Source organism: Ixodes scapularis, unplaced genomic scaffold (assembly GCF_016920785.2).
Source record: "Ixodes scapularis isolate PalLabHiFi unplaced genomic scaffold, ASM1692078v2 PGA_scaffold2__306_contigs__length_199485367, whole genome shotgun sequence".
NCBI classification, from domain to species: domain Eukaryota; kingdom Metazoa; phylum Arthropoda; class Arachnida; order Ixodida; family Ixodidae; genus Ixodes; species Ixodes scapularis.
The window spans coordinates 98,932,049-99,004,137 of NW_024609857.1; the positions used below are offsets into that span (position 1 = coordinate 98,932,049).

At 46.2% G+C, this 72,089-nt stretch overlaps 1 protein-coding gene and 1 non-coding gene across 2 annotated transcripts; one reads left to right on the forward strand and one right to left on the reverse strand.

Moving 5' to 3' along the window:
- The first annotated feature begins 14,678 nt into the window (after positions 1-14,678).
- On the forward strand, positions 14,679-14,760 carry Trnas-aga. The gene has a single exon. It is a non-coding gene; the product is annotated as a tRNA-Ser (tRNA).
- A 3,089-nt stretch (positions 14,761-17,849) lies between these two features.
- Positions 17,850-19,168, reverse strand: LOC120836816. Its single transcript, XM_040205893.2, has one exon. The coding sequence runs from the start codon at positions 19,166-19,168 to the stop codon at positions 18,014-18,016; it is 1,155 nt and encodes a 384-aa protein (XP_040061827.1). The 3' UTR covers positions 17,850-18,013.
- Between the last annotated feature and the right edge of the window lie 52,921 nt (positions 19,169-72,089).

Here is a 72,089-nt window from a genome sequence, read left to right on the forward strand (position 1 = left end):
TCCCTCCTCGTTATCAACTGAGTGGCTCTGTTCGGCGTGCCATCTCCCACCCCTGGCCTATGACCTCTTTCTATCCCATAGGCAGCACGGAGCCCCTGCGTAACCCACCATCATCGCCAGCTCTACCAAGGACTTCTCCGATACCTCAACATCGGCAGCGTTCACCGTTCGCACGACAACTCCGCGTTGGCATAATTGTCGTACGAAAAGGGCGCTATCGGAGTCTACAAACTCCAATCACGTTTGGTTTTCCACTGTTTGCTTCCTAAAGAACAACCTTCCTGACTTTAAAGCACTAAAGTAATCTTTCCCGAATCAATATTCACTGTGTGCGAGACATGGCTGGACGCCTGTCTTCGGTGGGCAATTAATGGCCAATTAATCAATCTCGCACAATTTTCTTTATTCCAGCAAGACCGTCCCTCCTTGGAGCGAAGGCGTCCGTCCTCGCCATGCCAAAACACCTGCCCTGCCAACGTCTCGACCACCTCACCCCTCCGGGTCTAGAAGCCATCTTTGTTGAGGTATTTTGCAAACATGGAAAGCTTCTTCTGGTGTCTACCTACTGCCCACCCTCCCTCCGTGAACAATCGTACGCGCTCCTCCAAGAGAGCCTACAGCGCGTCGACCCCAGCAAGTTCTCTGCACTGTTCATCTGATCCACTCGATGACGTGCTGTTAAACGTATTGGAAACTGCTGGCCTCACCCAAGTTCATGACGCCCCATTCTACATTTCTTAAAACAACAATGCTACATTCCTCGACCTCGTCCGCACCAATAATCCCTCCTTATCCTACCGCAGCACAGTGAAATCCAGCCTACCAGGCAGTGATTGCAGTGCTCTCCACACCAATATCCATTGCTCAGCCACTAAGCAAGGTCATCAAGCCAAGAAGTTCCAGCAGTTCTAAAAAACCGATTCCCCTCATCTGAATCAGCTCATCCACCTCGCTCTCTGGTTCATCGTGTTTGATCACCCATCGGCTGACATGGCCGACGACCTCTCGCTCAACATGTCAGCAATTCAGCACAAATGTGTTCACCCTAAGGATCAACAGGAGGCACGGCAGCCTTCTATGGATGACAAAGGAGATTGCAGTCTTAATCAGACATAAACATTGGCTATTCAAAAAAGCGCCTCTAAATCCCACTCATCTCAACCAAGCCCACCAGGCACGTACCGAAGTCAAGCATCTCAACCATATCTACCATAACGATTTCCTACAACAGGAGCAAAAGCAACCTGCCAGCCCTAACTCTTGGGCATGCTTTCACTATAAAAAAAATGTTCCATACGCCGATCTTCACACATCACGGCAGGCCCTATTCTAATCTTAACGACAGAGCAGAGCTCTTCTCTTACCACTTTTCTCAGGCTGCAGCATTACTCGACCCCACAGCACCTACCCTTTGTCCCACCCAACCCAGAACTCTGCCAGTCAAGGCCACACCAGGAACCACACTCTCTTTCATAGTCGCTCTTCAAAGTGAAACCTACGAAGCCCTTGCCAGTGTCAACTCCTCTCAACGCCCTGGACCAGACAGCCTCCACCCCGCATTGCTTAAATCCTGTGCTGGCCGTATCCCCCCGTCCTCACTCGCCTCTTCAACGATTTTCTCCCTCTCAGCTCTGTTCCTAAATTCTGTAAAGTTGCCTCAGTAACGCCTCTCAAAAAGGGACACGGTGCCCCCTCAAGCCTGACATCCACCCATACCACCAATCTCCATAACCTCCATCGTTTGCCAAACAATGGAGAGGGTCATTAACAAGCGACTCTTAGCCCACCTTGAGCTGTCGAACTTCTTTAGCCCCCACCAATACGGTTTCCACCCGGCAGGAGCTGCGAATCGGCACTTGCAGCTTTCACCCACGCACTCAGCACCAGCCTCGACAACCGAACTCCGTGCGAGATCGTCCAGTCAAACTTCAGAAAGGCTTTTAACAGCGCAGATTACAGCTCGCTTCTATCCAAACTCCAATAAATGGGAATTGCCGGTATGAAGAATTAAAAATTTACTTTTTCACAGCACTACCTTATTCTTCAAGGACTCTTATCGTGATTTAGCACAAACTCGAAACACTACTAACAGGTAGGGTGTTCACTGAGCTAGGTTATGTGTGCCATTGCATGTCAAAGGGGCTCTGAGAAAACTAATTGGAGAACACTTTGTCTAAGCTCAAGAGAAAAAGTCTTGTTCTTGACCACTGGCCAACACAACATGATAGCAGCAACTGGTTATTGTTGTTTTCTTCCGGTGACTTCAGAACAAGGTCCACTGGCACGACAACCAGCTGTGGTTGTCGTACTGGTGGGAACAGTTCCAGTATTCAGGAGCTTGAAGTTCCAATTGCCAGAACTGCTCCACAGCGTGCATGCCAAATGCTGAGAACACTCGTACAAAGCAGGACTTGATCTAAGTCGTCCTCACAGTTTGCAACCTGATTCGCAGCTTGCAACTGCATAAGGCTTTCCTTCTAAAGTGTCTCATAGATGCCGGAAATTACTATGAGTCAGCGGTATCCCAGGAACTCCCTTTCAGACTAGTGAATTGAAAGGGGTTTTGAAGACAACCCTCCCTAAGACAGATCGTGATGAGGAAGAGAGCCCTCCCAGCAACTGTTTTTTCCCAGATATCAGATCTGCCGCTACTGTAATTACCCAACAATTTACGCAGTTTGTCATATGACGAGTTGCAGATTATTGTCCAGTGATCACTTGTGGCTGCGACATTCATAATTGCATAAGAGATCCTAGAATAAATGCCAGAACCCTCATGAGGAATGTTACGCTGCAATGTCAATTTTGGTGGCCACATTACAGCTATAATCTGTTTCAACCTAATATTACAAAAAAAAAAAAAAAACACTGCCGCCCTTTGGAGCTAATCAGAGCAACGAAGCAAGTTTTGTGAGAGCTCTCCGTAGGAGTGTACTCACAATATAATGTCCCGTCCCTCAGCCAAATGTTCCGGTTGTCTCGTTGGTGCCGTAGCTTTGGTAACGCCCTGTAAGCTGCAGAAGGATGAGTCAACCTAGTTCCAGTAACAGTTCACCTCACGTACGAATATGACCAGAAAATGCTCATGCCACCCAAGGATGAGGGTCGACAAATTTCCCAGCGTACGGTCTCCGATTTTCTTTTTGTGGCCCAGATGATGAGCTGCCTCTTGAGTTTTCTCACTTTATCCCCCTGGTTACTGATGGTCCTTGTCTCTGGTGTCCGGCCCTTGCAGCCTGCCTCCACACGTTAGTCGCCCTCGTTGTATTCTCTTTCATTCTCTGAGCAACCATCGAACTGGAACAAGAAAGTAACAGCATACAATGAATAGACGAAGTGAGACACACCTTATACTCAGGGGCAGATCCAGAACTCCATTTTGGGGGGGGGGGGGGGGGGGGGAGGGCAGAAAATTTGTAAAAATAACATTCTCCCATTCTTTCGTGTGCACCGGGGTTTCACCCATGTCAAATTGCCCTCCGAGATGGGGGCAGGCGGGGTCGACTTTGAGTGGAAAGGCGGCCGCCCCCGTCGCCCCCCCCCCCCCCCTTCCTTGGATCTCCCCTTGGATTCGTCCCTGCTTATACTTCTTAATTAAATAAGTATTGTGGGTGTTACTGCATGACGTGCCAAGCGGAGATAAATTATGTCTGGAGCTTGACGGGGGGGGGGGGGGGGGGGGGAGGGGGAGTCTCGACACATGCTGAACGACAGGTGCCAGTGCTGCCATACCCACAGGGTATCCTGAGGACAGAGAGAAGACAGGTGTGAGTCTAGGAAACTGGCATGTTTGAGCAACACTTTTTTTAGATGTGCCTTCCCATTAATTTCCTTCAAAGGACATCCGTCTGACTAGTTAATTCACAATTATGTTCAATGTACCCAGTCAACTTGCTTAGCCTGTTTGCAAATATATAACAGCTGGTAAATTCACTTTTTATAATGTTGCGGTTTTTGTTTTGTTTTGTTTTTTATACGTAATACTATGTTGCCAACTTCTCTTTTATAATTTAACAGACTAGCAAATCCCAGGTTCGGTCCTGATCAGCGTCATTTTCCGCGATATTTATATTTTTCCAGTAAAGTGGTGTGAAAGCTTCGATACGTGGAGGTTGCGCATGAACAAGCAATTCATTACATTCGACCGATTTACAAGTCACGTCCGACGTTCATAATGCCTAAGAAATTAACCGATTCACATAACTGCGTTGGAGAAAAGACGATCGTGCCATGGCCTGACGCGAGGGACAGCACGAGCACTTTTAAATGTTTGCACTCACCAGCAACGAACTTGATGCGGAATCCCGGAATCTCGAACGGCGAAGTGAGTCCCCGGCTTTTTGGCTTCTTGCCTGAGCAGGCCCATTTAGAACACATTCATAGCGTGATTCGGTAACTCACGTCACATTAAAACGCCAAGCGAAGATCCAGCCGAACGGGAAATGTACTAGGAAAGAGAAATTCGCAGAACAGCAACACCGACGACGCGACCGGCGACGTTTAAAAACATGGCTTCGGTCAGGGCAATGAACTTTTAAAGCTAACTGTAACTGCTCGATTTTTTCCATATTGGATTATCATTATAACCTACCTTAATATGTTTTCTCTAAATATTAATATTAAAGCACTCAATTTAGTTAATTGCGATTCTTTTATACCCTGTTTTTTTGTTTGTTTTTGTTTTACACCTTCAGTTGTCGTTATCCGGCTTGAGGAGCGCTGCGTATGCGCGATTACCGGAAGTGGCCTTGAGTGGGACCACTGGTTATGATTTCACTGTGTTCACGACGGCTCCAAGTCCAGAGCAGACTTTGTGTTCACACAGGTCGCATTTCGTGCGAGAAAAACAGAGTGGTTGGAAGCGCGATATATCGAACCAGGTGTAGGAAGGCCTTCGAACCGCTCGGCCCGCGAAGTATTTTTTTTATATTGAAGGGAATAGGAATTTGTAAAACTTTGATGTACGCCTGGGTCAGTCTCCGGGTAATTTGACGAGGGGAGTCCCTAATATTTCCGGTCACAGCCTTATTTGGTGATACAATCAATCTACTAGAACACGTTCAGGGGACTCAGAGCTTCTTCCAGTCAAGAGTCCGCGCTGCGTCCTACGCACAAGAAATTCTCCCAATCCGATTTTTCATACTTCCACATGTGAAGCGACTGGATTCCAGGCACCCTTTTGGCAACCTTCTACTCTAGTTTTTTTTTTTTTTTTCTTGAAATACCTTGAGCTCGCCATGCGAAACGTAGAGCAAGGATACGTCTTTCATTTTCCCTTTCCAGTGCCTGTTCAAACCCACTCGCGCCTTGTATTACGTCAGTGGCAGGCGCCCGCAAATTTTCCAGGGTGGCTTGGTACTTTACAAGCCCCCTACCCCGTCAGATGCGTTCTTGCCGTGCCCTGTCGCCGAAACAATCGATTTCGTCGTCTGGGGCTCACTGCACTGCAACTCGTGAAATTGGTAGCGGTTCTCAAAAATGGGCGGCCGATCCATCGCTAACTTAAGTGAGGCGAGAGTAGATTGGTGCATTGTCCTCGAGGTGTGCCTTAATTTTTGACAAGGCCAAGCATGCATGCGCCGAGTCATGAGTTAAATCGTCGCAAATAGCGGCATAGCTCCGCGCCGACTTCCTTGACGTTACAACGCACGTAAAGATGCTGCTTGGCTTCTTCTGCCAATAGTACTCCTGTACCTCGTCCGCAAGCACCACGGTCCAATTCTCGGCAAAGTCAAAGTGAAAGACAACAGCACCCCTTTCACGAGACGCTTCTCGTCATGTATTGCCTTTGCTTGCGCGCGTCGGAGGTAGTTGTGAGTGATCCACTTCATCACAGTCTTTTGAAGCTACTTGATAAATGCTGCGGCTGTGAGCGTCTTTTTAATCAACTCCCCCGATTCCCATGTGCGAAGACTACCTCCTCATCATGTTCAATATCGAATTTTTCCAATGTCAATTCTTCCACTCTTGGGCACTGGTCGCACTTGCCGAGGAAGCAAGGGGAAGTAGGCTTCGGACATACACAGAGGGCCTGCACAATCTTCCGCAGAAAGGAAATCCCCTGTCGTATTTTTCAGCCCCATGAGACATAGCTGGAAGTCAGCACAGTAGGTACAAACACACACCTCCCGGTGTGGGAAGCACTTGACCCACTGAGGTCGCAAATATATAAACTTTGTGAGGTCAATCGCAGAGCTGGGGTGGGCAAGTTTGTAGACACCGTATGCCTCGCGCAGGGACCGGGTCATGAAACGTTTTGGAATCCACTGCGTCTCTCCCTCGATTTTTACGCGCACAATATCTTTCTTATTCGGGCTTTGCCTTGAGTAGTCCAGCTCGTCCCTTTTGTAGTATGCAAGCACTGCGTTAGCATCCTCTTGACTAACCTTGCACCTACTCTAGGACTCCAGTGAAGACCACACGCCTCTCGCATTAGTGAGCTTCTTCGCCTTCTGAATGACATACACTGTTGCCTCGGGGATGTAGCTTTGCACGTCTTTTACTGTCAGGTGCGGTGGCAACAACGTTAACACTTGGGAGGGTTCCTTCCTGGAATGAAGCTCACTTGCCGTAAGCTGAGCGCAGGTTCTTTTTCCAGCTCATGCAGCTGTCGCATTTGTCAAGAGACAACTGCGATTGAACGACAGGAGCCTTTTGGAGGTTTCTCCAGTGTCGTACACAGCGCGAATTCCAGTTCAGATTTGTGCCACGACTGCTGTGGTGATCTCCACCTCCTTTCGCTTTGCGTATGACATTCTCAGGCGTTTCCGTAAAGCGCTTGGTGGTCTTAGCGGCGACACAACTGAGGGGACACCGATGATAGCGTTAATTCTTCCACGGTCTCCTCTGCAGTCTGAAAACTGTCAAGCGGTGCCCCTTAGTGCTCTGTGATATTTTCCACGTCTTCTCTAAGCCTTCAGAAGCAGTTCTGGCACAAGAAATTTTCATGCACTTCTGCCTCGGGATTCAGCACTTTCCGGACAGTGGTAACACCCAGGTCGCTGATAGGACGAAAATTCCGTTAGATTTTGATCTTTCGTTTATGCCTGTTTAAATAGTCTGCACAACAGTATCGTCTTGGAAATGACGCCATGAGGAAGGCTAACGCACTGAGATGACGCAAGTTATTTGTGGAATTCATGGGGATTAAAAGAAACGACAAACTGAAATCGCCTTCCGTGGAAATGTGGATGCCTGTCTTGTGCCAAAAAATTCGGCGAGCCGGAGCTCTCTCAAAGTGGATTGCCTTTTAGGCGGGTCTTTCGAGTAGCAGCTCACCAGGGAAGCTTCCGTTCTGTAGAGCTCAGATGCTGATTCTTGCTTGGAGTGTGAGCTGACGAGTGGTGAAGTCGCGTAGTCGTTGGAGGTTCACCTGGCTCATCACGCTGGTGAATTGTAGACGAGTGGACCCAAGGAGCGAAACATAAAATGTGCTGACAGCCCATCGTGCCGCGAACAGCGCTTTCAAATGTCGTCGGGGCCGCTTTGCCCAGGAACCATAGGCACAAAATCCTCAATGTGCTGTGGAGCGCACACAACTGGAGACCTATGCATCAAACATGTTTCGTACATTCGCACAGTCTGCTAGCACCGGCAAAACTCACCAGAAGTCCTTGCGCCCCCTCCCTTTCCCCCCCTCCCCCACCCCCTCCTTCCGCACTGCGTATTTGTTCTTCCGTGAGGAGGGGCTGTTGGGCCACCATACCAGAAATGACTCTGGTGTTTGTTTACCATCTCCACACACCCAGCCGGTTATGTTTACACCGCGCATGTTACGCCGCCGGTGTCGCGTATCTCCGCCGCGACTCAGTGAGATACGATCGCCTTTGCGCGCGCGGATGTAACCTTCGGCCTCACTTTATCGTTTCTGCCATAGGGGGCGGTAAAAAGGGGGGGAGGAGTGGGGGGGGGGGGGGTATGCCACTTATTTTGTCAGCAAGTCTGAATCAAGAAGCACTTGTTTTCCTGCAGTGCCGTCTTCAATTATGCTCCGGCTTGGAGTCCAGCTGCGCCTTGCGTTACACTGCCATAATATGCCACTGGCTTAACATTCCGTTCAAACCACACCCTCCACTGGTCGGACCAAAAGCTCCCGTAACAACGCTCGGTCCTAGCGGTCCCGCTCTTTTGTCAGCGGCACAAAGGCGGGACAGTTTAGAAGGCACCGAGAAGACGACAGGCACCTCAAACCTACTGGCAACATGCTTGATTTGGTGGAACAAGGCATGGATATACGGGTGTATGTTCCCAGGGCCTAAGGTCGAGGTCCCGAAAGAAGGAGCTTTGCAATTTTCGGACATTAATCTCCGCCTTGGGACGACACACGTGTGCTGGTCCTATGACCCCAGATCGAAGAAAGGGTTACTTCCTTATGACTCGGGCCACTCAAAATTGGCGAAAAAGGCCATTGCTGGGTCGTGCCTTAGGGCGCCTTTGTTAAAATCCTGTCAGCCTAAGCGTGGGTTAAGTTTTGTGACTCAGGTTGAAAGGCTTGCCACTGTGGGCGTATACCTTCGTCGGTTGTTGTGGGTGTTGCTGAATCCCTTGTGAGAATGTTTTGGGGGTCCTGGAAAAAGCAAAGACCATCCTCGAGACCCGTTGTACTACTGTATATACATGTCTTGTCCCACCGAATTAAGCACGTGGCCAGTAGGTTTGAGGTGCCTGTCGTCTTCTCGGCGACATCTAAGCTGTCCCACCTTTGTGCCGCTGTGAGTAGAGCTGATTCTTGCTTGGAGTTTAGCTTCAGTTCGGTGTGACGTCAAACATCGCATCCCGCACGTCGCTTGTGCAAGCGGGGTCGTGTACCAGATCGCCCTCTCCTGCGGCCGGGAGTATATTGGTCAGACTGGGCGGTGTGAAAACATAGGGGGAAGGGAACATTCGATTTATTTGCGTTCTTCGCCCTCAGGGCACTTAGAGGTTCATTGTGATAGGTGTGACTGCTCGCCGTTATTTCACGAAATAAAGATTTTGTCCCGACACAAAAACAAGGCTGCGAGGGAGATAGACGAATCGTATTTTTGTGGCATCAATGGTAGTTAACACGCGTGTCAGCGCTCCTTCTGTTGCCCTTGCGGATGACGAGGTAGTTATTGTTAAAAAGTGTGGCAGGTTTGTGTGACAGCGTGTGGGGCGTGGCTGATGCCGAATGTTATCGGTTTGCTTTGTTTGCTCTCTTCCCTTCCTCCTTTCAGTGTTTATTTATCCTTTTTCAGGGCAATAAACTTTCAGTTGTAAGTCAGCGCCCTGTCTGTCCTGCTCCTACGTCTTTGTTCGCGCTGTTACTACCAAACTGTATGTACTACAAACTAGTCCAACTGCATGCGTTGTCTCGCCAAGGACGTTGCCCGCTCCTCAAGACTTGCAGGAAATAGACTAAAGAGCGGGACAGTGAATGCCCTCTAATAGCCATCGATTTTACACACGCTGTTCCAAGCTTCCTTCACAAATAAAGCGCTGTTAATCGGGGAAACGTACCCTCTAAAACATTTTCGCCTCGCTTGCCTTCGAATACTCCTCGCCTGTGCCCTCTTTTTTTAATTCAATAATATTGTCTCCTTTAGGGTAGCGGCTATAAATACCCCATGCTCGCCTTTGTTAATTTTTGGCTAGACGGAAGCCTTTGTTCTATCAGGGCTAAGGTCCCCTGGGTAGATTCGAGGACGTCATGTACGCCTTGCAGGTTACAGGCGTTTACAGGATGCCTGTAAAATATGTTGAGTGATATGTCTAGTGGCTCTGCCTATATCGAGATCATCAAGTGAAGAGCAAGCCAATAAATATGATTTTTACAAAGTTGTCCAGTTGGTGTTTTCAAACTTCCAATGAGGGGAGCACGTTGAGGCTGTGATTGAAAGAACCTTAAATTCTGAAACATGGGAACGCGACGATAATAATCCCTGGAGAAGGGGAACAAGGGGGCCAAAGGAAAAACACAAATATTTGTGGAGCTTTGTGTTTCTCCTTTATCCTCTTTGTTCTTCTTCTGCAGGGATTATTATCGTCATGTTTCCCAGCCAGCTTGCACCTTTGCATGAACAGCATTATCAGAAAAAAGCGGTCACTTCCGTGAGAATCCGGGAGGAACTTCCACAAAAGCAATGAGAATAATGATGGGTGACAAAAAGATATATCAATAAAGGTAAAAGTGTTAGTTGGTGCGCTAAAATATGTGGATTCACTTGTGTTTAGCAGGCTCAATACCGTAGAAAGCAAAAAGCGTTCGACAAAGGCCCCTCTAGAATCCCGTCTGTCACTACCTCACAGTGGATTATGTGCGTTCAAATTACCTAAATGTAAAGCAGGCGCAAGAAGGTGATTAATAAGGTATTCTAAATTCTCTGTATTTAACTGATAAGCACGAGGTATATATATATATGTATAGAGAGAGAGAGAGAGAAAGAGAAGAGATTGTAATGATTCGATCTAATAAAATGCGTGTAGCCAATGCCTCGAGTGAAGTCTGCAGGGCCACCACGGTATATCGAATTCGACGTTCCGGAACCACCGCAACACCTCTAGCTGCGTAAGCTGCATGTGTACGATCCTTGCAAAACACCTGGAAGTGTTTCAAAACATTCTTTTGGGCGGTCTTTAGGTGCGTTTTGTGTAAGCAGCATGCGGTGGGACGATGATCCTCTAAAACATAGCTCACATTGTCGAACTTAGGCAAGCTAGAGGCATCTGCAGTTCCACTGATGAAAGAAATACATTTATCTTCAATAAAGGAAACGGGTAGATATTTGTGTGATACAAAAGAAAAACTGAAAATGTAGTTCCAGTGGCTTTTGGTGCAACAATTAGGGGGATTATTGTTTATTTGCAGTGTTCTTAGACCGTCCTGCAGCCTCGCAGGAGACCGAGGAGACAGACCATGATATAGAGAGAGGAGCGCTCTCATCAGAGAGTGGAGTGCTCTCATCCATTTTCTCATCCAATGAGAGCAGGGGTCATTAGGGCGGCAGAGGTGGATCTGACCGCCCAGGTTTAAAAGAGCTGCCAGACGCAGGGGGAGGCAGCCCCCGACCCCGACAAGAAGTGCCAACTGTTGACGGTGATGGCACGTCTGGCTCCTTGGAGGGTGCAGTACCTACATTACAGGGCACAACAACCTCATTGGAACATGAAGGCGGTGAGTTGCCCACTGTCTTTGGGTGTTCAGAAGAGAACCTTTGTGGAGAGGACATGTCTTCCGGTGAAATCTTTGTCTCTACGGGTGTCATAAACGGTGGGGTCTCCTTCGCACTGCCCGAGCATATGTACCCCTTGCCTTGAAAGCAAGCTGTTCTTTAGCTTTTTGTAGCTTAGATTGTGTTCAACCTTAAACCTAATTATTTCTTTCTCTTTTTTTCATTTCGGACGTGTGCATGAAAATGCGGAGTGTGGTTCGCGATATTTTTGCATTTGAGGTCATTTTTACAGATGTCGGCGACGTGGTCAGTGGCACATCGTTTTCCGCAGGTTTCTCGAACTTGGCAGTTTCGGCAATCATACCCAAAACGCTGGCAACGGAAGAACCGCAGATGGTTTGGAACGAAAGGACGAACTCTACAGTTCAGGTGCCCTGATTGCACGGTGGAAGGCAAAGAGTAAAGCTCAAAAGTCAGGACTAGGTGTCGGGTAGATGTCTCCCGTCTGTCTCGTCGTGGTGCGATTCGCCTCAGGGCTACAACAGCGCTCCTGCGCAGACAATCTAGGATTTCCTCTTCAGTGCACTGAAGGAGGTCATCCTCAGAGATGACGCCACGGACAGTATTTGGAGTGTGGTGCTAGGTTACAAAGACTTGGTGTTCGCGAAGCTTGCCAAAGTAAGTAATGCTGTGCTTCGAGCTTTATGTTATACCCTCACGACGAGGTCCCCAGCATGTTTTCCTGCTTTGTGCTTTTTCCGATTTCCTGCTCTAGGATCTTAGAGAAAAGTAAATTTGAAATCTTCGACAAATATAAACTACCTTTTGCAGTATGAATTACAAATAAACAAAAACGGTTTCGTTTTTTTTTTTTTTTTTTTTTTTTCCTTTTGTACAAGTGGAGGGAGCGGGGCGAGCCCTTTTGGAGGGTCGACCTGCTCGCAGTTTAGAAGAGAGGGACGCCATAAAAAGGCAAGAAAAATTAGGAACCTTTAAAGCGCCGTCTACGACTGAGCCAAACATCGGGATAGCCCAATTATCATAACAAAAGGGGCTTTGCTGAGCACGTCCGGCTACCAGTGCTGCCAAGGCAATATATCCAAGTGAGGTTTGAGAAGAAGGTTTCTACCACGACCCAAGGTTGGCCATTGCCGCCAAAGAGGAGAGAAAAGTAACATAAAGAGAGAAGGAGGAAAGTGAAGAAGAGAGGGGATAGCAGAAGAAAGTAACTTACTGAATCATCCTTACCGGGCCTTACAAGGACACCCGTCTCTGAGAAGCGGGGGCCGAAGTGTTGTATTGCTTCGCCCGGGGGGCTCCGAACGGTCCAACCATCTCCGGGCTCGGCTCAACCACCAGGATGCCCTTTTCCTCAGACACAGTAAAGCTACGGATAGCCAGGCGTGGTCGGGCGAACCTACATGGGGAGGGGGGTCCGTGGTGATGCCACTCACCAAACACCTACAACTGTAGGTGCCCCCTATGGGGGCACGCGATGGTATGACGATGAAGTGTGATTATCGTCGTACGTCAGACGTGCAGCGAATTTCGCTAACTGCTACAGACATATAATGAAGATAATTATCGTAGGTATATACTCATAAAAACCACTCATCATAAATTACGGTGTGAATAAAATGCAGGCACAAAGACAAAGGAGCCCGTAAGATGTTAACCTTTTCGAAACCCATAGATTCTATTCTTTACCACTGGACGTGCTAGGGTTTGGGGGGGGGGGGGGGGGGGGGGGGGTAAAATGACTATCTTGGTAAGAGTTAAAGGATAGCACGCGTTTCATAACAATGCTCTCAGTGCTTTAGTCGTGATTGCTAGAAACAATGGCAAGTCTATTACTTCGTCGCTTTTCCCTCTTCAGAATGTCGTGCCAGTCAAGTAGAAAGCAATTACTGAAGGATAACAAACGAACGCCCTTCTCTTCATTGGCTGCATCGTACTTTCTCAAAGACGAGACTAATAGTCTGTTTTTTGTTCCACAAGTTTTTGTTCTGAAGGACTGAAAACAAAAATAACCACAAATGAAAGCAGAAACAGCTAGTAAAACAATGATGAACTCTTCATTTAGGCAAGCATGTACAAGAGATTACATCAAAAGAAAGAGAAAACAAAAAAGGCTTACTATAACGGCAGATAGATGGCTTTTCCGGCTCGGCAAAATACTGTTTTTCTTTCCGATGGCTTTTTCCTTCTCTGATAGAGTCCACAGTGCGTCCAACCTTTATTACAGAGATCTTATTTGTGCACAAATCTATTTTTCGCGAAACAGACTGCGAGAGAGCTCGCGTTTCCCCGGCCCTTGGAGACAAGCGGCGGTCCCAATATTTCCTTTTTTCTTGTACACACAGTGGCATTATTCGACGAAGTAATCTTTTTCATCATGTCGTACTCGGTAGCGTGCGCAAACATCAACGGGAATTTTTCTTATTAATATTTTTGTTTTCCACAAATGTTTTTTTCAGCTGTAGATTTAATAGAGTAATGAGAAATTATTCGCATTAAGGAGACCTTAGAGACACAAGAAGAGATAAAGTAGGATGAAAGGTACATCACAAGGCTAGCTGTTGTGTATTATTAATATTATTATTACTACAAAATAAATCTTTAAATCATTCACGAAGATAAATAAAAATTAAGTTCCTTGAGCCGATGTTGATCAGTCTTCTTGGGCTAAAAGGCCACGCTACAAAATTTTAAGACATTACCGTCGGAAAACCTGAACAATGTTAATTATTTTACTATTTTTGCCCAAGTAAAGTTATATTCCGATCGATCCACGTTCCCGTGTCTCAGAAAACACATCATCATTATCAAATACAAATTGCTCAATTTCTGCTTTGCGCGGACTAAGTTTATATTAATGCGGTAGACCTTTAACATGAATGCAGTTTTATTTTCTGCTCACTCTCAGGTCTTTCTTGGGGCGGTGACGACTTCTAGTTCCTAAAATGTGGTTAAATACACTCGAAAGGACCGCTTTGATTTAGTTCGACTAGTGCTCACATTCGCCAGGAAGTAAAAATGATCGCATCGCCACGTGGTGAATGATGTTGATTGGGGCGAAGCTCTGGTGGTGCTGATGATACTGATTTTATTGTTCATAAGTAGTGCTGATGGCTCTGATTTTTTTTTATTGCTCATAGGTAGTGCTGAGTTCCGGGTTGCGTTTCGACTTCAGTATTACTGCTTTATGGTCGATGAAATGCAGAGCCAGTTGTACTTCTAGCGGATCAGCTTGGATCCGCTAGAAGCCGTGGGAACGCATCTCCACCGCTTAAGTCAACAGTGCACGTCAGAAAGAGAATGTGTGGTATGGAACGTGGTTATATACGTAATTGAGCATTTGACCGCAGCGCCCTCTGGTCTATAAAGGCTGAGTCAATGCATGCAAAGTATAACGCGATTATATACGCATTTGACCGCAACGCCCTCTCCTGTATAGACGTTGAGCGGCTACAGGCAACGTTTCATCCATGACAGAAACCCCAGCTCTTGAGTCACTATCACATCTCAGAGCCCCCTGCTCGTCCCGCAGTCGTGGCCGAGTGGTTAAGGCGATGGACTAGAAATCCATTGGGGTCTCCCCGCACAGGTTCGAATCCTGTCGACTGCGCAAACATTTTTTTCTTTTTATGTGAGCACGGACGCCGGCAGGACGGACGGACGGACGGACGGACGGACGGACGGACGGACGGACGGACGGACGGACGGACGGACGGACGGTCAAGGCTAGACCCTAAGGAGCTTCGCCCCTAAAATTATCTCAATTTTTTTTCCTAGTCTTTCCAACGCAAAAGACGGTATAAAAAATGGCAAGATTAGACGGCTTATGTTTTTGTGTAATTTTCATTTCATTCCATTTATTGATACTGTCAGCCCTTGCACAGGGCTATTACAGGGGTGGAGAAAAAAAAGGACAATAACAAACAAACAATGTACGCTTACACGCAAGCACACACAAAGGTTACAGACATATTGAGAGGCTTCGTCATTTCGGCAGTTTACGAAACGAATATCACTTCGTAGTTGTGAAACATTTCTTTACACAAGCTGTAGTGGTTTTAGTTTGTAGCACATACAATAATATCACTGACACGGTCCAGAAATTCATTTAGCGACATAGATGACACAGCAGAATCAGGTAATATATTCCAATCTTTAATAGCCCTCGGTAAAAAACTGTACTTAAAGCAATCGTTTTTAACAGATGGATTAGGAATGTACATGCTATGACGATGTCTTGAGGATTCGGTGGAGGAAATTTCAAAGTACTCGGATTTCCTTATTTTTACGCAATTATGAATAATCTGAAAAAGAAACTTTAACCTTTCATACTTCGTTCTTGATTCAAATGTAGGAAGATTGGCAAGTTCACATAGTTTTGTGGGGGAATGAACGTGGCTGTATTTATTAAAAATAAACCTGGATGCGAGTCGCTGGATTTTCTCCAGCTTATTGCAATTTGTGACGGTATATGGGTCCCATACAATTTTAGAATACTCGATGACGGGTCTTACCAGTGTCTTATAAGCTAGACTTTTTATTTCAGGAGTTGCAATAGCGAGGTTTCGTCGAAGGCACCACAGTGCTTTATTAGCTTTGATGCATACGTTATCAATGTGAGTGTTCCATTTTAGATCAGGAGTAAATATTAAGCCTAAGTATTTATGTTCTTTAACTCTCTCCAACTCAGCACCCGCAATGCAATAATTATAAGCCAAAACATTTATTTTTCTCGTAATAGACATGAAGACAGATTTTTCAGGATTTAGCACCATTTGCCAATTTTGACACCACTTTTTAATTTTTTCTAAGTTACAGTTTAATTCGACTTGATCAGCCGATGTTTCAATTTTATTGTAAATCACACAGTCGTCGGCGAATAGTCTGATTGGAACCGAGATGTCATTGCGCAGATCGTTAATGTAAATCAAAAATAAAAGAGGACCCAAGACACTGCCCTGGGGTACGCCTGAAACAACTGGGGACATAGTGGATTTGCTACCCCCAACTTTAACGTACTGTTTCCGTGATGAAAGATAAGAGGTAAACCACTTCGTGATGGCTGGATTCTTAAAAACAGCACTGATTTTCAATAGCAATTTGGGGTGAGATACTTTGTCGAACGCCTTTGCGAAATCTAGGAATATTACATCAGTTTGACCACGACAGTTTATCCTTTGAGAGAGATCATGAACAGTTTCTATGAGCTGGGTAGTCGTGGAAAGACCTCTGCGGAAACCATGCTGCGATTTAAATAATATGTCATATTTTTCAAGGTAAGCCAGTAGATGTTTAGATATGATATGTTCAAGGAGCTTTGAGCATGTACTAGTAAGGGAAATGGGGCGAAAGTTACAGACGTCATTAACACTACCGCTCTTGTGGATGGGAATAATTTTTGCTATTTTCCAAGCGCTGGGAAAAGAACCGCTACTCATAGACAATCTAAAGATGATAGTAAGGTATTTAGAAACCCACTCAGCATACCTTTTTAAAAATTCATTCGGAATTTCGTCTGGACCTGGGCTCTTTTTTGAGTCGATGTTAAGTAGAAGGTTAAAAACTCCTTGCTCACTTATAACTAAGTTATTGATGGGAGGATTGTTGGAAGAATCACTAAAGCTTGGCAAATTTCCATCATCGTTGGTGAAAACGGATGAAAAAAAAGTGCTAAAATTTTCAACGCTCTGCTTTTCATTTTTTGGGTCAGAGGCACGCTGCTGGAACTTAGCCGAAGGGTTGACGTACCGCCAGAACTTCTCAGGTGCCTCGCTAAGGAATTTTTTAAGTGTTATACTATAAAACCTTTCTTTAGACTCTCTAACTAGACGCCTCAGCTCCCGACTCAATCGCTGAATGCAAGTTTTTTTTTCTACACCTGTACCATGTGAACTCGCTCGTCTCCGCTTCAGTTGTCGTTTTGCGTGGATTATTTCCCTTGTAATCCAAGGATTTTTGTTCGCGATTTTTTTAGGGCGCTTTGGTATAAATCGCTCAATACACCGTAACGTCATGCTTGAAAAATAGTCCCATAACGTGTCTGGGCTAGCATCTGATTGGTAAAGAAACATAAGATCATCAAACGATTGTTCAAGGCAATCAAGTACGCTTACATCATCAGCACTTCTAAAATCCAAAATCATCTTTCTTGAATGACTGTGCGATTTTTCTGGGGTAACATTCAATGAGACGAGTACCATCCTATGATCGGATAGGCCTTCTTCGGTTTCACATTTCGAAAAATATGGTTTTAAACTCTCGGAAACAAAAACTAGATCTAAAATTGTTGACGTTGTTGAACATACTCTAGTGTAATCTGTTACCACCTGGGATAAGTTATAGCAAAATACAAGTTCTAATAATTGATCGCAACTAGCTACTTCCGCCGTTCCATGAGAATATGATGACCAGTCAATCCCAGGTAAATTAAGATCTCCCAGTAACAAAATGTTGTCTCCGTAACGTAAATTGGAATCCATGTAGCCCCTTAGTTTTAACAGCATTTCAACTGGCGAATTCGGGGCTCTGTACACGCCACCAATATAAACTGTACGGTTATTCAATTTTGTCTTGATCCATAATGCTTCTACATCCCGTACTTCCTCAAGGACTTCAAATTTGATGTTATTTTTAATCATAATAGCAACTCCGCCTCCCCTTCCCTCTCTATCTTTTCTTATTATTGAATAAGTCGGTGGAGTAACTTCGGAGTTTAAGATATTTTCATGAAGCCATGTCTCGGTAATTACGGCCACTTCAGGATCGTGCTCTAGCATTATGCTTTCGAACGCGTCAACCTTGTTTGCAATACTTCTGGCGTTTATGTTTAATATTTTAAAACATGCTGAATCATTTTGTTTTAGTCACTCGTTATTTGCTTTCGGTGGAACGCGACACTTGTATCTCTCATTGCTGACTTCATTCCAGGCGTACAGAACATTGTTAAGCCACAGCTTATCAAAGACTAGATTGACTTTGGCACCGTTTTTCCTCTCCTCTGCGGTTGAATTCCACAGGTTCTTTCGAAGCTCAACAACCCTCTTGGAATAGTCTTCATTGATGCTAATTTGGGTACCTTTAAGTTTGACACAGTTTTTCATGATAGCCATTTTCTCTTTAAAATCCCCAACTGTAAGTATTACAGGGCGATCTCTACCAGTCATCTTTTTTCCAAGTCGATGTATACGTTGGATAGAGTTCAGTTTTTGACCTAGTATAGCGTCAAACACCTCATTGTTGATTTTCCTCATTAGTACATCCTCGTTTTCAGAAGACTCTTCCTTAATTCCCCTTACGATAACGTTATTTCGTCGTGAGCGATTTTCTAAGTCATCAATTTGTTTTACAAGAGTATTTATTTCGACATCGTAGCCACTAACAGAGTTTTCAAGTTTAGCAAGCCTGTTCTCAGTTTCACCTACGCTCTCAAGTTTTTTTTCTATCGCAAGTAGCCTGTTTTGCATTTGTAGCATACTTTCTTCCGAAGAAGTCTGTTTTACTTGTACCTCAGTAATTTTAGCAAGGATCTCCTTTTGTGTCCGAATCATATCATTAAACATTTCTTGCGTAATAGGCCCAGGGTTTTCCTCCACATCTCCAGCTAGTATGAGCAACAGGCCTGCTACAGAGAAACAATCGCGTACACAAGCTGCAATTGTGTGTGGACACGGCAACACAATCAAACAGAGGTAATCGCTGTGAAAAACATGTTTTCTATCACCAACCTGCATGAGTAGTGGTACATTAGGCGACATCATCACGGCTGGGTTGCCGTGTCCACTGACGCCCGCAGCCGCTTGCGTTTCCTTTATAGGCAGTGGTGGCGCTGCTTCTTGAAGTTCTTCTGACGTCATCGTGCCCGTGAAGGGTGCGCTGTAGATGTTGGCCACGTGTAGCAACTGCAGATGAGCGATGTCAGCGCGATATCCGATAGGCGATGAAGACGACGTTTGGCCCGAAGCGATGAGTAGGCACCAAGTGCAAACCTGCATGAGTAGTGGTACATTAGGCGACATCATCACGGCTGGGTTGCCGTGTCCACTGACGCCTGCAGCCGCTTGCGTTTCCTTTATAGGCAGTGGTGGCGCTGCTTCTTGAAGTTCTTCTGACGTCATCGTGCCCGTGAAGGGTGCGCTGTAGATGTTGGCCACGTGTAGCAACTGCAGATGAGCGATGTCAGCGCGATATCCGATAGGCGATGAAGACGACGTTTGGCCCGAAGCGATGAGTAGGCACCAAGTGCAAACCTGCATGAGTAGTGGTACATTAGGCGACATCATCACGGCTGGGTTGCCGTGTCCACTGACGCCCGCAGCCGCTTGCGTTTCCTTTATAGGCAGTGGTGGCGCTGCTTCTTGAAGTTCTTCTGACGTCATCGTGCCCGTGAAGGGTGCGCTGTAGATGTTGGCCACGTGTAGCAACTGCAGATGAGCGATGTCAGCGCGATATCCGATAGGCGATGAAGACGACGTTTGGCCCGAAGCGATGAGTAGGCACCAAGTGCAAACCTGCATGAGTAGTGGTACATTAGGCGACATCATCACGGCTGGGTTGCCGTGTCCACTCGATGTACGATGGTCAAAGATACCAAAGAAGCTTCATTCTAAAAAAACAAAAGTATGTTATTTGTTTTGGCAACACACAAAGACACTCAATCACGGCAAACAACAGAAAGGTCCTAGCGAACCACAAAGCTCGGAATGCGATTACACCTGAATAAAATGGGATGTGCATAGAGACAGTGAGAAAGTGAAACGTCACGCTTATTCATTTGCACATTGCATTTTGCTTCGGTATAATTGCTTTCTAAGCTTCGTCATTCACTAGAATCATTTTATTGATGACCGCGATTGACTGTATCTTTGCGTTGCAGAAACGTGAACTTTTTTAAAGATTAATGTATTTTATTACTCGGAAGAAGAGCAAATAACAGCATGAAGAATTATAAAAGAAAAAATCATGAACAACTAAGGTAATCTGAAGAAAAAGTGCTCAGAGTTTTGTATATTTTAGGTGGATATACGACGCAAAGTTTTGTTATACAAAGAAGCGTTGAATTAGTTCAGGTGAAGCTAGTTTTCAAAGCAAAGCCTGATCCAGGGGCGAAGACAGTCCACAAACCTGACGACCTGTCGAGAATGCAATTCGATTTTTGAGATTATACATTTCTATAATTTGTACAATGTTCCTCATTTTCTTTTTGCGGAAAAGAATGTAACAAATTGTGCGCATTCAAAAAAGGGAACCTCAACGATGGTGGTCGGTGTGAGTCACCTTCGATGAAAACAAGGAGAAACACGCGAAAAAAAGCGGAAGAGGAAGACACATGCTGAAATCAAGGATCCTGCTCACGCAATGGGTCAAGATTTAACATTTCTAATGTTGGCACGGAAAAAATGCCTGAACTCTCCTGATCTATGAGCCGGGCCCAGTTATTGTTGTATATATATATCCCCGCTCCAAAAACCGGTAGACCCAGGGGGTTACGAAACCGTGTGGGTGCCACAGAAATGTGTAGGTGGTCGGGTCCCTATGGGTCCCCACAGAGTTTGTTTGAGTCTGTAGGTCCCCACAGAGTTTGTGTGGGTGTATAGGTCCCCATGGGTCCCCGCAGAGTTTGTGTGGGTCTACGGGAACTGTGTAGGTCCTGCAGAGATCCTATAGGACCTGAGTAGGGCCAAAGTCCTGTGCGAGCCGTGTGGGCAACCGATAGGGTTTCATAACCCCATGCTCCGTGGGCAATCTGTGTGGGAACCTGTGGGGGAATACATTCTTTACACCGTATTTCACTGCAGACCATCGCCAAGTACTGGCTGATTCTTTCTTTATTTACTGCTTGGCTGTTCGTTTCTCTTGCTTTCGCAGGTCGTTTATTTTTTCTCCCAGTATGTGGTTCACTTTTGCTGTCGTCGACATTACAGCAATGAGATCTGCATGATATTTTGGCCACGGAACTTCATCACTAGGCATTCCGAAAAAATATGCAATAACGAAATATTTAAAGGAGCACAACTTGTAGATGTAAGGCTGAAACAAATGTTCAATTAAATCACATGCCACATCACTTTCATGAATATTTTCATTTGGAATAGCTTTTAAAAATGACGCACTGGAAAATTACAATTGTGACATGTAATATAAAATCAATAATTAAAAAGTTAATGAACATATATTGGTTAATTAGTCAACATATTGTGACGGTTATCGCCTTATCTATGTCCGCCGAGCCCCACAAACACACAACGAAAACGGCTTCAGCGTAACCCTTGCCCCTTTTTTAAAAAAAGATTATGTTCGAATATGTTCGATATACAGTCAAACCCGATTATATCGAACCCGGTTAATTCGAACTATCCCTTCTATCGAACTCTTCATGAACATACTAGTAGCTGTAATAAAAATGCATAGCGAAAAATGCGGTATATCGAACGAAAATTGCAGCGTCTCCTGATAGATTGAACTGCCAAGAGCGCCGTTTAGCTCTGCAAGCTGGCTTTCCCCCAATGCAGGCGCAGCGTTGGGGGAAAGGCAGCTTGCAGAGAAAGCAGATTTTTTTTCTTTTGAACGGCCGCGTCGACTGCCCGGAAGAAAAACAAAATCTCTTTTGCGGAGAGATTGGGGACAGGATGAGCCGGTGAGGCCTTGAAAAACGAAGAAGCGGCCACTGAACTGCCGCGTGGAGCGTCCCTCATGACGTACAGACGCTCCCTCGAGAGTAGACAACTTTTATAAATATGTCGTGCTTGCTCGTTATCACATTCATTAAAACTTTCATATAGGATTACCCGCTATATCGAACTGGTAGACGGTTTTCGCGAGTTCGATATAAGCGGCTTTGACTGTATGGCAAGTAGCAATCATCGCCATTTAAAAACTTTTTACGTGCAGTTCCTGGTTTTGACAAGTATCGGGCTTATGAAAGATAACCTCGCCACGTCATCGTTTTCCACAACCAAAATTCCTAGAAAAACGTGCTGGTCATACCCTTAATGTATTTTCTTTTAAACTTATGCTTGACTGCGCGGGCCGCGAGCAAACGCCAGGTGGGCCGCGTGTTTGAGACCCGAGATATTGTGCCCCTCTCCTATCTAATGTTGAGCAAGCCCAGATCAAACCATTAGAAAATAAGTACAATGCTTATGCTGAATTCAGTCCAGAGTAAGTGATCAAGAGTGTTCAAACATCCTATAGGTCATTGAGAGTACTAAGCTACATCCCATATGATAACCCTGCTTTTGTTTGCCACTGCATGACAAGTACTTAAGTACTGTAATTTTTCACAATACCTACTGGGAGTTCACACTGGTCCATGGGCACATCGAAGTGACCAGATAGATGGGCATATTGCGCTATGATTTATTACAAGGGCATGCCTGAAAGCGGTGGCTTCAGCATTTCAAAGATCAGGACATAAACCTACTTGAGTCAAAAAGAAGAAAAATCAAAATTGTTTTTCCAACTAAAAAATTTTCGCAGAGCCTTTTTTTTGTGAAGATTTCAGATATTGTTCAGAGCCACCTGTGGCATGTATTGAAACAACAAATGATTAGAATAAAATGGAAATGCCCTACGCATTGCTTACTTCATACAGCCAAAATAAAGGCCAGTGGCCCAAAAAGATATCTGGTGTTTGCACGCAAAGTATAAAAAAATATAGCTTTTGTGTTTTACTGAGGTTGCCTAATCTTCCCAAAATTTTACTGAAAGCTTCCATCATTATGTTACACCTGTGTGCTCAATCCCATCAGTTTTGTGCGGTCCATCCAAAGACCACACCGAAACATTGTGAACTCCCAGTATAATACCAAATAGCTGCCAAGATGATGCCTTGATTTAAAAGCTTTTTCAAATTACTGCTTAGGTTACGATTACGTAAGATAATTTGCACTCGTCTCTTAGGTATGCCACTTTCTTGTGTGTCAGAGGCGGCCTGCTGTCCTTGTTAAGACTGGCATTCGACGCCACTTCGGTCACAGTCCTCTGCAGAAGGGCACTGGACCCCCACAGAGCAATGGCCAGGTCCTTCACATCAACGCTTCGCCTTATGTCCTGGTTCCCCATGTTGCCATCCCAGGCTTTCCACGTCACCCTGACATCAACGTCGTAGAAATGCCTCTATAAAAATTTAAAAGAGGAGGCGAAACCGATGTATTTGGTAGTGAGATCCTCTTTTCATGGAATGCTGCTTCGTGCATATTTATTAAAGTAAGCTTTCGTTAGTTTAACCCCTTTTTTAATCGAATCATTTTCAAACACCTTGCAGTGTTTTCAGGTGTGCCACAAGGGTCGGTATTAGGTCCACTTTTGTTTTTACTGTATATAAATGATATTGCAGATGATATGCCGCCAGCTGTCCAGGTAAAGCTATTTGCGGATGACTGCATGTTGTTTTCAAAAGTGCGTACAGTCGAAGACCAAGACTTGCTTAATGCCTCTCTAGAAAAACTTTACTTGTGGTGTGAAAGGTGGGGTATGGTAATTAACTTTGATAAAACAGTATTCTGCAGCATTACAAACAAACGAAACATTTTAGAATATTCCTATAACATAGGTGGCGTGCAACTGCGAAAGGTGGACGAATTTAAATATTTAGGTGTTATTTTTAGTTCTACCATGCGATGGAACAGTCATGTAGATTACGTTTGTTCAAAGGCCTACAAAAAGTTATTATTCCTCAGAAGACAACTTAGGCATGCCAATAGTGATGTTCGACAACTTGCGTACATGTGTTATGTTCGCCCATTGTTAGAATATGCATGCACTGTATGGGACCCGTATAGAAAATGCCACGAATCACAAATTGAAAGAATACAAAATCTGGCTCTTCGATTTATCTTCTCCAGATATAAACGTACAGAATCTGTTTCTTCAATGAGACAAGAGGCGCAGCTTGACTCGCTGGCAAAGCGACGGAAAATATCAAGGTTAAAAGAACTCTTTTCCATAGCGACTGGAATGACAAAGCTAGATCCGCAGCTTTACTTGCGGCCTTCAACGTCTCGTTCCCAAAGGACTAGCAACGTCAGGGCGATTGCTCCGTATCAATACAAAAATGATGTATTTAAGTATTCTTTCTTTTGTAGGACAATAGTAGAGTGGAACGCTCTGCCAAACGAAGTCGTCAGCTGCTCTAATCTCAAGTCATTTGAATTATCATTGCGCGAAATTTTAACTGAATAATGTATGTGTGCGGAATACATCTTCAGATGTGCAGGGTGTGACGCACCACTGCATGTGCATAAGTGCTCACTTGAGTGTGAATGCATTTTGCTTGGCTTGTACAACTTATTTTTCTCTCCTGTGTTGACCGTAAGGTTCACAGTATTGTAAATAAATAAATAAATAAATAAACGTCCGGGGAAGCGCCCATACAGCAGTACTTCGCTGCTCGAGCTATCAAGCTCTTTTTCTTATGTCTCCTGTTTAAACCGCTCTCGAACTGCAAGGGGCACTGGGTAGCAAGCCCTCTTGTGGCGCCGGTTGCTGGCGATGATTATTTGGCCGGCTCAGAAAAACCCGACAGCGCGCTCACGGGCTGACCGCACGCCTTGTGATTTCACTCTTCCCTTTCCAGCCCTCTTTGCCTCCTATCCCACCTCCTTAGATGTTGTTCTATGATCCCCCTCCCCTCCCCACCCCGCCCCCTGAACTTTTCGGTCGGCGTAATGGATAGAGAATATGAGAAGATGCGTCCTCTGATTTCGGTTGCCGGTGCAATGCGCGCCACCTTTTTACCTGTGTGCGGGGTTATTGTGCAACCTCGAGCGTGGTTGGTATTATAAAACTAATGCCTTAAAAGAGAAGAAGCCACTTTATGCTTCAAGATTGCTGGAGTTTCATTCCCATGTACCTGGTGTACATAGGAAGAATAGACCCTTTTCAAAACCTAAGCAAGCAACATTGACGGTCGCCATTTCTTTGACACGAAAGCTGTGATTGTATCGAAGTCCAAATGGAACGCTGTCGTTTCACTCACGTCTATCCACGCCAATCACTGACGCGGCGTTTGTTTCCAATGCGTGCTCGTGATCCGCGTTTAAGAAATGGCGGCCTTAGACATGCACACACTTCTGAAAAGTGTTTATTGTATGAGCCAAAGGTAATTAATGGGGAACGTGACACTCCAAGTCTTTCTGCCCTATGCACTCAGAATTTTGAACATAATGTTAGAGATTCAGGTCTAAACTTTCTACAAATAGATGTCGCCTTAGGTATGTTTTTAAGAGATTATAAGCTTTGTTCTTACATCACTGCTGGTGAAGTGATACAATATTATAAAAACAATAATTTGTGACGATGGCGCTGAAAGAGAGATCTCATTTGAGCAACATTAATCAAGATCTACATGGTCAATGACAAATTATCACAGCCTTTTCATCATGAAGACATTGTGTAAGCATAGAAAAGTTTTGTATTCAGAGGTATCTCCTATAAAGCCAACAATTACCAAATCAACTTACCATATCACGTTCTATGAAATTTAGGAGCAGATATGATTCCACTTCAGCGGGTGCTTTAGCAGCTGCCTCAGCGGATGCAGGTCCGACTGTACCAGCTGCTCCATCCAAGGTTGCAGGTATAGCAGCTGCACCACCCAAGGCTGCACCTGTGTGGCACCCGCTCTGCACCACATGGGCTGGTGCTCATGTGGTGCCACTTGTTCTGTGAAAAATATAAAAAAATATGACATTCGACAGAACAGTGTTTAACACTGCCACTATATGCGCGTGGTGCTACACTAAAAGCTGAGAGTGGAATGGCAAGTATATACCGATTCGATCAAACACCCACCAGTTTTGAGCAATGTGGCTGCACTCCTGCCCGTGTGTATACAAGGAAAGGAGTGCCACATAACACAAGGCTGATCGCAGTTGGGTCCAGCCAATACACAGCTTCTATGACATCCTCAGCCAAAAACTTAATAGGTATGGCAAGGGTTGTGGACATGACATTTATGATGCTGTAGCTTGTCAAAGAGAGTATGTCGAATGCATACCATGCTCCTGCAGTCAAGTATTCGTGGTTACAAAATAGCACGGAATATTTTTCATAAAAATCTACCGCAAAGCGTCGCAACACAGGAGTGTTCTGGAGAGTTTTACAAATCATAGCTTCTTGACTACACGGCTTGGTAGACCAAGTAAAATGTTTTCGGATATATGTGAGTTAGCGATGCACAAGAATCTATGCAAAAAGTCCGGATTTTGTGAAGATCAGAGTGCGGAACATGTGTGGCAGAATTCGGCACGACAAGTATGCCAATGTCATTATTTATTTTTGCATCATTAAAATGACTCTGAAAGTACGACCAGCTACAGTTGGTATTCACGCAAATCTTGTGAGAGTTCAATTGTTGGTACAGCGCCCTGGTTGTGTCCATGTGCGATATATGACAAAATATCATATAGACCAATACTGCAAACTTCTCTGAAAACCAATGGGCAAGGTGGCAAAAGACAAGAGTGGCGCTGTTCATCACACCCGCCGTTTGTTCGTGTTTGTGTGTTGCTACTAACAAGCACACTAATTTGAAGGCTTCAGCCATTATTGGCAACACTAAATAAACAAAAACCCCATACAAATACAACACACAAAGCAAAGCTGCATGAAACTAGCGATGCACTTCTGTTGTCAACTCTGCATTCCACTTACGACTGAAATGCGCAATTTCTTTACAAGCTTTAATTCCAAGCGAGTGGCATTAGAATTGCTAAACACCAGCCCATAAACTCAGTCTGAGGTAAAAAAAAATTCCTAGCAGCAATAAGTTGCTAATATATTGCCCAATATGTAGAGCACCTTACCACAAACACCCTTGGCAGTCTTTCACGAAGCATGGCCTACAGCAGAGGAGACTGTCATCCTGTGTCGTCTCAGGACGCTCACATCAGGATGGCGAAAGTGGATACCAACTTCTACTTGGCAAGGGCTGCAGTAAGTATACAGATGAAAACACAGAGTACAATATACAATACAAAACATCACGGATCAACTTGAAGAGTGCACAAAAAGACAAGGACAAAAGGACAGGAACACATAGGACGCAGACAGGTACACCCTAGCAACTCAATCTATTGAACACAAAAGAAAAGAAGACAGAGGATCAGAGAAATCAGAAAGGCTGTGCTCGGAGAACGTGAGCTTCAGGAACCGAAGCGCGAGGCAAAGATGTCAGGTAGATGGTTTTACAGACACTCTACACTGTTAGCAAGTCCCGTGTATTTGGCGAGTATTTGGGGTGAAAAACACGATATTTACACAAATTACCATAATTTTACACGATCAGTAACGGATAATTCGTTCAGAAATCATGCGAGGTTGAAAAAACGTGTTTTGGTTCGGTCATACACGCATAACCGTGTAGCTGACCTCGATAACACCCATCGCACCCGGCGACGACCGCGGCATTGCCGGCTGTCGAAGCACTGGAATGCTTGGTGACACACCTAGAAAGGACCGTCGAGACAAATGCCGCGGAAAGAAACATGTCTCGGAGACAGATATGCACCAAAAGCAATTGCGCCATGTCGCAGGACGTTGGCGTAACCCGCGCTTACCGTGCTCGCCGCCATTTTCTGGTCGATCGCAATGCGGCTTCCCTCATGTCGCCTATGTTTGTATTTAGCTTAGGGGTCTCGATAATAGTTTCTTACACACCACAAATAAAGTCATGGGTCTAATTATTCGTTCCAAACAGTTAAAATGGATCTAAAAAGCGTGTCCTTAATGTGAACACGGGACATTGCACTTGGTTTCGTTTTTGCTTCAACTGCAAGCGATCTGGCCACGGCGCAAGCGCAACGCCGATGTACGCTGGAAGCAAGAGCCGGTTGGTTTTCGTTGTTTTTGTTTGACCGGAGAAAATCTGGCAAGTATGGCAAGTACGCATGGCGCCGCTATTGTTTTGGTTTGACGGGACGCGAGGAGCTTCGCATAGAGCTTTGCAGTTTGCGAGCACATAGTGAAGACGTGACCGGAGAAGTGCCCCTGTAATGTTCCCGGAAGACGGAAAGTACCATTCGTAATCGTCGTGTGTGCTTTGAAAGCGAAGGGAGTCACAGGGTCCACGATTGCGCAACCACAAGCCAAGGTTCACGACAGCGTGGCGTTGACTTCGGCGATCTCGTTCTGGTTTGGTGCAACAGGGCGATGCGAAAAAGAGCTGAAACGTTCGTCGTGTGTGGTGCGGTGTTTTGTATTCCGGGTCTGTTTGAACCGCGCTTTTAACACGGAGCGCAAATTGTTTGTTGCGGGGTGGAGGTTCAACGGGTACAGTCCCGTCGTCGTCAGCTGGTCCGGTCCAGCTGGTCCGGGAGGACGCAGCGAGCGGTTTTAAAAGTAAATCTTCCTTCTTTCCGTTTCAAACTGTGAAGATATCCCGACACATACCGTGAGTAAGAAGCAGCGGGCGTTTTCAACAAAATTACGTCGTTTTAATTGAATAATGGACTCCGGATTGTTGTCTTAAATCTGCCGTTTTTTATGCTTCGTGTTGGACTGCGTTTTCACTGCGACGTACACCGCTCGAGTAGATGATTCGGTCCTGCAACGAGATTGTTGCGCCAATCATGCGGCGTGAATAAATTAGGGCAAGGTTTCCTACCTGCCCACATATGCATGTACTGAGACCATTTTTTACGTAGTGAACGTAGTGCTTTTTCTTTATTTTCGGAAGAGGCGTTGGTGCATTTATTATGGTACAGTCACTTGAGAGTTGAGAATTTGGAGAGCGAGCAAGCTTTCCCAACTTTGCCTCTTTCTCTCTTTTACTGCCCTGTTTCAGTTTCAGTAGGCATATCTACTAGCAGGTACGAACTGCTCTAAAGCAGTTAAAAAACGGGAAGCTTAGGACGGTGCGGACTCAGTGTTTCGCGCTTTTCCCAAGGTGACGGGGTGAATGCTTTTGTGACGTATGCCGAATATGCAAGCGATTTTGTTATGCCCGTCGTTTGCGTCTCTCCAGCAAAACGAATAAAAGGATCTACTACAAAGGCGCAATCACAAGCCAATGTTTACGATAGCAGTGCGTTTGCTTCGGTGATCCCTGTAGCTGTATTTTATCCTGCTCCCTGCAACACTATGTCATGACGAAGAGCTGAAATGGTAACGGTTTGTGCTGGCCTCCCGGTTGACAGAAACCCGCGTCGCCCGCATCGGCACCGAGTGCGCTTGGGCTGTTGATGCTCAAGCCTTTGATCCGCGGCTTGTCGCCAGCTCATCCTTCTGCTCAACGGTGAGGAAGGGCGAGAGTAACCTCGGAAGTGAATGTAAATCCTCGTTCATTCAGTTATCCGGTGTCAAAGTGTGGAAGATGTCCAACGTGTACTCATGGCGGGAACTACGACCGTTTTGCCTTGCTTTTATAACCGAAACCACACCAACGAGATAACTGCCTTGCGTAGTCCAAAATGACGGAAGCAATAAGTTTCAACAGGTCGAGTACGTCACCGGGGATGTAGGCGAGACGGCGCACACTGTTTAAACACTTGCAGTATCCACGAGTGGTACCAGGAAAGCGACGTCAACAGAGAAGGAGCTCGCGATGCAGCATAATGCAGTGCTACGGGCCCGTGTATCTTCAAAGTTCGGGGTGGTAGCAGTATAAAAAAAAGACGCATCAGCGCCCCACACCACTGTTCACGAATAACACCGGTCACAAACTCCCAATCCCCACCGCTCCATGCGACACCGACACGACATACGACAACAAACTGCATCAAAACGCCCCTAAAGTGAAGGCGTCTGCTCCCGTACTGCAACTAGCGGAAGTGAAGTGTTGGGTGGATGTCCTTCACAAAAATATATAAAAAATGCTTTGCGGAAGGATCATTTTCATTTATTATTGTATACGTAATGACAAAATCCCAATAATTCGTTTTCCTATCTGATTCAAGCTAGTCGGAATGCTCATAACACTGGTCAAGCAAGAAAATAACAGAAATTTGAGCTTTTTCATGACCGGTTTAAGATTTATTGTTAACGTATCGTTATTTATTGCAACGGACTAACATTATAGATTTTGCCTCCATACTTCTTAAATGCAAACAGTTCTAACATACGGCTGTCAATTACGCCGTGTTTTGTGTATTCTTCTACAAATCTGTAATGGTCAGCGACCAAAGAGCTCACCCGCACATGTCAAGCTTATATGCGCCGCGGGGAGAAATGGATATGGAGTAGGAAGTGTCGGGCGTAGTGTCGTTGTTGTGTTTGTGTATATGTCGGTGCTGTGTAGCATGTGGTACTGGTTTGCCTGCGTTGTATGTAGGGTTGCTCTCTAGTCGTGGTCGTTCGCAGTGTTAACAGACCCGTCTTTTCTTAAATACAGGCTGCTAGAAATCTCGATAGGTGGCGCAAGTTACCGCCCGATTTTAAATAGTTCGCTCAAGTTATTTATCCATGTGAGTTCGGCATTCGTTTTTTTTGTCCAGCGGCTCGTTGAAGATACCGACGCCGCCGACCACCGACGACGCACGTACAGTACGTACCTTTGCACCTAGATACGTCCGCCGCTTGGAGACTTTACTGTGTATAAAAGACATCGAACGAGAACTAACGCGCCCTGTGTGCTTTCAATTCGGGTGAAAGGCGCGCGGCTCGCTGGGCTCGTCTCTCGCCTGTTCTCGGCCGCTGGCCGCCATGTTTCATAAGGAACACGCTCGAAACGTGTTTTGCTGAAGGCAGACACGGTGTAGCGTGTGAAGTTTACACAGCACCTCATGTGTAGACGAAAAACACAGATAGCTGCGTGTAAAACGAAAACGTTTCGACGTGTCCGCTATGGGACAACGGTTTACACGTCTGGGCGTGTTATTTTTGCTAACAGTGTAGAATTAACAACAGCCTCTCCATGTAGTGGGGTGGTGAGTTCTGTCTAATTGGACATCTTGAAAAATAGCACACAAAAAAACAAGGAATAAAGAAAAGGAATACATACACTACATAAAAGTGCACACTCCCAAGTCACATACATTAGAGAAGAAAATAAATACAGAATGCGCAAGAAGCTTTAGCAAAAGTTAAAACAGGTCCAAGTGGAACTTGCTAATTCACCCATATGCACAAGACTAAAAACAATTTCTATAGTAGCTCAGGTAACATACGAATGCGCGGACACATTGGTTGCCTATACTACAAATAATAAAGGCCTAAAATTGTCCTCTTGTATGTTTTCCATAGTATATGCTAATTATTCACGTTTTTTTTTTTTTTTTTTTTTTTTTTTCTAAGGGGGACATACACGACCAGCGTAAACAGCGCATAGATAGCTGACAGTCCATCGTTGATTTTAGAGAGAGGTTGAGCTCTTTTTAGGTATTAGCCATCCATCTCTTACCTTAACTGACAATAAAATTATGTTTTTTAAAATCTACTTTTGATAATAGGTGAATCAGCGCGTTCTACTTCTCGAGCACCTTCCGCATTCTTTATTTTTTCCTTCTTCTCTGATCCATGCCATTTGAGAGTCTGTGCTTGCATGTGGTCTACGTGGTACATTTCTTGTCTTCTTGGCTTTTTGTGAAGTATTTTTTAAGGTGTTCAATTAGTACCGGCTCGCCACCTTACTACAAACATGCAACAACTAAAAACAATCACAACCTACACCATTCGCTAAAGGCAGTACCAAATGAAAAAAACAGGGATTGGGTGAGGTATGTCCAACACGATACTTACACTGAACAAAATGTACCTCCCACAAACTGGCGAGACACTACCTTAATTCAGAACATGCTTGTAAATTTCCCGAGAAGCTTGTAATAAATACTTCATAGCCTCTAGAGAATACCACGAGGAAGAAAATAAATGCTTTACCACTTGAAGCAGCCTGAGTGTTTCTGGAGGTGTCAAATTTGTTGTACGTGCGTTGGATCATAAAAAAGCGTGTACAGCAAATTATATTTCAGAGCTCGACATTTCGTGAGGAATTATTTAAAGTGCCACCAACAAAAATTATTTGGCGGTCAAATTTTTGCGATCGGGAGTGGTACCCTATGCATTAATAATCATCATGGGTGAATTAATCACGGCACCAATTTTCGGCAATTCTTTTCTGATTACTTATCACGAAAATTAAGTTGTTTGCAAACGACTGGGCGGCGCAAGCTACGAGCCTGCTCGATCAATCAATCGCTGCCTTTTATTGCTTGGCCCAGCTCTCCGCCCGCAAATACGCACACAAAATCTACCCGTAGTGTGAAACCTAGTGGCTTTGGCGATGGAGGGGCACCGCGTTCTTCCCGACATTCTAGTTAACTAGTAAACAATACGGTGGAGGGAGGCAATCAAACACCCCCCCCCCCCTTTCCGCCTTTACCCCACCACCTCCTGAAGAGATCCAGCGCTACTGATCGACCTTGAGCGAGTACGCAGCCTAAGCGCTCTTTCGTGAACGATAAACGAGTTCTCTGCATCGGGGGAAAAAAGAAGAAAAACAGTCTTGCATAACATCATTTGCGCATAATTAGTAATACTGGTAAAAGCAAGCGATGTACAGAAAATAACAAGACTTTTGAACGCAGGAAAGAATAATCTAGCCCTAACAAACAAAGAAACGAACTTACACTGAACGACCGTGCCATCATCTTGGCCGTTGAGCGGATTTGACGTAGTTCCACGTCTCACAGTCGCTTCCGTTTTTTTCGCAGACATTTGAGAGTTAGGCGAACTCCACGCATCACGACTAATTGGGAAATTACGTCAACACACAGACACGCACGATAAACGTGCGAAGCATAGACTGTGAATTCGATTGTATTGCACTCGTTGGCTATTATAGATTTCTAACGACTTTACGGAAGCTATGATTGTTTATCTTCAACACGCTTGGAATAAAACAATCAGCAAACCGCATTAAAAGACGATTAGAAGACACAGTACGAATAAATTATTGAGCATGTCAACATTGAAATTCTACTTCTGGCTTCCGAACACTACGGTTGGAGAATCATGAGCTCCTCAGGAGCGTCGATAACGGCCCTCGCCGGCCGCGGTTCATCGTTTTCTTCTGCTAACTCGGATTATCGTATCGTTCTGCCTCCCCTGCCATCAGGAACCATTATCCGCAACTCTGTGCTGCTGCACGGTGACGTGAGTGCTCGCCCATACAAGATAGGCAATTTCAGGGCCGAGATGGAACATCCTGGTGTGATTGGGCACATCGAGGCGCTCGGCGCCTACCAAAGGAATCATCTCCGGATGGTGACCTTCAGGACGGAGGTAGCCAAGCTGCGCCTGGTCACCGCCAAGGAACTGAAGGTAAAGGGCAAGCGTTGCATTTTCGTGGACCCGGAGAACGCGCATGTTCACATGAAGTTGCTCTGGCTCCCCTTCCACGTATCAGACGAAACCGTCAAGAGGGCCCTAGGGCCCTTTGGGAAAGTTCAGGACCTGACGCGTGAAACATGGAAGGCGAAAGGATTGACCGGCGCCCAGTCGACGACCAGACTGGTACGGCTAAGCCTAAAGGAGGGCGTCAATTTAGAGCGCCTTCCGCACCAGTTGAAGATTGATGGTGGTAACGTTCTGGTCGTGATTCCGGGACGTGATCCATTATGTTTACGCTGCAAAGGTACAGGATACATTCGACGAGATTGTCGTGTACCGCGATGCGACGAATGCCATCGCTTTGAACAAGAGCGAGACAACTGCGTCCATGCCTACGCTACAGTGAAGCAGGAAGTGTTGGCGGATGGAGATGGTGTCCTCAACATGGACGAGGACGAGGCAGAGGAAGCCGCACGGGACGTCGAAACTGAGGTTTCCGCCACAGCCGGTGCGAAACTGAGGCTTCCTCCACAGTCGGTCCATGTACTGAAAGAAGTGCACCCTCCACAGTTGCAGCCCGAGGGGCACGCCGTGAAACCCGACCCTTCGCAAGCGTCGAGCAGCAGTCCTGTCGTATCAAGCGATATTCAAATGTGTACATTAAAAGATGTTGAGGCCATCCAAGAACTGGAATCAAAAGACACAAGCCAGGTCAGTCTGAGCGACGAGAACTCCCTTCTTAGCGACGCCAGTGAAACCACCATGCGGCAAGGGGAAGCATCAGCACGCTCCGACTTCAAGTGGCACAAGAACACCACACGGAGCGAGCGCTTTAATCCGAAGCCGCGCCTCCCGACTGAAGAGCGACGCCGGCCAGCCCCTCCGTAGGTCACTTCTCTTTTGTTTTTCTCTTTGCTCCCTGGTCATCTCTCGACAATATTCACGTCGCATGACTTCGCCCACACCCCCTTTTCCACAAAATGGGACCCCTCAAGTCTGCAACCCTCAACTGTGTCAGTCTTGTAGCGAAAAGAAGAAAGCAATGGGTGCTGGACACTATTCTGAACGTGCGGGTTGATGTTGTTTTTTGCACGATACCAAGACTGCCACAGACGGTCAAGTGGAGGAGATGACGCGCTTTTTTGATCGTCACTTCGTCATCTTCCTGCCGAGGGCATTTGGACAGAGCGGTGGAACGGCGATAATGATTCGCAAGAGGAGAGGCATGCAACGCAATCTACCCCGAGTGGGAGGGAGCCAGGAATGGACGGGTGTGCGCTGTAGAAATGCTGCACTGCGGACAGCTTCACAAGCTTGTATCTGTCTATGCACTTAATGACGCCACTGAGCGAAGGAACTTTTTCAAAAATCTTCGCCAGTATCTCGACACACCATGTCGAACGACTATCGCTGGCGATTTTAATTGTGTGCTGGCCGAGAGGACTACTCGAAACGGCTGAAAGCGGACGTCAGCCGGGTGGAACTGTGAAAACTGCTGAGCAACTTCGACCTGGTGGATTCAAAGGACAACGAGAAAACAGTCGACCCAACGTACACGCATTGGCAAGGAAATTGCCATGCTTGACTAGATCGTATCCACATCTCGGGAAAATTTTCAGCAATGACGCCTGCGTTAGAAGTCCTACCCTTGGCGTTCTCGGACCAGACTCTGGTCACGGTAACGCTGAGTAGACCCGTGCCGCGAATCCAGAAGTCACCTTGGTGGAGCGGCTCGAAGCTAAACGAAAGCCTCATCGAGGACAAACAACTGCGCACGCAGATAAAGGACCTTCTCGAGGGCAAAACGGGAGATGCGTCCGTGAACCCGATAACATGGGGGGAGCTAAAGGAGGACGTCAAACTCAAAGCGTTCCGGCACAGTCAGGAAAAAGCGGCGCGCGAAAGGGCGGATAACCGCCGCTTTGACGAAGACTCTGGAAATGCTCATCGAGGAGGAAGGACCGTTCTCCGGGACTCTTCACTCAAGATATCCGGCATTGCAAGGGAAGTATTCTGGAGCTCCTCGAGAAGGAGTACCGCGGTGCTATGGTTTGAAGCAGTACGTTGCTCCTCGAGAGATATGAAGAGCAGAGTAAAATATTCAAGACGAAGGAACGCCAGGACGCTTCGCGCAACAAGATCGGGAAGCTCCAAGTAGGCGACGTCGAGGCTACCCGGTGAGAAGTAATCGAAGACGCGTTTCTGCAGGCCTACACCGACCTGTTCACGAGAGGGGAGGACGACGGCGTTCTCCAAACGACTGGAGTGGCGCTGCCCAAGATATTCCCAAAGGTCCGAGAACAAATGAGCCGGAAGATAACGGCATGAGAGGTCGAAAAGGCCATCAAGGAATTAGCTCCGCGCAAATCGCCAGGAGTGGCCGGGCTTGGTAGCCAGTTCTACAGGACGTCCTCGGCCCAGCTGTGTCCTATCCTACGAGACATGTACACCGACGTACTGAAACGAGGACTGCTGCCGCCATCCATGCGACAGGCGGTAGCGGTGCTCATCCAGAAGAAAACTTCGAAGGGAACCTCGAAGGTCGACCATTTCCGGCCCATCAGTCTGCTAACAAGCGACTATAAAACCCTAGCCAAGATTCTGGCAAATCGGCTGAAGTAGGGTCTACGAGACGTCGTCGTAGAGCACCAGGACTACGGCATCAAGGGACGGACCATCAGCATCAACCTGTACGCGATGCGTATTGTGTGCGAGGCAGCGAAGGTGTTGAAGCGTCCAGTGGCACTGCTTCAGGTAGATCTGAGCAGAGCCTTCGACCGAATTCGTCATTCGTTACTCTTCCGTCTCATGGAGTAGTGTGGGATCGGGGCGCGACTGCTACGGTATGTGCAGCTGTGCTACCGTTACATCACGACGCGTCTCCTGATCAGTGGCAACAGGACGGCTCCCATCGCAGTTACCCGATCCGTGCGACAGGGCTGTCCGAGGTCGCCTATTCTGGTCGGATTGTGCCTGGAACCGTTGTGGAGGGCCATTATCGGTGACGCGGGCGTTCGTGGGCTGTCACTGGCGTCGGGTACGTTTAAGCGCTCGCTTACGCGGACGACGTCACGGTGTTTTGCTCGTCAAGAACGCAAGTGCGCACTGTAACCCGACCCATCACATCGCAAATCTTTGCTGTGTTTCGGGTGCGGTGATGAACACAGACAAGTCTGTCGGCGTCTGGCTTGGAGACTGGGACTTGAAACCGGAGCAGTTCCTCACTAAACCGGAGCAGTTCCTCGGTGTCTCCTGGACGACGAGCGTGTCAAACTATCTTAGCTTGACCGGAGAACAACTCAGTGGCCGATGCGGTTGTTTGGACATTAATCGCCTCAGAAGCAAGGTGCTTGCCTGGCATGCCAGGGAACTCTCTTTGTTCAATCGCGCATTTATTTGCAACTCTGTTTTTTTCCCGACCGTTTGGTACGCGGCACAAGTTTTGCCGTGCTCCCAAAGTGACGTGGCGAAGGTTCATCGATTTTTCGCAACGTTTATATGGGACTCGTGTTTTGAACGTATGAGGCGTGACAACCTATTTGTGAGCCAGAAGAAAGGAGGCTTTGGTCTTGTAAACGTAGAACTTAACCTGAAAGTACAGCGTTTCTTCTTTTTTCGCAATCAAGGCAATCCTCTCGTGATTTCTGGGTTTAAAGAGCTGGGAGGAAGCTTTATGGGGCCGTGGCTCGAGGGAGACACTGGGGACTTCCGGGCACGTGTTCTGAAGTTCTACCAGGAGATAGCGGTGGCGAAGAAATTTTTCCGAACCCGCTTTTCCGACGAGTACCTGCAGAAAGTTAAAAAGAAATCTCTTTACTGAGACACAGCTGATTTGCTCATACCGCCCCCACTCTATCGCAGCTTTCCGGGAAGTGGAAATAAATCGGATGTATTTCGTCGCTTACGTAGATACCCTGTCAGAACGGCACTCAAGAATTTTTTTCTACGCTTCCATTTCGAAGTACTGCCGGTCAAGACGTGGTTGGTTAAAAAAGTTCTCTTTGAACCGTGGTCAACAAATTGCACGCTGTGTCCGCTGTGTCACTTGAACACGTGTTTTTGTACTGTACGAATGTGGAGCTTTTTTGGGCAGAGCTTCGAGCAGTGCTGCAGAAAGATATTTACGTAGAGTGGAGGAGCGCGAAGTTTCTGCTTTTCGGCGACAGTGCAAAGAGTAGGTCATGGGAGCTGCTGGCCCCCCTCGGTCTATATGCGCTGTGGCGGTCGAGGACGGATCACTTGGAGGCCCGAGAGGGATCCAAGCCCGCGTGGGAACGCTTTTACGAGGGCCTTCTGTACGTGAGCAGCCTTCTTGAGGCGACGGAGCAACAAGGGCTTGAATGTTAGTCGCTATTTGGAGCACGTTTGCATAACCGCGCTCTGAAGGATCAGTTTCCGGGCCACTGCAGGCGCGAGTGGCTGGGGTGCATGTGACGCTACAGAGAAATGATTGGGCGAGATACATTTTAAATTTGTGTGTGAATCGGGGTCCTCTTCTGTCGAACAGTTCTCACTGACATGATAAGTGTATGGCAACCAATGTGGCCATTAGCGATACGTTTAATAAAAACTTAGAAACAAAATAAGAAAAGAAAGCGCGGCTGCGGCTTATTCTGTTAAGTCGCTGTGCTGCTGATCTCGTGGTCATTGGTTCGAATCCTAGTAAAACAGTTTTTTTTTTTTTACTTTTTTATTCGTTTTTATTATTTATATATTTCCTATGTTTTTGCAGTCGTCTGAACCCTACTTTGTCGTAAACGTTTCGCAGAAAGTGAAAATAAAAAGTGCATGCAGAAACCGTGGCTCTCTTGTTTTGCCGGGATGATTCGCTCCTTCCGTACTAATGGGTGGGTCAGTGTTGTTGGCAGACAGCACAAGTCCTTTCAACGAAGAAATAAAGGTAATAATAATGGGCAAATTGAGAGCGAAATGGAAAAATGTGTAACTGGTAAAACTGCCACAGTGATGAAGCCGAAGTTTGTCTGAAAGCGATCATCTTCACCCAGTACTGAAACAAAAATACCGCAATTTTAAGGCAGCTATTAGGGAGTTTTCGTAGGTCGTTTTGGCCGTCCCGCAACGCCCTCCGCAACCCGCTATGGTACCCGGCACTCTACACTGAAGGCCATCAGCGCGCAGGCGCGGTAGTGGCTTCTTCGTTGCGGAGGGCTTAGCGAGGGGGAAACGCGGTCTACGAAAACTTCCTATTTATCTGAGCTCATAGCGCGCTACGTATTGAACACATCTCTTAATTTTCTGATTTCCGAAAAGTAGTATTTAATTTTGTCCTGGTAGATCAGTGCTATCCCCCGCGTGCCACCTGGTTTTACGTATCGAGGTTACCCTCCGCAGTTTTACTTTTTTATTAGGCCTAAACACGTTTCTATTCTCGAAATTACAGTGCAGTGCGGATAATTAAACTAGCCCTCAGAAACGGTGTTGTTCGACGCTGTAACGTTTTTTTTCTTTTCGTAACGTCAAAGGGTCACATTGGCACACCCGGCAGTGCAAACATCCACAACGCATTAATGTTTCTTGTTTTTTCGCGTTAATTTTTTTATATATTCGCGTTTTTCTGGTGTGGTATGTCGTATAACATAATCTATCAGAAGATATATATCGTCGGGCTATCTGATAATTTGAAATATTTCTGTTAAATGATCGTAACTACCACAGAAAACAGTCGATTCCTGCCTGAAATAGCATATTTTCACACATCAATAACATGACCTGATGAGAGTTATGTACCTCTCGTGGCGTCGTAAGCAATAAACACATCTCTTACTTTTCTAGTTTCTGGAAAGTAATGTTTACTATTGTTTCTGTAGCTCAAAGCGCATGCTCATTCCTGCGGCGTGTTTCTTCCATTCGAAAACTCCGCTGTATCGGTTTTTTTTTTTTTTTTTTTTTTTTTTTTTCTCTAAGCCACACACGTGCGTATACCGCTGTACCTTAAGTATATTGTGAAAGTAATGTGTTCACAATCAGTCCCAGCAACAAGAATAACTTCTTCATTTTTGATCACGCGCTCCTTTGGTCTCTTCGCCTTCACGCAGTGTTGCTTCCGCTAGCATATGGTACATCCCCCTTTTCTTTGAAGGAACAACGTTATACACAACAACCACGAGCAGCGCGTGGAGCGGGCTGTACTCGTTTAGATTAGTTCTGCCTGTTGGAAGCCTGCTATGTAGCCCAGGCGTTGTGGTAGCCTTCTAGGTCTCTTGGACTGGGGTCCTGCTCCTGCTGACGCCTGCTCAAGGGCGGGTAAGGTTGGTGGGTGAGGCGACGCCTGGTTTCGAGGAGGCTCTGGTGGTGAGGGGGGCAGCGATCCATCTCTTGATGGTGGCAAGCAATCGTCGTTGTCGTCCTCTGAGTCGCTCTCGTTGATGAAGATAGAGAATCCTTCCGGTGTCTTTCGAAGATGCTGTCGGTTACGGCGGAGGATCCGGCCGTCCTTGGTAAGCACCGTGTATGACCTTGGGACCACCAAGCCTTGCACTTGTGCTTTACGCTCCCATCGCCCGTTATTAAAGATTCGCACGATGTCTCCCTGCTGAAGAGGAGCTAGCTGTCTTCCTTTCGTCTCGTTCTGGACGTGCTTTCTGACCGGACATGCGGGAGACGCGGTGAAGTCGGGAAGTAGGGTTCGTAGTTCTCGGCCCATCAGTAGTTCTGCGGGCGAGCGGTAGTTGAGGAGGCCCAACCAAAAGTTTTCTTTGGCACGCTCCATTTTGCGTAGTAGACGCTTGACAACTTGTACACCTTTTTCAGCCAGACCGTTAGACCTTGGAAATATTGAACTTGAAACAGTATGCCGACAATCATAACGTGCAGCAAAATCCTTAAATTCTTTCAAGGAAAACGGTGGGCCCTCATCCGTGCAAACTTCCAGAGGTAAACCATAGCGGGAAAATATTCGAGCTAACTTGTCAATGACCACCGTTGCTGTGGTTTCTCGACGGTGTTCCACTTCTGGGAAATTTGAATAGGCGTCGTACACAGCCAAGTAGTGCTTACCGGAGTGTTGCAAGAGATCTGCAGCTACCCTGGACCAGGGATGGTTGGGAACGGTGCGGATAGAGAGAGGCTTGTCTGGCTGTCGGTAGGCGAACTTCGCGCAAGTTTCACATCCGTCGATAAAATCGGTTATATCGGCGGTCATTGCCGGCCAATACATCAATCTTCGGGTCTTGGACAAGCATTTACCCATCCCCAGATGGCCTTGATGTAGTCGTTTCAGCATCTCTCTTCGCATAGCTCTCGGAATGACTACTTTCTTTCCTCTTAGCAGTACTCCACTAACCACCGAAAGTTCTGATGTAAACTGCTTCAGCTCACCTTCCACAGGCTTCGATGATTGGAGGCTGGTGATGACTCGCTGGAGAGCGGGAGTGCTGACTGTCGCCTCCTGTAGGCGAGCTAGTGTGCCTTGGCCCACTATCTCAGATAGGACGCTCACCACATGCACTTTTACATCCGTCGTGGCCTCTCCCTGTGATGCATTTGATGGAATCCTCGATAAAGTGTCGGCAACCACCAACTTATTACCGGGGACAAACTGCAACTCGAAATCATACTTCAGTAGTCGTAAAAATAGTCGTTGGAGACGACTATGGCCAGCAGCGGATGATGATCTGTTTTGATGGCGATATGATATCCCAATACGTAGTCGTTAAACTTTTCGCAACCGAATGCCCAAGGCCTCTTTTTCAATCTGAGCTTACCGGCGTTCAGTATCAGTGAGCACCCGAGACGCGTAGCCTACCGCACGCCAGATCATTCCATGCTGTTGAAGCAACACAGCCCCTAAAGCCAATGTGGACGCATCAGTTGACAACTTGCTGGACAACTCAGGATCATAGATTGCTAGAACTGGGGTTCGCGTCAGCATTTTTTTTAGTTGCTCCCACTGACGATCATGTACACTGGTCCATTCAAAAATGGTGTCGTTCCTAACTAGACTGCGTAGGGCCTCCGTTTGAGACGACAGGTGTGGGAGGTGGTAAGTATAGTACATCAAATTCAACTAGATTCCTGAAAAAGTATCGTTCGGCGTTGTAAAATTTATTTTTCGTGGCGTACGTGATCAGATTCTCAATATCCTGAACTGTAAGTTTTCCTCACCGCATCGTCTTTTCTCTCCTTTTCGCTGTAAAACACGTGAGCCTTGCAATGCTGGGATAAAATACGCCAGCGTCGGAAATCATTTACGAACGATTGATCAACGCGAACATTTCCCCTCGCTATTCATGCTATTTGTGCCGCAGTTCGTAAGCATCTTAATGACTTGACTGCATAGTGAAAACGGCAAAAAAATAAAACTGTCGGTTAGTAAACGGAGCTTCCACGGCGGGGCTCGCCAGCGTGAACAGCAAAGCGCCGATTCCGGCTGGTTACTGAACTTCTATGTAAATACTGGCCATCAAAGACAGCACAATATCGATGCCGGCCAGTTACTGAACTTTCATGTAAATACCGGCAATCAAAGACAGCAAAATACCGATGCCGGCCAGTTACTGGAACCTCCATGGAAAGGCTGGCAAGCAAAGACAGCAAAAACACGATGCCGGCCAGTCACTGTAACTTCTACGGCTGAACTGGCCAGTGAGTAAGACGAAACCCTGACGCCGGCCGGGGCCGGTAGCTCACCGGCACCCATGGCCGGGAGCCGCCATCCTGCTACAGGACCGGCCGGCGTGGTTCCGATACCGGCCGACGCGGTGTGCTACCTGGGTACAGTGAAGGTTCGTTCTTTTCTTATGATTGCGTCAGGGACCCGATGACTGAGAACGCCGATGGTCTGCGGATGTTGGTGGTCATAAAAATGACTGACAGGACTCCAGCAAGTAGAGAAAAATAAAAAGAAACGTCTATTTACAGTAGAAATCGAATCGTTGCCCCGCCGACGTTCTTCACGGCCCTCGCGCGTCTCCCTTTCTTCCTCTTTTTTACATGTCTCGCTCGAGCCACAGTCGCGTCGCTCACTTTAAAGTCATCCTAAGCGAAAATAAAGACGAAACCGAAACTACAGCCACTGTACCGAAACCCTGCCCATGTCGCGCCTCTGGATCTGTGGCTGTCGTTTACGTTGACCTTCACAGGTACATACATTTTACTCAAGAAAAATTGCTTGCTTTTTGTTTTTCAGTCTGTCTTCATATTGTATAGTTTTAAAACATGCCCTTCTTTTAGACCCAATCACTACTCTGCTCCAAAATGATGGCATTTGTTAATGTATACTCGTCAATGTACTAGCTTTTTCTCTTGTTTTGTTTGCAGTCCATTGGATATCTGTAAAATAAACCTAATAAGAGTCCACATAAGTCCTGTCCTGCATCTATTTTGTTTGCTGCCTATAAACATATGCATATATTGCTCTGCATTTTGGCAATATGCTTTTTCGCTAGAATACAGAGCACACACGACTGATAAGGTCAGAGCACAGAACACGAAACCGACAACTTCGGAACAATGGTGACATAACTTATTATTGCGAATGAAAAAACAGTGAGTGCGCAGTCGAGCTGGTGGATGTTGATCCTGATGTAGAAAACCCGCGAGTGTGGTAAAAGCAAGGAAACGGTGTCGAAGAAGAAAGACAGGGGAAAAGAACGTCTCAAAGATCAAAAACCCAAAACTGTGGTAAAAGCAGGGAAATGGTGTCGAAGAAGAAAGACAGGGGAAAAGAACGTCTCAAATTGCGTGAGCATTAGAAGCCCCATTTCGAAGAAAAACCCGCGTGGTCGACGTCGTCGGCGTAGTGTTCCGCGCACTGGGGTGACCGATGTAATTTTTAAAAAAGACTTACAAAAAAGTTATAGTTTCATGCCATCTGTGGGATATATCTTGAGGCGGCACATCCACAGGCTTCCCATAGGCCTCACACATGTCCCGTGTAACAACACGGAGCGCTCCCCTAGCGTGTGCCATCCCTACAGCAACCCGCACAATGTCATACTTTATCTATAGAATCCTAGGCTTTATCCCCACAGGCTGCGGGGTACCTACAGCAACCCACCGAATTTCCTACATGTCCCATAAAAGACAAAGTTCTATCCCCTCAGACTCTGTGGGTTGCCTAAAGAAGCCCCCACAGGCTGTGTGGGTTACCTAAAGGACCCCATACAGTAACCCACATATCCCATAAGTCCACAGGCCTGACCCCACAGAGATTTTAGGACACCCTTACGACCCCACGGGTGCCCCATAGAGACCTCTAGGAATCCACACAAATTTTCTGTGGGTGCTGTGTTAGCCTTTGGACCAGGGTAGGGACATTAATATTAACATAAATATGAAACTCGCCACCCAGAACACTCATAAACTAAATACGCGGCCCTTTAGTTGACTCTTTCTGATAATTGACAACTGCTACTGAGAAGCCGAACTCGTTCTGTAATAAAAAATTTAAAAAAAAAAATTAAAAAAAATCCGTTGGAAGGCGTCGTTCCCAGCTCACTTCAGAACAAATCGGTCATTATCACTGCATTACTCAGCCTGCAATTAAGGGTGTATACAGAAATATTTCGCTTCACCTTATATCATCTAAGTCACAAAGTGTAATCAATGATCTTTGGAATACAATCTAAAAACATGAAGACAATTCTCGGCGTTTTAGCGCTAAAAGATGCGGTAATTGTTGACGTGGCAACATATCACGAGTCCTTGTGGTCTGTCTTTGTTTGACCGGCGGGGGGCTGCGTGGCACGCAGAAGCAAACCACATACACTTTCCACAGAAGTCGTATTTACATGTTACTCGTTCCAAGCTGCCGGCCTTCATTTCTCACTACTTCATGTCTTTTCAAACACTAACTTTTTATCCTGCTTTGTACTAGAAATAAAATTTCAGGAAGGCTTATTTTTACTTAAAACAAGCCACAGTTAATACTTCGAAAACATAGATTTATTTTGACCTTACTCATTATGCGTACAATAGGCAACAAAATGTGTTTATTCAGCGTAAATGTTTTACGGTATTTTATTTTTTTAGCTTCTGAATAGTTTGCTTGTTAGCTGCATTGGTGCTGCAAACAAGAAACGAGCTGCGTAGGAAAAACCATATATTCTATAAGCCGGTAGTTCGAGTATCTCTAAGCGTGGACTTCCCCAGGTCTTAGGGTCCCCATAACGTAAAGGCACCCTTTCCAAAAAAAAACCTATTTGTTTAATAACCCAAGGTATGACAGAAGTATGGTACTGCTTGAGGAGGATCGACGTAGCAACGACGGAGATCTCACGGAGGGGCGTTCGCCCTTATGTCTCCGTCCTGGCGAACTCGTCCACAACACTCTTGTACACAATACAGGCGCAAAAAGTCTCCCTGGCTGAGAGGCTGGATGAATGAGCAGGCAAGGCCACGGCCTGCTAGACGAGTTGTGACAGAACCTTTTTGAAACGGACCCGGAGGAGTACCGGAACCTGCACCGTGTCAGCTGGGAACAGTTCCTGCAACTTCCTTCTCGCGTAAGCAATCCCAGTGGAATCGTGACGTGCGAAACATCTTAAAAACCCCTTGGCCAGAGATTCAAAATTTCACTTCATGACATCCCGTCACGACCAAATACAGCGTTTGAATTTTCTAATGAGTGGCCCTCCCTAAATTTACAATACTCTATGTTTTGACAAACAATACGAATGAAGTGCCAGGGCAAGTTTATATTTATTTTTGGGGGAGGGGGGTGGTAGTTGGATGGAGAGGGTAAGGATGGGGGGGGGGGGGGGGGGGGTTCGACGTGCCAGAGTTTGTGCGCACGTAAACAGGGCTACGAAGTCAAATAAATGAATAAATGGGTCGGTCATCCTTCTTCATCTTCTCGGGAGGGTCATCCTGCACTCTGGAGTGGTAGCCAGGTCGCCAGAACGATATGGGACACGGCCGGCCGTACTCCTACTCCTTGCTTAGTCTAGGCAGTTCCTTACGACCGCACGAAATCCGTGTTTCAAAGGGGGCCCTCACCAGAATGAATGGGCGCAATGCCTGCGAGCGCTGACTTTATTTTCATCGAGTGATGATATGCGCTATTTTGTCGATGGTGCAATCGAAATCGAAACTATGCTACTCCTCTTCATGATCAAAGAGGTTTCATGATGCTGTGTGTGCAGTGTCGGAGGCATATATTTATGAAAGTAGTTCATTTTTCATCAACCTTATTTTGCTCTTTAAAAAAATTATATATATTTCTCGTGTCGCTATCAAACTAATTTCATTTTAGTTTAATACCGTGTTAAAGATCCCCTAGTGAAATACGCTCGAGAATTTTAGTTCGCCCGTCCGTGGAATAAAAAAGTACTTTATTTAAATGCGTCAGCATTAGAACGCTGGTTTTCCCGAAAACCCGCCGGTGTCAGGCCCGTTTGTCAGCGCCATGCATGACGCCGCGAGGAAAAAGGGGCGGTAGGGAGGTTTTCTGGCGGCAACGTTACTAGATTACTAATGTTATAGAACTCCAGCGGAAGGGGGTACCCCCCCCCCCCCCCCTTCCTGTACTCACCTCAGTCCGCCTCCCGTCGTTTCAAGCGCCATCTAGATTTCCGTTTCATAACTGTGTGTTCTGAAGGGTATGGTGGAACGCAATCCAAACGCTGTGCTTCGAAACGCACGTATTCCATAGAATACACTGCAGTTAGCATAGCAGCCGTCCGACGCGTCGAACGAAGGGAGGTGAGTCACGGTGAGTGACGGGGGGGGGGGGGGGGGGGGGGGTACTGCTCATTAACAGAGCCGTATATGTAGAGAGTTTGGTCAATGGGAGGCGCGGGCAGAGCCAGGGCGTGCGGCAGACTCGGAAAGAGGGCTTGGCATGCTCTCTCAGCCAACCAGAAGCCGAAAAGAATCCCCAAGCGGTGGTAGCGAGAAACAGTTCTGATCAAAGGTCTATGTTCGTAAATGGCTTTAATAAGCGTGTAAGAGTGGAAGTGTAGTAAGTCTTCGTGGTTGAAAATAGGGTGCACGTGTTGTTTTTATTGTGATCATGCAGAGAGATGTAAGAAACGAATGCGCCACTCAACTCTGTTTTGCTCGGACAGAGTACGACCGCTCGGACGGCAGATTCCCGGCCCTCGGCGCTTGGCGTACGAATTATGTCGCTCGCTCCGCTAGTCGCACTTTTCCACCATCATTTTGGATGAGCGTGATTGAAACGTCATGTCTACGATATTTTCAGTCATCAAGAGTTACTCTAATGCAGTTATCAGGTTTGTTTCTCGCGACCACCGCCAGGGTATTATTTCTGGCTTTTGGTTGGTCACATTCGAATGTCGGAAGACGCCCTGGAACACGCCCAGCCCGCTTTCGGCCAATGACGCCTCCTCATTTGTCTCCTATACTTTCCAACGAATGGCCAAACTCTCTACATATACTGCTCTGCTCATTCATGCGGCGTCTATGAGCAATTGCGTAATTGAGCTAATCTAATAAGGTTGCGTGTCGGCGGCGGGGAGAGGGGGAGTGACGCGTGCTGACGTCAGCTCTTCGGACCGATACGGGTGTCGCACCGCTGGCGCGGAGCCGGAGACAGGCAGGCGCCGCGCCGCTTTGGAATGCTGCCCAGTTCAGGTGCCTCTCCGCCGATGGATGTGGTTCTTTCCACCAGTGATATGACTAACCCTATCCAAGAGCGACGACGGAAAAAAGCCGAGGCCACGTGTCGGCAACGTCAAGCCTTGACAGAGGAATAGCGTAAGCGTAGTTTGTCCGATGGCGCAGAGGCAAGGTGACGAAAGCGTGCAGCGTAAAGCGAAGAGAAAAGGCATTACAGAAAAGCGGTGATAAACGAATGGCAAGGGGTCCAGACAAATGAAAAGGGGTGAAAAGAGGGTGGAAAAGAATCAATGCTAACGGCATTTCCGTTAAATGAATCCATTGATCGTTGAGCAATTTTTGCTGCAGTAAACCCTTTTGACAAAAATGTATGGTTATCGCTGTTCAACTAGAAAAACACAATTTGTTTAACAACTCACGATCGAAAACGAAAACGAGCAGACGCCATTCACTTCTACCAATCAACTGACAAGCCTCCGTTGAAGTCACGCTCTAGGTTACTCAAAAGCTTGTTTTAGAGCGCAGCTCATAGGCGCCCATTTCTGGCTTGAGCGGCGTCGTGTCGACGTCGGCTAAACCGCGCGGTGCATAATGGCACACGTGACGTCACTGCATTCTAAAAAAAGCCCGTGCGTCTCCTTTCCCGCACAACACTCGGAGAGCCAATCACCGCAACTTACGGAGGCAGCTCAGCGAATGACGATGCCGAAACATATGTTTAGGCTAAAAAACACACTCTGAGTTGTGACATTAAGCAATGCAAAACGTCACGCTTGCATTGCTTAATGTCACAACTCAGACTACTTTCTTTGGTCTAACATATGGTTCGGCATCGTCATTCGCTGAGCTGCCTCTGTAAGTTGCGGTGATTGGCTCTCCGAGTGTTGTGCGGCGAAGGAGACTCACGGGCTTTTTTAAAGTGTGGTGACGTCACTGATGACGTCATTGGTGACGATGCCGATGCCGATGCCGATAATGTCATCAGTGACGTCATCGATGACGTCACCAGTGACAATGACGATGACGTCATCAGTAACATCACTGATGACGTCATCAGTGACGTCATCATTTTCACTGGTGACGTCATCAGTGACAATGACGATGTCGATGACGTCATCAGTAACGTCACTGATGACGTCATCAGCAATGATGACGATGACGTTACACATGACGTTACTGATGACGTCATCTCGATGACGATGATGTCATCGTCATGACATCATCGCCAGCGTCACGTGACCTCATAGAGGTCACGTGACCCCCATGAGGTCACGTGACCCTCGTGAGGCAACGGCGAGGCCGCTCGGAAGGAGGAGCAGCAGACAGGATAAGGAGGTGAGGAGGAGGGAGGAGGAGTATGCCTTCCCTTCAGTACCCTTCCCTACTCCTCCTCAAGAGCTGCGCTCTAATTCGGCGTTACAGGGAGTTGTAAACTACTTTTATTCCGTTTTTTTTTTATCAGTCTCGGTTGTCGCACTTTCTTTGGACCCGGCGTGATTATTGCTGGATCTCTCGAATTAATAAGTGCGGCGCGCAAGCATATTTTTGGGCTAAAACTTCGTCAACGTTACTTGGAATACATAACAACTGAAATTCTACATCGTCTTCATTGTCCCCTTAAGATAGACGGCACGGCGTATGAAGAAAACACGAGTAAACAAAAACGCACTCACACAGATAAAAGAAAGAGACGAAGGCACATAGATAAATGAAGGACTGCTCCCGGCAGCCGAAAGTAAAAATGTCTTTTGACCTGCAGCCCCTCTCCCAAGCCTCGCTGACTTTAGCGCCAGCCACATCCCCACGGCGTCATAATACGGGCTGGGGAATTCGTCTGACCGCCATTAGCACCACCGCGGCAGGTGACGGGGAAGGGGGACCATCAGCTCGCGTCTGTCCGCGACACTCTTATTTCTTCATCACCTCAAAGAAAAAAACAACCTTGTAGCTAACATTTGTTGAGCCTTTGTCTCGCGGCCTTTGCGGCAGTTCTGGGAGCGGGAGGTCTGCGGCGGGGCCATGGTCCGGAGATGGATCGACGACGGCGGAGGATTGCTGCAGCCGATAAAAGATGACGAATGCTACTCCTTCATCAAATGTTACGATGCAGTAAATAATTTGTTGGCCTAGTTGGTTAAAGATCACGAAAATAGAAAGCGCGAAAGACAAGGACAAGTAGAAGTCAACAAGAGGACAAGCGCGTGCGCTGTGTAGTCTTCCACTTGTGCTTCTCTTTCGCACTTTCTGATTTCGTGATGATACTGTGCAATTAATACTCTGTTGTGCGACCGACAGAAAATGACAAAGACGTGCTCGCTCGATAAGATGGAAATATACTCTAGAATCCTGACTGTGCGAGTGGGGCCTGGCTCGCGATCCTCTGTCCCAGCGTCGCCACCTTCTTCATCACCATATAATAGGGCATTTCTCGGTTACCTCACCAACTAAGGCTTATAGAAAAGAAAAGCTTTTTTTTTTAATTGAAGTTTACAAGTTTTTTTATAATTACGTTTTTCTGCGAAACGCGAAAATGGTAAATGACATAGAGGGAGTTTAATTTCAATTAAAACAGATAAAAAAAGGGGGTGAGACTAAGGGGAGTGCCGTATTTACCATGTATTTATCAGGCTCGGTGAATATTTCATGGTGGGATAATCGTTGCAGTATTTTTACTAATTAATTAAAATTGTTAATTAACTTTTTAATTATTGGTGGTAAGGGTAATGCTGGAATTACACTAATGTCGGCCATTGCCCTTAGGGAGAGACCCAACCAATTTCAGAACGATTCGCAAAAAGGTAATAGATTTTTTAATATTAAAAACGAACATGCGCTTTTTTTCTTTTTTTTGCAAAAAGAGCGCATAATGTTTTTACCACAGTGACACTTGGAAGAGTGACGTAACCGTTTAAGTAAAGTTGTCCCTTGTATCGTCAGAGCACCCACTAATGCCGAAGTCCCACTAGAGCGACACACAGGAACAAACGACAGCGACAAGCCTCAAACCAGAGTCTTCCGCGATTTGACAGGCTTTGTAGAATGAAAGAGGCTATGCTCCCACACGAGCATCATGCAGCGAGGTTATCTCTGGTAGGCTCGCAATCACTCGTGCTTACTTCACAAGCACCGAACGACTAAACGCCTGCCAAAGGTACCATCGCGAGCATGCTGCATGGGTTTGAGGCTTGTCGCTGCCGTTTGTTTCTGTTTGACGCTCTGGTTGAACTCGAGCATAAGGACTCACTGCCGAGATTATGACTACATCATAGAAACGACGATGACAGGGCTTGCGACCCTCTTTCTGAGACTGAGCGCAATTTTGAAATCAAGGAAAAAAAACAACAAACATTGATCGATTAATGCCTTCAAAAGCCGTTACCATTTCGTAATAAAACTGCAATGTCACATAATAAATAAAAAAAGTTAATTAAGCGATTTTAGTTAGAGTAGTTCATTTTCTGTAACGATTATCTTTTCATCTAGTGTCCGCTGAGCCTGATGAATACATGGTGAAAGAAGAAATTGTGTCTGACCCCCTATTGTAAAAACAAATATATATATATATATGTTCGGATTAAAATAAACAACTTGTACATTGAACACTTAGGATTTTAATGATAAATAGAAAATATATTATTCGCACATACGTTTTGAAGTAGTGTGCTTGAATATTTATGCATTGTGGTATTTAGGTTTTGCATATGTAATTGTCTTGTAATTTTTAACTCGAATATGTTTCCGTCCAAAAAAAATACCTTCGTCTGGGGTGATAAAGTTTTCAATGAGAGAAAAAAAGAGATAGCATCAAAAACGTACCGCCTAATTTCGGAAGAAGTCAATAATTTTTTGCCTTGACGCGCTATATTACGAGTGCTGAGTAATAAGCTTGAGGGATAAAATTCACCTAAAACCTGTGTTCACCACACCTGAATGCACTGGTGAAGGTGCATAATTTTTCTTTATAATTTTGAGGAGAGTATTGACATCTAAATCAGCAGATTGTTCAGCGAGTGTCATTTGGAGAAAACTGTTAGAATCTAGAATCAAATAAGTTAAATCTCTTTCGCGTAAATATGAGCGAAATTTCTGGCTTTCTAGTGAACCATAAGACTGGACCATACGTATAAAGGACGATACCCCCGTCAAGAATGATGATGACAATGATGTGGCATGGTCCTCAAAACTCACCGAATCTGGAACGTTGCTCTGCATCGGGCCAAACCATAACAGTCAGTGACGGGGTTAGGAACGTCGGGGGCGTCTCTTTCGGGACGCACGGCCTCCAGCATGCCCTCGTTGCCTTTGGTCATGCCTTGGCTACTCGAGCACGCTCGAAGCCCACAGGAAACGCTATATATCGAAATAGGGAAAGCTAATTCGGGAGGCGGAACATTGGAAAAACCTCCCTGACGTCGGCATCCTTTCCCAGGCAGTAGCGCAACTCCAAACGTCTCACGCTACTGAAAGAAACACGCCCGTGAGTGCAAAACGTACGGGACGATGTTTATTGATCGAGAGTTGAAGAGCTCGAGAACAAGATAAAGAAACAAATGTTTGAGTGGTTGTGGAAATGGCGTCTGTCACCTATAATCACAAAGCGGAACGACAGTTCACTTTGTGTTTCATCTTTTTGATTAAGGCATGCCTTGGGAAAGTGAGTGGTGATCTTTATCAGTTGAGCGAGGTGTTTACGTCATTTCCGATTGCCAATCATCACGCCGCGACCTGTAGAACGAGTTGAAGCCTCCGAATGTGGAAAAGTAATATCTCGCTGTTGTATAATCCTATTTTTCCCGGGGGCTTTTATTACCTCCGCCAATTTGTGGATTCTTTTGAGATTCGTTTTCTCGACAACAGCAACGTTCCCGAAGTTGTCAACAACTAGCGAGCATACACAGCGGCGTAAGTTAATTGTTCCCACATCGAGTTTTTCTTCCACGTCTATGCGACTCACCGAAGACGCCCTAAATTACTCTGAGCAAGCAATGCGAAATAGGAATCCTTTTTTATTCCAAAAGTTCGTTAGAAACTTGTTAATGACGTCGTATTTTTATCTTGGTTAGTAGCTGGTGACACCAATCTAGTTGATCTAATCTTTCGCTCGAGAGGAGGAGATAAAGCAAAAATTTGGTCGACTCAAGGCCTTACAGTATTGTCTCAACTGAATTTTTTTTTTGTTTTTTTTTTGTTTTTTTTGTTTTTCCATTTTCCATCCAAACATTCCGCTCCAGTAACCAGGTACTGGTTACTGGAGCGGAATGTTTATAGCCGGCTCGAGGCTTTGCTCTTTCTCAGGCGTATTTTGTCCCAGTATAATGAGAATTCTATATATACACTGAAGTAGCCCATGGAGTACTGCAGTTCTCCGAATCCCGGATTAATACCTTGTGCCAGCATTAACGAAGCTTTTCCAGGCGTCCGCACGGTCTACGTCTTCCGAAAGCATCTTAAGTAGGCTTTTGGCTGCGTGCGCTTTTTTATATTTTTATATACATACCCGTATATCACTAATGACCTTCGTAAAAAAATATCTTCGACTGCCTTACTTTGATTTATTTCTCGGAGAACACCAAATAAAGGAGACATTGAAAAAAAAAACTGATTGAAAACAAAACAACAAGAACCATCTTAGCAGAACTGATGTCATCAATAGGACGGTGGTCACGCTACCGTTATGCTTTGCGGGTGGTGTCTCGCCCGCTAAATTTAGCGGGTTTAGTTGACTGTGTACATCTCAAACTTCGGTGGCCTTTGCAATAATGTAACCGCCATAGCCGGACTCCCACGCGAACGGTTGCCTGTTTCCCAATGGCCGGCGAGAAGGACCTAGTGTGGCTAGATTTTAGAGAGTTTCCAAGAGCTATATTAAAGCTTACGAGATCTATGGGCCACGTTTGCAGTACGAACTTCGAGGAGGTGACGAGAGCGTTGATTGTCTGAGAGCGTCTCCCCATCGCAGTCAATTTTATCCTCTCCGCGCGGCGACGAAACGCATGTACGCTTCCGACCGACTTACCGATGAGGCTTCTCCTATTATGTTGCAAACGCTTTTCATAGTTTGAGTCGCGCACCTTCTCTTAAACCTGTAAACTTCGATAGCGCTACTAGAACGAGAGATAACGAAGTTTTTGTGCATCATCGCTTTAACATGGGCCCTCTTCACAAGCTCTTTCCTTATTGGTAAACATAATGACACATTAAACTGCGAATCCATGAATGCTGTATATATTAAAAATGTGCGTGTTTTTATAAGTTTTATTACTTAAGTGTGCTTGTACTTTTAAAATGCCTAGCAACCTGCTTTAGCCTCACGGCTGGCAGTATGCATTAAAATAATATCAATATAAACCAGGGTGTCGAACCGGAACCGAACCGAACCGAAAACCGGAACCGAACCGGTATTTTTTCCGGAACTGAACCCGAACCCGAACTGTTATATTGTTATCGCGATGAACCCGAACCGGAACTGAACCGGAAAAAAATAACGGTTACCGGCTCATGTCAAAACGGTTCGGCCACGCGCTGTTGACAATGAATGTGCTATCAATGCCATTTGTTTTTTAAGTGCCGTCAACTGACGGCACTCTTCTATTTTAATATTTATTTTATTACGTCCTTCTGGCGTTGCGTTCGGTGAAGTGTTTTTCATATTCCGTATCTTGTTTAATGAAAACTTCGTTAAGGGTCTAATTTGAGTTACCGAAGGCTAGTTCAAATAAAGAAAGCTGTATTTTCTCCCCACTGTTCCTTAAATGGCTTACACGCCGAGGTGGCGGGATAGTCAGCGAGTTCTACTTGTAAGTGGGTTTGTAAGGAGGTCGCGGATTTTACAGCTACTGCGTCGGACCTAATTAGATCAAGTCCGAATGCGTAAACGTCGGTAAGGTAACCTTTGAGTGCACATAAAAAAAACCTTCCTGGTAGAAATCCCTGAGCCTTACACTACGATGTATCCCGTGTCGTATGTGCTGATTTTAGATGTTTTATTGGTAATTTATTTTGATGTTGCAATTTGTCATTTATAATTTCCGAACCGGTTTGCGAACCGGTTCAGCGCCCCGAACCGGTTCGCGAACCGGTTCGCGGATCGAATTAATCGAACCGGAACTGAACCGGAACAAAATTAATTTACCTGAACCTGAACCGTAACCGAACCCGTATTTTTTTCGGTTCGACACACTGATGTAAACAATAAAATCTATGCTCCCTAATGCGAGCACGCGACCATAGCGACAAACATAGAAATAGCGGTATTGTTGAAAGTTGTGGTATGCTTTCCGATATATGACGCAGGTAATGCGCTTTTCTTATCTATCGCTGTTAGTTTGCATCGGAACTTGGAAACATGCCTTTTCATTGGAGCACTGAAACATAGGTTGTGACTGCGATATACTTATCGCGGTGTTATCTGATGTATGACATCATAAAAGACAGTGAGTAGCTAATTAAAATATACGTTTTAATTTTTTTTTTCTTTAAGTATTTGGCGTTAGGAAATTTTCTGCTAGTCAACACCAAACTTAATTCGAGGCGTATGCAATTTGAAATGTCAACGCCTGCGGACTGCTGAAAGTTTTCATATGGACTGTAAATTTTTTTCCCGTGAAACAGTGAATGGCTTTACGCCGCTTTATTAATTTAAGGTGATAGTGGTGCTAGAACAACAACCATTACCATGTCTCAATTCGTTCGCTTTGCTTGTTGCCGCACGCTACATGCTCGCACTATAGATATTCATACTGCAGCATAGAACCACCAAATATGCTAATGAATTGTGCTCACGTGCTCAAGTTTCTCTTGTTCTGATGATTTCTTTTTCTGTACGTGGACTATATTTAACACTGAAGAAAAAAAAAGAAAACGAATGCGCAAGAGAGTTCGTGATTTGCGAATGTAATTGAAGCCCGAGACAACGGAAGGAGAAGGAAGACAGATAAGAGCGCGCACACACACCGCCTTAGCACAGCTACATTTTGAGTCGACAACAAATCTCCTTGTGCAGCAACAAAACACATTGCCAACGGTGTTCTTTGTGCCGTAGTAGATAACTGGAGGAGTGCGTCGCTTTTGTCTCCATTTTGGTGTAACACTTCTTGGGCGAACAGAACACGTAATGAGTTTCGTGGTGTTCGCCCAGGGCCTTTTTACTATTAAAATAAGAACTGCTTGTTGACTGAAGTCATTGTTCTGTCAAAGACAGTGTGTATTCGTCAATTTTGTGTGGTTTCTTTTTTCGTTCCTAGTTTCAGGTTTTAGTTACGTTTACCAGAGCACCTCCAGAGTGTGTGCTACGCGATGCCTCACCTTTGGGCGTTATTTGTTCTCACATTTAGTCACTCTAAATTTGCTAGAAAGGACGAGGGGTAGTTGCGTGATACGGTGGAGCACTAGACAACTACCAGATGCTCAGTCGTCTTCAAAAAATAAGTTGGCATTCTAAGGGCTTTTCATACGAGCATTGCGGTGTCTCATTCCTTGGTGAACAAAACGGTTTGTCAAATAAAGCTCGCCTGGACCGTTCCTCCCCCGTCTAAGATTAATAATAAGAGATCGGTTTGATGCCTTACTCAAAGGCGTAAGGACACTTCTGATTCTACGAAAAAAAAAACTGTCTCTGCTTGTTCAGTGATAGGCGTGGGTTCCCTTGACATCGGGTCAAAGGTCGACCACTGAAAAGGCGGAGAAAGCCATGAGTGTGCAGGATGTGTGACGGGAATAATGCTGGTGCAATCAAGAATGCTGAAAAACAAGATCGCCATTTCTAATATAAAGCGTTTAAAAGAAAATCTAAGCTGAAGACCAAAACTTCCGATTTTGTTTCGAGATATTTCTGGTGGTTTAGCTTTGTCTTGTTAAGTTATTTGGTTATTTTTATTACTTTTAACTTTATTTTCTGAGCACTATCACGGATACTAGAGGTGAAGAAATAACAGTAGCGATTGGGAAGGGTAGATTAGGGGGGCTGAGAAAAGTGGGCGGGGTGAGCCTCGGCCAACGGTAATGCATGAAACTGCAAGAATGCCAGTGCATCTTTATGTTCTTTACTACTTAATTTACATTATTTTTCCTTGCCCTGTGTACCGAACTGAGACAAACTTCCAGGGTTGACCTCTTTTCCTACGTTCTATTTTATATTAGTTTGGTACTTTTTTTTCGACCGTGGCTGCGCTTAGAATGTGTGACCAATGACTTTCTCCGTCCGACCCATTAATCGAATGGTAGCAAACAAAGGACGCGAGAGCAGATACAGCGTTGTGTCAGTTGTATATTCGAGGAATTCTCTTCGAGGTTAGTTATTCGTCTCAGTTGTGCGGTTCGTCGCCTTGGGCATAAGCTACCCCTAACAAGGCGAAAGACCTACTAGCCCTAAAATAGCCTCGGAGGCCATGGCTTGAAGTGCGTGGTCAAAATGAAGCAGGACAGCTGGTGCTGTGTTAAAGAGAGGGAGCACCTCAAACCGTAGAGTTCGTTTGGAATTTCAAGGCAGTCAACTTCTATGCAGATTGGCTGTTCCTGCATATGCGTGGTGCGGTTCCGCAAAGTGAGCAGAATAGGGGTAGAAACGCAGATCAAAGTCTGTGACGCTCGCAGACGATCGGAACATTTTCATCCTCCTGAAGGCTGTATTGCGAATGCAGTCCATAAACCACGTGTTGAGCACACTTTTAAATTTAGGCACACCAGGGATATTTCAAGTGGCTTTTATGTAGGGATGTCGCGAGCCTGCCGCGGTTGAAGCTCGACTAAGTGCAAAACACCTAAACTTCGACGGAAGTTCGACTACCAGGAGCATGTGAGAAAATTGAAAACGATCACTTGGAGAAGCGGGCAGATGAGGGTAAAAAACGAACTAAGTTATTGAAATATTGTACGTTTACTGCGGGAACATTGGTAATTTACTATGAGCATAAATAAAACACGGTAAATTTCGAAACGTTCGTACCTCTAAGACAAAGAAAGGATCCCGTATTCATGGTGCATGGATTTGACTCTAGCCTATACGTTGAAATACGTTGATGCATTTTGGTTTCCTCGGAGCAACGTGTCCACGAAGTCCGCACCGCGCGTACCTGCCTGCACTAATGTTTTTGCAAAAGAATTTGAGTATGATATTCGTGCTTGTTGACTGTAAAATAACAACAAAAACAATTTAGTGAAAAAAAAAAAACAGGTTGTTGACTCAATTCAGTACTAAGAATGGCTTATGATGAAAAAAGACACAAAAGTAATACGTAGAACCATTTTAAGACACGCTACAGACTCCAGCAAAATTACTACAATATGCCCGCATTTAGTTTCTTAATTTACTATCGAAAGTGCTGCTTCATATTTCTGTTACGAAATATCGAGTTAAAACAGTAAAAACCAAACGTCACTCGAGAAACGCCTACACACGCAGTGTCTTTATGGCAGTTGAAGACTGAGTTTGCTTTTGTAATGAAACGTGACCGGACCATTTGCAAAACAGCCTAACTGCATCCTGCCGTAAAAATCTGCCGACCAACAGGCGGGTCAGACATCACGACGCTGCGGTGGTGCTGCTGTTTGCAGGGTGCATGCGCAGACGCCTCGTGTAAGCTCCTCACGAGTGACGTTGGGCTTTAGTGTTTTCATTCGATATTTCGACGCAGAAATAGGGAGCCCCACTTTCGATCGTACATTCAGAAAGAAATGATGGCATCCTGTCGTAACTTTGCTTGAATCTGTAGAGTGTCTTAAAATTGTTCTATTTATTACTGTTGTGTCTTTTTTTATCATAGGCTATTTTTAGTACTCAAGTGAGTGAAACATCTTTTCCTTCTTTTTTCACAAAATATTTTTGTTGCTATTTTACAGTTAACCAGCACGAATATCATACTGAGATTCTTTCGCAGAAACCCTGGTGCAGGCAGAAACGCGCGGTGCGCCTTTCGTGGACACGTTGCCCGGAGGAAACCAAAAATGCATTAATGCATAGGCTAGAGTCAAATCCATGCATGCACCATGAACACGGGCTCCTTTTTTCGTATCGGAGATACGAATGTTCCGAAACTTTCTGGTGAACTTGAAGTTCGCCGTCGGACCTGCGATTTTAAATGAATCGGCGAATCTTCACAAATTGTGAAAAAAGAATCGGTAAGTTTTAGCTTTTGGTAGTGTTGCCTGATTTCCACAAAAAAAAAATTGCCGCTTGTAAAAAAATATTTACCGGGTTTTATTTATGTTATACTACATTAACAATGTTCCCTCAGTAAATGTTATTATTTTAATAATTTAGTTCCTTTGTTATCCTCATCTGCCCGCTTCATTGAACGACCGTTTTCCAATTTTCGCGCATGCTCCTGATAGTCGGATTTCGGTCGAACACTTGGTCGAGCTCCAACTGCGGCGGCCTCACGACACTCCTGCATAGAAGCCCATTGAAAGTCCCTGGTGTGCCTAAATTTAAGGGTGTGTCCAACACGTGGTTTATGGATCGCATTCTCAATACAATGTTCAGGAAGATGAAAATGTTTCGATCGTCTGCGAGCGTTACGGGCTTTGATCTGCCTTTCTACCCCTATTCTGCTCACCATGCGAAACCGCACCACGCATACGGTGGAGCAACCAATCTGCGCGGAAGTTGACCACCGTGAAATTTCAAAAGCACTACACGGTTAAGGTGCTCCCTCTCTTAAATTTATAGGCTCTCTAACTGTTCCTAGAGAGTTTAGATTACAGAGAGTTTTCCACTGCTCGATTTGGGTCACGTGGGCTTTTGGCAGCGTTTCGCAATATGAGCTGCGAGGAGGTGCCGAAAGCGTTCAACGTCTGCGAACGCCTCCGCTTTTTTTGCTTGCTTTCCTCCTCGCCACACGAAAAGGCAGTGCATGCACACTTGCGATCAATCTCCGAGGGAGAGGCTTGCTCCATTAAATCGCAAACTCTCCGCACGATTTGATGTGGACCCTCTCTTCAACACCGCATCTGCCTGCCTCCTTCATTTTGATCACGCACTTCCAGCCATGGCCTCCGAGGCTATTTTTGGGCTAATAGGTCTTTCGCCTTGTTAGGGGAAGCTTATGCCCAACGCGGCGAACCGCACCACATAGAGATCAATAACTAACCTTGAAGAAAATTCCTCGAATATATAACTGACACAACGCTTTATCTGCTCTCGCGTCCTTTGTCTGCTACTGTTCTATTTATTGGGTTGGAGGGAGAGAGTCATTTATCACACATTCTAAGCGCAGCCAGTGTCGAAGAAAAAAAGTATGTATACCAAAGTAATATAGAATAGAACGAAGGCAAAGAGGTCAACCCTGGAAGTTACTCTCAGTTTGGTTCACTGGGTAAGAAAAAAAAAGGTGTAAATCATGTAGTAAAGAAAATAAAGATGCACTGGCAATCTTGCAGTTTCATTCATTACCGTTAACCAAAGATCACCCCGCCCACTTTCCCCAGCCCCAGTCCACGCGTCCCAATCACTGCCATTATTCCTTCACTTCTACTGTCCGTGATGGTGCTCAAAAAATAAAAATCAGGGTAATAAATATATTCCAATAACTTAACAAGACAAAACAAAATTACCAGACACGTCTCGGAACAATATCAAAACTTTTGGTTTTCAGTTTAAAAATTTTTTTTTTAAACTCTTTATATGAGATTTTGCGATCTTTTTTTTTTTATCAGCATCGGGGATTGCACTAACATTACTCCTGTCACACATATTCCTCAGCCATGGCTTTCTCTGCCTCTTCAGTAGTCGACTTCTGACCCGATACCAAGGGAACCCACACCTACCATTGAACAAGAAGAGGTGCCCTTACGCCCTTTAGTAAGACATCAAACTGATTTCACAATATTGTTCTGGCGGTGCTGCGAATGGGAATGCGACAAAAGGGAGGACAGGAAGAAGGCTCGAGAAAAATGACGAATGGCGATGAACACTGAACGCCGAACGCTGGGATTTTAAACAGTCTTCATTTCCATAACAATTGGTGTCAGAAGTGGGGTAATGGAAGATCCCAACACCTTTCAGCCTGACCTGGTAATGAGAGGCGCGCTACAAGCTTCGTTGGCCAGCTTGCGAGAGGAGCAGAGTCGTCACCGAGACGAAGACCGGCGAGCTTTAGCAAAGCTACGTCGGGAGGTTTCCGCGCAACTCCAACATCATCCTGGGACCGGGTCATCACGCCAGTCCACTGGGCCTCGAGGTGCGCTGCACCCACCATCGCGGTCCGGCGAGACTACTGAAGGTACGAGCGAAGACGGCACTGCTAACGCGGCAGATCTCTCCTTGCAAGCCCCAGCAGAAATCGCAAATAATAACAGACAGCAGATACTACCTTCGGGGGATGCTAACGAACGGCAGGCTCTGGCTACCCAGATGATTGTTAAGCTCGACACCTATGATGGATGCAGCCCCTGGAATGCCTTTCAAGTGCATTTTGATTTAGTCGCGGTCTTAATGCATTTTTTGAAGCAGCTTTGGAGCTGCTTCAAAATCTTCCTCCTGGCAACCAGCTGAACAGCAAGGCACTCGAGGAAGCACTCAAAGGGCGCTTCGGTGAGAAGCCCGTCGGGCGACTCTACCACGCCACTCTCCGAACGCGGATACAAGGACGAAATGAACCGTTTTCTGAACTGGCCATTGACATCGTGAGGCTTACGCGACTCTCATATCAAGGCTGCACAACTGCGACAATGGACTATGTGGCTGTGAAAGACTTTTTATACGCAATAGGAGACACTGAAGTACAACAGTTTGTCCGCCTGTTGTCACCTGCCTGCATGCGTGACGCTGTTGCACGAGCAACGGAGGTGGAGGCAACGACGAGGGCAGTAAGAGCCACCCAGCGGGTCACAGTGCCAGGTGGTTGTCAGCCAGGCACGTCGTCTGCTTTACATCCAGTACCACTTCTCAGCACGTATCGGCAAAAGTTCTCACGAGGCAACAGGGATGCCACCACATCAGAGGCCATCTCCAACATGCTGGCGCCGAGGCGAAAAAGAACGCATCCAGAGGTATTGCAGCTGGCGTAGTTAAAAAGAAAAATGCAATTCCACTCCGGAAAACTAATTCCAGCCGAGGGTACCGCTCAAATCTCGGCTGAGAAAGAAAACAAAGAGCCGGTCCCAACGCTGCAAGTTCAAATGTTACGAGCTGACAAAGACGGGCCTTTTGTGGATCGGGAAATACAAGGTGTACCATGTAAGATGCTCGTTGAAACCGGAGCCAACGCCACAATCGTAAGAACAAATGTATATGAACGAACAAAGACACCCGTAACATCCTACAAACGCCTTTCTGGGTGCTCACTGCGCGCTGTCACAGGAGAAACAGCACCAATCACGGCGTCATGTGAACTTACATTTCTTTTTGGCACTCAAACGTTTGTGCAAGTTGCCTTTGTGGCTGGAACATTTGAGGAATGCATCCTTGCACTTGATTTTCTACAGGCGAATGGTTGTTCACTGGATCGCAAGAGTCACACAGTGGACATAAGTGACGAACACGTCATCTTGTACAGCCAACGAGCAATTTAAGAAAACGGCGGGGGATTCCTTCTATGCTCCAAGTCCACTATGATTTCTCCACAGAGCGAAAACTTCATCTGGGTAACGGACGGCGATAACTGTTCGGATGGCATTGTGGTCGCTGAAGGAGACACCGCGTGCGATACTGTTCCAGGAATCATTATAGCAAGAACGCTAATAGATTCTGGAAACAGAAAGGTTTCTATCCGCATTGCCAACCTAACGGATAGACCTAAAGAAAGGATGTCGCATTGCGAGGTGGTCCCGTGCTGGGATCTTCACTCCCCCACAAAAAGGTATTGTCCATAAGACACAAGAGGAATTGCCGGTTTCCTTGCTGGATCTAGCATACCGCTCCAAATGCCACCTTGACGAAGCACAACAAGCACACCTCCCGAGTTTACTCAACGAATACAGAGGTGTGTCTGCTTCTTCTTTGGAGACCGGACTGACAGGTGTTGCTCAACACCGCATTGATACAGGAAATGCAGCTCCGATTAAGTAACAGCCCCGGAAAATTCCGTTGGCAAAACGTAAAAAAGTCGGCCAGATGATCTAAGATATGCAACAACAAGATGTTATTGAGCCTTCATCGAGCCCGCGGGTGTCGCCGGTTGTCTTGGTGAAAAAAAAAAGATGGCAGCACGAGCTTCTGCGTTGACTACCGACGATTGAACGGTGTCACCAAGGACTCCTATCCACTCCCGAGCATTGTTGACACATTCAACGCGATTGCGGGGTCTTCCCGGTTTTCCACATTAGACGTCAGGAGCGGATACTGGAAAGTTGAAATGGACCCAAGAGACCGCGAGGAGACGGCAATCTCTACTGAAGATGGTCTGTGGCAATTCAAAGTAATGCCATTTGGCCTTTGTAATACCCCTGCAACGTTTGAGCGTCTCATGGACCAGGTCCTAAAGGGGCCTGCCGCTCGATGTTTGATTGGTGTATCTGGACGATATACTTGCGCACGGCAAAACTTTCCAGGGAGCACTTTGTAATTTGTCATTCGTATTTGACCGTCTGAGAAAGGCAAACTTGAAGCTAAATGACAAGAAATGCGTTCTATTTCAAAACAGAGTGCATTATCTGGGTCAAATCGTCTCTGAAAAAAGAATGCAGACGGACTCAGAGAAGACAGAGTGCATCAGAAACTGGCCTCAACCTCAAGATCAGAGCGACGTTGAAAGCTTCCTTGGACTGTGCACCTACTACCGGCGATTTGTAAAAGGTTTCGCCACAATTGCCAAACCGCTGTACGCTTGATCAGAACAGAATACGGCGTTCGAATATAGTGCAAATGCACAATATTCTTTTCTCTCACTCAAGAGTGCCCTTAGCGCCCCTCCAACTCTTGGATTTCCTCGACCAGACTGATAGTTCGTCCTCGACACCGACGCGAGTAACGTCGGTTTGGGTGCTGTGTTCTCCCAGATTCAGGATGGCTCCGAAAAAGTGGTTGCTTACTATTCGTGACTCCAACTAACTATAGGTGGCGCTACTCATTTTCCAAGATGGCGGGTTTAGTGAGGGTCAGAGATGCGTGTCGCTGCTGAGCCTGTCTAGTGTGCTGGCTTCACTAAGCGACATAAATTATTTCTGGTAATAGAAGGAAGCTAATGTTTTATCAGCGCAGGTCACCTCTTTAATCTGAAAACAAGAACGGTGTTTAGCGTATTAATTACAGAAGGATGCGCGTTTTAATTCTGGAGCGAAACCGAAACGTATGCTATTTTGGATTTAATTTCTCGATAGGAGTCTTAATTTCGGATTCTTTCATGACTCAAGATGTGTCTGACATCGTAATTATTTACTTAGAAAGGTTGTTCGCGGAAACTTTGTTTTGTGACATACTGTTCGCTCCAGGCTGATATTCGTAGTTGTTAAAAAAATCAGTGCTGATATCTGTCCGTTCTTGCTGCCTTTTTCTCGCTCAGATAATTGTCATGGGAAATAATGACAATTATCCCAGCACAAGAATAAGAGAATAATTCCAATTTTTACAATATTTCCACGAAACGCGTAAACTAATAAACGCTGCTCTCACTGCAACAACCCAAGACGGAATCCGAGTCAGACAGCTGAAGTGTGTGTGTGTGTTTTTATAGCACCGCGTGACGCGTAGGACTTCATATTACATCCAGCGTTTAACTGTTTGTCTATCTTGATAGCTATGTCAGACTTTTTCATATGCTAAAAAGAAAACAGAATTATACCTTTCTGGAAAGACTATTATGGTTAAATAGGGTATTCTCGTGATCTTGGCGTTAATTAGAGGCATACATTTCCGCGATTTGTATTAATAATAATAATATTAAAATTCATAAATTTGAATAAGTAATTCTTCAACCTCTAATATAATTTGTTGCTTATGATCTAATTTTAAACGCTCGAAGAAATATGACAATGAAAACTGTGCTAATTATCATCACTGATTCCAATTGCTGGATTTTAATTACAAATAAAATAAAAATAGTTTAAAATCAATGAAAACATTCCAGCTAATGTGAGAAATCCATGTAAAATTACATTAATTGTGAGTAAAGTATATTGTGCTATCAAAGTCGCGACTTTTGACAATCGGCGAAACGTCCAAAGTCGCCGCCAATATACTTCCAGACCAAATGCCCAAAAGTTTAAAAAGAAAAGCTTTTTTTTTAATTACTAGTTTTTTCATAACATTTATTTACTTTTGTATTTGCTCGCCGTCGTTTTGACAATCTCAGCCTTTCTAGTTCGAAGGAGCGCCTACCTGCTTGCACGTCTGCTCACTGCAGCACGTTTCATTGGGCGCGTTAAGTTAGTGAGCTCCAGACTCCGGGCATCTGCGCTCGAGCGCGCGGGTTCGGAGCGTAGCTTAACGGCGCACTTTGTTACCGAGGCGCCATCTGACGCCTATTTGTTTTTAGCGTTTCCGGTTCCGGCTTTCCGGCGCGCGCTTAAACATGGCTCTCGTCTCGTCGAAACGTCGAAGAAGTGTTTGTTCGACAACGACTTGACGAAATAAATGCACAAAGACGGCAGCAACAGCAAGAAATTGTATTTGTGCTGTGCGCTGTTGGTGCGGCGATTAAAGGTACGCCGAACGCCTTCTAAATTCCCAAAAGCCTTAAAGAATGACGGCTGAATGGCCGAACTTTTTGGCTCGCCTGATACTGAAATTGCGGTAAGGTACATGAAGAACTTTGACAAGCATTTGAAGGATGTATGCATACCTTTGTACACCACCACCATGCCTTTTTTTTTATTTTCCACGATGACGGAACGATTGCACGAGCTACCAAGCGATCGCCGTCGAAGTATCCACGCATCCAAGCAGGCGCGACTTGCGCGTCCGAGGGAGTCCCTAAAGGCTTCGGCGCAAGCACGAACGACGCCGAGAGCTCCGAGCACTGCATGGTAGCGCTGAACGAGCAGCTCCTACCCACGACCGGCCTACCTCGGTGCCGTTCCTGGCTAGGCCAGAGCCTTTCGGCCGCGGGGTTCGGTTGGTGCGGTCGCGGTCGTCGAGGTTTGGCGAGGCGAGCACAGTGGCATCCTCGGAGCGTTCGGAAGCGAACTCGCTCGCCGGGGATTGCGCACACCCGACGCCTCTCGTCCAGAGTGGCCCGGCGCCCCGGCCCGGAGCCCAAAACGCTTGGGATTTGGTGATTCTTCCGTCTCGTGCGAGACCACCGCACCACCATTACCCTACCACCATGTCAACCATGTGAAACCACCGCGGGTAACCGCGAGACTGGCCGCGAGAGCGGAAACGCCGTCATCTCACCGGAAACCGATCTGTTCGAGCTCTCGCGCACCATCTCCAACGACGGAGCTCGCGGAGCGCGCTCCGCCACCGTGCACCGGAAGTGAGACGATGTCGTTTAGTTTAGCTCGAGTGCACTCCGACCGCTGGAGCGCGCTCGAGCGCGTTAACTTAACGCGCCCATTGGCGTTGGAAGCCGGTGAAACTGTAGTGAGTTTTAATATTGCGTATACGAGCGAACTCAAGCCCTGTGTGTTTGCGTTAGCTTTGCGCATTCCACACTGCGTGTGCGCGGAGCCCAAAATTGCGGTCTTGGATGGCGCATGGCGATGAGGCACACGCACAACGTGGGGCACGCAACTCTAACGCTAACGCACGCCGTTTGCGTTTGCTTCTATGCGCAATACTAAAACTCTCCAGTAAGGCACAATCCCATACCGGCTGCAGCACTACGTTGGGAAAGTGAAGAGTGTTGTTTGCATTCGGAAACGACATTTCGCAAGCCATGATCGCAAGCAGTTCCGCCATGCCCGCTGAGCAGGACAATCGGGGGACCCTCACTAGAGCGCTTCCCGTTTCCGCCGCGGGAGGGCGAGCGTCGAGCCAGAGACGCGAATAGCAAAGTTCTAAACAGGGCAGAACATAACTACCGCGTTACGAGAAGGGAACTCATGGCAGTTGTAAAAGCCGTGACCCATTTCCACCATTACTTGTACGGCACACAGTCCCTCTTAAGGACTGATCATGCATCCCTTCTTGGCTTTTAAACTTCAAGAACCCGGAAGGCCAAGCAGCTAGGTGGTTAGAGCGGCTGGCACAATACGAATTCAGGATCGAGCATAGACCCGGCAAGGGACATGCAAACGCCGATGCACTTTCGCGGCGACCTTGCTTGTCTGGCAGCTGCCGCCCATGCCTGAAAAGCGAGCAGCGCCTTCGACTGGACTGCCAACCGTTGTCGTCTTCCCAAACGACTACGTGTCCTCCGATGGTAGAACACCAGCAAGATGACCAAGACCCGAGAAACTGGACTGCAGATGTTCTCCGTGTGCTTCAAGAAAACGACAGCAATTTGCAACCTATTCTGCAGTGGAAGAGGGTGAGAGAAGTACCCAACTGGAACGTGGTTGCACCATACAACACCGTCGTGAAAGCATACTGGGCACACTGGGATTTCGTCATTCTACAGGATAGATTGCTGTATCGTTGCTAGAAGAGCAAAGACGGAAGAAACAGCACGCTTCAACTCATTGTACTTCGGGTCCGTGTCGACACTGTCTTGCGTGAACTTCATGACAGCCCTGCTGGCGGACATCTTGGGATATACAAGACCCTACAACGAGTTCAAGATTCTATTGGGCAGGATCAACTCGAGATGTGCGTGAATGGTGTAAAAAGTGTAACCACTGTGCGTCACGTAAAGCACCACCATCACGAAGCCGAGGGAGGATGGTAACCTACAACGCCGGTGTCCCGTTTGAAAGAATGGCCATTGATGTTGTAGGTCCACTACCAAAAACGACACAAGAATATCGGTACATCATAGTCATTGCTGCCTACTTTACCAAATGGCCAGAAGCATTTCCAGTACGAACGCATGACGCAGACACTGTAACCAGGATCTTGACGGAAGACGTCGTTCCAAGATACGGGGGACCACTGGAAATTCATTCTGATCAGGGTCTGACTTTTGAGTCGCAAGAGTTCAAGAGCATGTGTGAGACACTCGTAGTTAGGAAGACGAGAACCACGCCCTTACACCCTCAATCGAATGGCATGGTGCTCAACCGCTCACTCGAGCAATACCTTTCGCTCTTCGTTGACGAGCACCGGGACTACTGGGACACTCTACACTCTAAGAAAAAAAGGAGGAGAAAGGTAGCAATAGCGACTGTTCCTCCTCGTTGCAGACCAGTTGCCCAGAGAAGGAAGGAACGGCAGTTCAGATGAGAGGGGGAGGACGAGCTCCTCTTTGTTCAGTTGGCGCAGGGGTAAAACATCGCGCTACTGACCAAGTGGTGAAAGGTTCGATCCCCAGAGGAGCGTTCTTTTTTTTTTTTTTTTGTAAAGTCTTTTTTTTTTTATTTACCAAAACACATATAAACAAACCAAGACCGATGAAAGGAAAATTAAAGTCCTTATTATTCACCGAGACGTTTTCCTCCTTCTCCAGGCAGACCGGAGAAAGCTTTCGCCCTCCCGACTCATATTTCGGTTTCGTTTTTCGAGCACATCGCACACGTTGTTTAATAAATTGATGTTGAGTTGATTGAGCTTCAGCGGCAGCGAAGGCCGCATGTAATTCCGTCTTCTAGTCCAAACGTGCAGAACATTTCGGTTGCATTGACGTTTTTACCACTAATCTTATCAAACGAGCTAACGAAGCCGCTAGAAACAGCGAAGTTCCGGAGCAGTGCCAGCAGCGCTACATACACTGGGTAAGACGGCCGTCTCCGATTTGCGGGACACACGCGGAACTACAGCAGCGAAACCACGAGAAACTGTGTCGACGTTTTCGACGTTATGGAAATCGCGGGAACTGCGTCCAAGGCAGGCAGGTTTTCCTGCCGGCTGCCTGGGTGCCTTCCGTGCTGAGTTCGGTTCTGTTGTCCCGTGCCGAGTGCCAACCGGCGTTCAACGTGATTCTGTATTTCTGCGTGTCAGCAACATCGTCAACGTGGTTCTGTATTTCTGCGTGTCAGCGACATCGTGATGGCAGTGTTGTGGGTCGTGAACAGAAGACTGGAATTATCGCCGATGTGACCGTGTGTTCGCGTGTCAGTGGTGTAACAAGATGAGATGACGTAAACTGTCGGGCATTGATGCCGCTGGTCGGGCCGTGATCGGAGGGGGCGGAGTGTCGCAGGATGACATTCCGCTTTACATTAAAGAGTTTAAAACCACTTGAGGGATTAGGTGCAGTCGATCGACGTGTGGATAGTCATGTTGGAACGCTGATCTGAACGGTAAGCTCCTATCCTACAGTGGCCAATGTGACTGTCAGTCCCTGAGAGCGATTGCGCTCTGGGGAAAAGACTGACCAGTACGAAAGTATGACGGAAAGTACTATATTTACAATGGAAGTTTAGCATAAACAAAAAAACAGTAAAATCGAAAAAAAACGCTATCCTTTATTTTACTGTTTAAATATATTACGGTTCCTGTAGAAACTGCCCGCCAAGTGGCGCGCTGGGATGAGCGCTAGAAGTTTTCGAGCTCGGAACGGCGTAGCTCCGTACACTTAATTAACAGTTGCCGCAAGTCGCGGCTTTGACTGCATTCAAGTTGATCGAAAAGCGATTTCTCTGCCCGTGAAGCATCACTTCAAGCTGAGTGAATATCCGCTCTACAAGATTAATTCAAGACGGCAATCGCAGCCGTGCGCGAACAGCACAAATAGAAAAACAAACACTACAATATAAATACTGGCTACGAAGGGCCGTGCGGGAAAACGAACTCATGGCTTGGAACCATATTGGAGCGGCCCGATTTATTGGCTTTCAAATAATTACGGCATGATCGAGCGTTTTCTTTTTAATAACAGATTCATCCCCTGAGCCATTAAAAATAGTCTCAGATGTATGACATTGATGGGAAAAAATGAACACGTTCGGAATATTTTTTATTGCTTAGGGAGTCACCGAAAAATTCCGTACTTTCAAAACGACCAGTATAAAAGACGGAAACGCAGGGCTCGGGAGTAGTGATCGGGGTAGTGTGCTGTTGTATTGATGTTTGTAAGTGCGATGCCTGTGAATGCGCTTGATATATGTTCACCTGATGCTTGTAGTGTGCGTAACGTGTCTACCTGTGTTAGAGATGCTCGAAGAAAAGGAAATGCATTTGTGGCGTTAGGAAATGAAAATATTTTTTGTAAAACATGAATTGGGCGGTACCTAGCGCCACGTAGCCTAGCTATTTGCAATTACTCGGCTTGACCCTGCCATCTGGTGGCAAGCGATTTAACATCCTTTTACGCTACGCGGCTACGCTATCATTTCGTGTTACCGTGCTGAGATAAGCCAAGAGGTTGCTTCGGATTTGCTTTTTTTTGAGAGCGGCTTTTGGTTTTGCGGGCGAATAATTTTCACTCCTCCGTGATGTGCGGTTGACGGAACGGTTGAAGAAGGAATTGTGGCTCGAGGAATAGCCATGGTAAGACATAATGTGCGCGAACTGGGTACCGGTTGTCTCCGTTGAACATCGCAGTGCTGACGATGAGAAGACTGAGTGACTGCATGCTTTCGAAATGTAAGTTTCTTTACCTGCAGGGGAAGCCGGCTTCGGAAATAAATACAGTTCGCGGAAAGCTCGTGTTGCGGTTTTATTTGCTGCTCCTCTCGCTCCGTACAATAGACTTAGTGTTCTCGTTAAGCCTCATCGAGCTCGATTTGCTCGATTCGGGGCCGCCATAATGAGATAAAGTCGACGGAGGAACTTTTGCTCCCCTGCTTAAGGGAGGAAAGTTTCTCCCTTTCTGAAGGAATATATGTGTCAAGAGCGTTCCTCCCTTTAGGGAGGACTATACTGACCCTTTTTTCTAAGAGTGTAATTCCATTCTTTCTACTTTCCTACCGGTCAGCCGTTCATACTGCGACAAGCTACATGCTGGCGATGTTGTTAATGGGCCCGGAGCTAAGGCTGCCTGCGGACATCACTTTTTGCACGCCAGTGCTTCCATCGCGTGAGACAACACGCAGAGTTCTTTACTCGGACTACTCCCGCCACCTGCGGACGAAACTAAACTTTGTGCACGATTTCGTATGAAGATATTTGCACCTGAGCATTAAAAGTGCAAGAGCCCGCTACAACCGAAGCTGCTCGGGTCGCATACTGCAGCCTGGAGACAGAGTGTGGCTGTACCAGCCACGCCGCACCAAAGGTCGCTGCTCAAAACTTCAGCCCAATTGGGAAGGCCCCTACGAAGTTGCCAAGCGACCAAACGACATCGTGTACCGGGTTCGGCACCTTCTAAGTCGGAAAGTTCACGTAGTTTATTTTGATCAGCTGGTTTTCTATCAGCCAGACTGAATATATTTTTTGTACCACCTCGAGGCGAGGCTCATGTGTTGTCGGGGGCATTCTTGTGGCTGTGGCGCAAATAGAGAGAGGACGAAGAGAAGGACAGGAAGAAGGTGCGAGAAAAAGGACGAATGGCGATGAACGTTGAACGTTAAAACAATATTAATTTTGAAGGGGCAGGAGGGGCAAGGTGAATATTATTTGACAAACTATTTTGTGCACCAAGGAATTAGACAAAACATGCTTGCACAAACATCCCTTAGAATGGCGGGTTATTTTTTGAAGGCGACTAAGCATCTGGTAATTGTTTGATGCTCCACCGTGTCACACAAACACGCATCTTCCTTTCTACCAAATTTACAAATACAATATGTGATAACAAATAAGCCCAAACGTGAGGCAGCACGTATCACACATATTGGTAGTGCTCCGTAAAACGTAACTAAAACCTCAGACCAGGAACGAAAACAGGAACCACGCAATATTGACGTATATCACTGTCTCACACGACAGTAACTTAAATCAACAACCAGTTATCAGTTTAATGGTAAAAAGGCCCTCAGCAACACCACGAGTCCCATAATGTGTTCTGTTTGTCACGCTTTGGGAGTGACAACGGGGTGAAGAAGAAGAAAAGGAGAAGGGCGACCTGAAGACAAGCGGAGGGCACGAGGTGTGTGTCTCGAGCGGGGGAAGGCGAAAGACTGTGGCGGACAACGCTCCCGGCAGTCCAGGCTACGCTCCTAAAAAACCGTCGCCGCGTCCCAGAAAAGGCAAGACCCTCGAGCCGGAGTGACATCCTACAGCGCTCCCGCCAGCTCAGGCTACGCTCCTGAGGGATCCTGGCCTCGTCCCAGGAAGGGCAACACCGTCGAACACGAACGGCATCCGATCTCTGACCACCATCCTTTACCGCTCCCCTGAGAAACTCTGGTCTCGCCCCAGGAAAGGCAACACCATCGCCTGACGGACGGTCGGTTGCCGTTCGTCCTTCGCAAGCTTGCCGGGCTTAAGTGTTTCACCCTGGAAACCGTGGCTCCGACAAAAGCGAAAAGGGGTCGGATTCGCAGCCATTGTTACTCAGAAACAGTGAGTGAACTTCAGGCCCCGATTAGGCCTTGAGAGGATACCAAGCTGATTGTGCGTCTAGAGACCTTTCTTATTTAATTCCATCATTTGTTTCTTTTTTTTCAATTATCCTTTACGTTCATATTCCTTTGGTGTGTCTGATAAAATTGATTTCTTCCTTCTACTTTCGCGCGTCACTTCAGTCTCCAATACGCCGTCGTCTCCTAGGGGGAACGTGACACTCTAAACCCCTTCAGTGTTACATCTAGATGGAGACAAAAGCGACGTCCTCCTCCAGTTATCTACAACTTTCACAAAGAACACCGTTGGCAATGTTGCTTGTTTCCGCACAAGGAGATTCGTTGTCGACTCAAAATGTAGCTGAGCTAAAGGCGGTGTGTGTGCGCGCTCTTATGTCTTCCTTCTCCTTCCGTTGTCTGGGGCTCTAGTTATGTTCGAAATTCACAGATTCTCTTGCGCATTCATCTTTTTCTTTGTGCTGTAGTCTGCGTACAAAAAAACAAAAAGTATCAGAATAAGAGAACATTTAGCACGTCAGCACAATCCGATAACTTAGTGTGTAGTAATGAGTGAAGCGAACGAATGGACACATGCTAGTTGTTGATCTGCTACTGCGGCTATCCCCTGAAATAATTAATAAAGCAGCGTAAAGTCTTTAACCGTTTCACGGAAACAAATTTTATAGTACATATGAGAAATTTCAACAGTCCGCAAGCGTTGACATTTCAAATTGCACACGCCTCGAATTCAGCCTGGTGTTGACTAGCGGAAATGTT

Coding starts and splice junctions, on each gene's coding strand:
- LOC120836816 (XM_040205893.2), bottom strand. CDS start 19,168: ATGATGTCGCCTAATGTACCACTACTCATGCAGGTTTGCACTTGGTGC.